Raw genomic sequence first — 72089 nt, 5'->3', positions numbered from 1 at the left:
ACAGACTAGAAGCCACAGGCTTTGCAACAGCCTTTGCTCAACTTTTCAATTTAGGCTCACAATGCTTACAGTTACCAAATAAGATAAGACTTTATTAATCCCACACTGGGGAAATTCCTGTGCTACAGCAGCTCAAAAGAAAAATGTTTACACACATCAGAATAACACAAATACACATTAAGTAGACATAGGAGAAAAAAAATATACATAAAGTACAAGAAATAGAAAAAATAGAATTAGTTATTAGTAATAATAATAATAATAATAATAATAATAATAAAACAAACATTTACACAATAAACACCCTTATATAAACAGACAATATATAAACATAGATAACACATGCCAACAGACTTTAAGCATCTAACATTTAACATGTTGAAAATATGAACAAACACATGGTAACACGTTGGTAAGTATGCTGGTATGGTTACCTTACGAAGATGTAGCACCCGCCTGATATAATCCTCATGTAGTACTTCTTCTTCCTGGATCTCTGCTGTACAGGCCTGCTGGATCTGTGCCTGAAGATCTTTTATAAGCAAATGACACTGCTCCTCATCTTCAATACGGTGTTGCAGGTGAATTCTGCCACAACCAGAGAGATTACTGATATATCAACTATGAAGAAAAATTATGGGGGAAAAAGAATAGCCATGGTAGCAGCCCTATGAGGCTATAAACCATTGTAAGAAGGATGAAAAAAGAAGAGACAACATTGCTGTTTTAGTTTTGTGCCACAATCAATTAAGAAATGTAAAGTTTGGCCCAAGAGTGGAAGCAGAGGAAGGCCATAATGATACAAAGGATAAACACTGTAATTTCCCCTTGCGGGATTAATAAAGTATACATTATTATTTAAAAGGAAATATCTTGGGAAATTCACTTATTTGTTTTTTTGTAGAGAGTTAGATAAGAAGATTGACACCAGCAGCTGATTAATTTAATTCTAACTTTATTTCAGACTCACAAAAAGGGTCTACAGCAAAAAGAAGAACGACAATTTGTGGTTTTGGGGGGTTATGTGCTGTTCTAGAGTATTTCTTGGCTGGTGCAATAACTTCCTGAAGTCTGTTGGTGACAACCTCAAGAGGATTACAAGACTCCAGGAAGTCACTCTGCTGGCCAAAAAAAATAAAAAATAAATAAATAAAAAAAATAGGTTCACCACAAACAGTAACCTAAAAGCTGCTGGTAAGCAGATTTTGTCCCTTTTGGACAAAGCCAAGCTAGACTTTAGAATAATATCTAACTTTCAGCAAGAAAGTACATAAGCCTATTCCCCAAAATGTAAAACTGTTCCTTTAAGTTCAATGTAGAGCTGAGATTTATGGGAAAAGTCCGGGGGATCAATAATCATTACAACTTATTCTATGAGAAGAATGTCTATATTTAATGGGAATTCATTGACCATAATATTTCACTGCTGGCCCAACAGACTGACAGACACCCCCATACCCCCAGAGCAACACAGCTAGGTTGCCTGAAAAGTCCAATTTATCCTTTCAAAGCCACTGAAACGCTCAGAAATAGGGGAGCAGTGTGTTCTGCTATTATGAGAAGCATGGCAATATAGAACAAGAGAGATAAAGAGACAAAGACACGGAGAGCTCGGACTTACCTGTTGAACTCTGGTAGTTTTTCCAGGTCTAACAGAGCAGAATGTGTTGTGATCTTTGAGGGATTAAACTCAGAGATCAGTTCATCTATCCTCCGCCCAATTCGATTGGCTGTAAAGCAACACAAGTAATCTAAAAGCATGTAATCATTATATTAATCCTTTCTGATCAACAGCACATGATTTTAACGTTTTTATATTCTTATTATTTGCAAAATCAGTTTCCAGATGTAATTTTAAATGCAACTAATGCGTGCAATTAAATGCAGTTCCTAATTTTTTTCCCTTTCTTCCCTCTCTAATTACACCTCCATAACTTACTGTTGAATCCAGACCCACAGTTGGTTGTGATATCCAGCAGAGCCTCCGGTAGGACTCCTTCTCTCTTGTAGCTCTGAATGAATATATCCCCCTGCCTCTTGGACAGTTTGCTGCCATCTTTGTTCATCAGGAGCGGCAGATGTCCGAAGGTGGGCGGCTGCCATCCGAGAGCACGGTACATGAGGAGATGTTTGGAGGTGGAGATGAGCCACTCAGACCCCCGCAGCACATGGCTGATCCTCATGTAATGATCATCTACTATGTTAGCAAGGTGATAGGTGGGAAAACCATCCGCTTTTATCACTACAGGGTCCCCCTCCACCTATAAAAAGAGGACACAGGGTATGAAATTAAAGTGCAAAAGTTACTCTGTCAATCCCCACAGATATTTGAGTATACGTTTTTTTAGAATTAGTATTTGTTGTTCAGCCAAATCAAATGAAATCAAATGAGTACATTTAAAGCAGAAATGCATAAAAACAACCTTTGGCTCGCTGAGAATCGGGAGAATTGATGGTCCTTACAACTAAAACTATGTGTGACTCTATCATCATCATCATCTACATCATTTAGTGTAAACCCCACTGCAGCACCACAAATCTGACCTGGGCCACCTCGTGATGATTCCGTCCAAAGATAAGATCCTGAAAAGGCTCGACACCTGCTTCCAGACGAAACCTGATCACATGTGGCACTCCCTGAGCCAGTTTCTCCTGGACCTGCTCGGCCCGAAGGTGACGACACCGGTTATCATACCTGGGCGAAAGAGAGAGGACAGCCTATGTCTTGAATCCACCAAAAACATCCTGAAGTCTGGTTGTATGCCTTCTAAGTCTGTGAGAATGTGATTAGGGGAAACTGTAAATCGTGTGTGCATTCATGTTATCTCACCTCGGTGTCTGTCCGGTCCTTAAGGCCTCTTTTTTGAGCAGGCTGAGTCTCTGAGAGCTGCAGAAACAGTAGTAGGCATGCTTACTCTCGAGAAGCTGCTGGGCTGTCTGATTGTAGAGGTCCAGTCTCTGAGACTGCAAGTATGGACCCACTGAGCCACCTCGACGAGGACTCTCATCTGGGGGTACACCTGGAGGTGAAAGTGCGCACAGGTACAATTCCAATAATGTCTATAAATGGGGACATGTTATTCAGTAACTTTGTGCTAACAAGATTGATCCATGAACCCAATAGACCTTTTCACGGCAGACATGTTGACATGTCATAGTAGGAAAAGCATAGGTGTATTCAAAACCATTAATGATGGCTGCATTCCACTTAGGAGAGGTCCTGGTATTGTGCATGCTGACTCACTGAAATAGCTTACTGGGACACTTGATGGAACTGAGCCATCGTTAAAGCAGACATATTATGCTCTTTTTGAGGTTCATAATTGTATTTTGAGGTTGTACCAGAATAGGTTTACATGCTTTCATTTAAAAAAAAGAAAAAACACCATATTTTTGTTTTACTGCACATTGCTGCAGCTCCTCTTTTCACCCTGTGTTCAGGTCTCTGTTTTAGCTACAGAGTGAGACATCTGATTTTTTTTTTACCATCTTTGTTGGCACTTGCACATGCTCAGTAGCTAGGTAAGGATCATGTCACCTAGCTAGCTGTTTAAACAACTTTGGTCAGTTACAAGGCAGTTTTAGCCGGGAGACTTCTTCTAAATGAGGGAGCACTTCCAACTTAGCGTGGAATACCTGCAGAACAGGGACATTTATGTAGTTCTTTTGTAGATTATGGTGAACTTGTGTGTGTTTTAGGTAGCATGCTAGCTTAGCCACCTCGTCTCAGCTACTGACGTAGAAAGCTGTGCAGATTTTGAACAGCTCACCCGGAGATTGAAGACAGGACACATTCAGAAACCCGTATCTCACTCAAAACAGCACGGATGGTTTTTTTCCAAGTTTGTATGCGTGTGGAAGCACCAGAGACACAAAATAACACCCCAAATCCCAGAAAAAGTGATTTTCTTTCATAATATGGGCACTTTAAGATTATCAATTTCAGCTGTGCTTTTCCTACTATGACAAGTCAAAATATCTGCTGTGAAAATGGACCGTGATGGATTACGTTACTTTAACATGAAAAGTGTATCCTACCAGCCCACTCCAGCATGTCCTCTATGGACTCTGCAGCTCCTGGTACCAGCCTGCTCTGATCAGTGTCCTCCAGTCGCAGGACGAAAGAGCCTCCATACTTCTTGGCAAAGATGTAATTGTAAAGAGCGGTTCGGAGGCCTCCAAGATGTAAGAATCCTGCAGCACAGAATAATATATCGTTCGAACATCAGACTGACGAAAAAAATCTAAAGACACAGTTTCTTAGATGCAGGACAGGGAATATCAATAAAGAAAAACACTTTAACGTGAACTGAAAAGGCCCCTTTCTCACAGCAGACGTATTGACTTGTCTTAGGAAAAGCAAGTGTTACTAATATTAATGATGGCTCTGTAGTATTTGAGTACCACAGTAAGTCACGACTGTGTGACAGTGAGCCAGCATGAACAATACCAGGACCCTGAAACTGAAGCAACTAAATGGAATTCAGCCATCATGAACTTGATTGTTTATACCGGTCCTTTTCCTCCTGTGACGAGTCAAAATGCCTTTCATGAAAAAGCTATGTTTTATATGTTTTATAAATCCTGCAGCTACATCCACTCAATGTGCTTTACAATCCAGGCACTGACTTTAAGGATGCATGTTGAAGGAGGGTCTCTGAATTGTGTGGACTAAACTAATTTTTTAATCCTCCTGTATATTCATAATGCCAATATATAAAGTCCATGTTGTACACAAGGCTTTTGAAACAAAAGGTGTGAAATTAAATTAAATCTGAAGAAATCTACAGAAATCAACAATTGCAATAAAATAAGGTTTTTTTTTAATGGACGTGGACTGGTGTGTGATATAGAGGACAAACTTGAGCAAGCAGGAAGGGACACAGCAATTTGACTGGAAGTTGGCTGAGCAAACTAAAGGTTTATAACTGCCAACCAAAGACAGACTTTAGACCGGGGACTGCTCTTCAAAAGAAAGTTGGCTCAGCTGTAAACCCTTAACTGGCAACAAATGAATTCAGCATGTAGGTAATGGTCAATTGGTCTAATCTTGCTTGAAATATAACTTAGTAAAATATAAACTGGATCACTGTGTGCTGCACGTTGTCAGAGAAGCTCCCAAACCTATATTTTCAATAATAGACCTATAATTAATAGTCAGAAAAAAAAGGAAAAAGAAAATAAAGTGTGTTTGATTTGTTGATCTCGGATGGAAAAATGGTGCTGTGTTAATAAAGGACACTGCAGGGGATATATAACGGATGTAATATATCAGCCTAAAAATCCTCCCATGTTTCCTTTTTGCTCTGAACTGAAAATAAACACACAGCGCCACCAAGTGGACAAACACAAAAGTGTATTACATCTAACGTTACCTGTTTGATAATAAACATAGTAAATGCAGTTACAGTTATTGTACATAGATTTCTGGCAGAATGCTGAAATATACTGTTCATAAATCCTGTGTCATCTTGTGTGTGTGTGTGAAAAGTTTTTGTCTTTTTCTGAAGTGTATGTAAATATCTGGTTTTATATATATATATATATATATATATATATATATATATATATATACAGTTATGTATATGCATGTGTATGTGTGAGACCCCAGTTGTGTGCGTGCCTGCTTGTGTGTGAGAGACTACTGCTTGTGCAGCTTGTCCTGAACCAAGCATGTAGCCGAATACCAATGTCCTCCCTAAAACCTCAGACTTAGTTGTCATGAATCAACTTTGACATGCTTATGCGTGTGTCTTAAGCTGTGTGTGTGTGTGTGTGTGTGTGTATTTTATTGATGTCTGATAAAAAAAAATGGTGCTGTTGTAAACAGAGGACACTGCAAGGGGGATATATAACGTTAAACAGAGTCCAGAGTTGCTAGCTTTACCTCTAGATAACCTTACAGGACATTTTAACACTATAGGCATTTAAGTTGAGGACCTTACCTGTCGGACTGGGTGCAAACCTGACCCTCACGTCACCCTGAACGGTGGAGCAGCATCTTGTAACGGCGGGGTTCAGCAGGAGTTTAACCCGTCTGTTTCTGACCGCTGTCAGACACTGAAAACATCTCTGAGTCAACGGCATCATATTAAATTTCACATTCGCTTAGCTAGCTAACATTAGTTAGCTGCGTAACTTAACGTTAGCAGTCTAGCTTCGTAAATGTCTACGACAGTTACTGAAAGTGCATTTTCGAAAAACGGCAGCAGGACAATAACAAAAAACGATAAAATGTGTCCCTCACATGTGATAAAAGGCGTTCCTTTGGGTCAATCCATATTTGAGCCAATTTTGTTCTTCCTCGAAACAGTACCGGAAGACGACTTGGGCATCTTCAAAGCGCATACTGCCACCCAGCGGAGGCGAGTTCTTTTTTTTTTTGTCCACTACTTGGTACAATTTAGGTACTTGTACTGTACTTTAGTATTCCCATTGAATGCTACTTTATACTTTTACTTCACTACATCTCAGGGTACAATAAGCTACTCATTCTGCAACCATTAGGGTATGTTTTTGGAAAAAGGAGACTCAATAATGACCGATTAATATTCCTGCAGAGTGTTAGCCGATGACGAAATGAAACGAGCAACCAGAGTAGTAGTAGGCTACAACAAATCAAGGGGACACATGGTTATGTTTTTTTTGTTTGTATTTTTAGATTTAATTGAAGAATTGAAGCAGGTGACGTTTGGCAGTGAGTAAAAGATGAAGAGGAAACCTAAAGGAGCATATAGACATGCTGAAAAAGACTGGCAACTAAAGAGCAAAACTGGTGAACAGATTGACATGCCACAGAAGACTGACTCAGGGTAAGTAAAACATAATCTGACAATAGGTGGCAGGAGACACCACTTTAAGTAGTCTTTTGACTCTGGAGCAATGACAAGCAGCCAGGGAATAATCATGGGGATGCAGTGTGGAGGCAGAGGGAACTGTCATATGATGCAGAGAACTGAGGAGCCACTGAGGAAACAACTGCAAAAACATGCTTAAATAACCAATGTTCAACCTAAAGAGTTATTGTTCTATAGCCTAAACATTACCGTTCTGCTGAGATTTTATTGTTAGGCATGGTCGATTTACTGTCAAATGATAGTACCCCCCATCAATCACTGATTTTATTTATTTCGTTAGACAAATATTTCTTGTATTTTTGCTCTTTCGACACAAAAAAAAAGATTTTTGGTATACAACTGGATAGTACTGTTAACTTTTTTTTCTAGCTTCAATCTGTAAACACACAATTTGACACTTAAGTGCAGCTTAAAAAAAGATTAAACACATAAGTTTGTGTACATTTGTTCAATATTCTTTCAAATACAATATATCTGCTGTAACAATCTAACACAATCTGAACATTTTATAATAAAGTTGGTCTCTGACTGAGGTTCATGGTGTTCTTTTCACATTTCACTGTACAGTAAGAATGTTAACCTTTAAACTGAATTAATCACTATATCTAATACTGATTTCACTTGTATACCTCCTTTGACCAACAAACCAGTTTAACTTGATCTCTTTGTGTGTGCATTACATTGCATTGAATGTGTGTGTGTGTATGTGTGTGTGTACAATGTAAACATAAAAAAACAGTTCTCAGAGTAGCTTGTGTCTAGAATCTGATGTCTGACAGTTTACTGGTGCATCTGTGTCTCAGGTGTCAAGAGAGAGATAGAGAATTAAACACTTTACAGCACCCGAAGGACTCCAGCTACAGACAAGATTTGGTAAGAGCTTTGGCTTTGATTTCATGTCATTTTATTCCCTTGCCAAGTCTGTTGCTGCAACCTAAAGGATCTTATCTTATGTGTACTTACACTGTAATAAGTGAAACATTGGATTAATCAAAATAGATTTTACAATTGATTGATTTTACATTGACCTAATTTTCTGCATTTCATACAAACTCTTTTCTTAATTTGGTGTAAATCAATATTTTAAACTGGCTTAATCTAAATTAACAGTTTTCTTCAATCTGAAATATGTATCTTTTGCAAGTAATATTAAAGGCTTCACTATTGGCATAGTCTAACAATTTAAAATTCTCTCTCTCTCTCTCTCTCTCTTTTCTCTCTCTCTCTCTATATATATATAATGTTTTCTTTTTTTTAATGAGTCAGACCAAATGTTCTTTTAAATATTTTTAAAGCTGTATGAAAAGCACTGTTTTAAAGATTACAGACATTAACTTTTTTTTGGCAAGACAAATACATTTTGTAAAATAAGTGACACTGTAAATTCTGTTAAGACAGTTCATGTACATGTATTGTTTGCACAATGACCATAAAAACCAATAAGCTCATTGAAACATGAGTTCAACATGAAATTTAAAACATGTTCAGTCCTCTTCAAAAAGGACCTACTAACAAGTATTTAAATAGGTCTTGAGTATAATCTGTTCACAGTTTAAGTACATACTGTATATTGTTTGCAATAACAATTAAAACCAATAGGCTCACTGAAACATCCGTTGCAACATCGCCACATCCAGTGAACAACAAACAACTACTGACCTATTACATAGGGAAGATGTAGTAGAGACTGGGGTGAAAGAATTTCTCATGTGAGATGAATTGGGAGTGGTGGGCCCTCTTTCTGCCATCCTGAGTGTGTGTGTGTGTGTGTGTGTGTGTGTGTGTTCTGCAAAGCACTGAAACAATCAATGGAGGCTCTGTCAGTCAGTCATTGACTGTGCAGCAGAGTGCAGAGGCAACTTACTTTGGGGGTCATCTTTCTTGTATGAAGTTCCATTAAGACTTTCTGATAAAACTCAAAGGTTTGTTTAGCTTCTGCATTGCAAGTGCTATTCTTCCTGAGGTCCTTACAACTCACTTGGAAATGCGGCAATGCAATAATAAATACACATGACATCATAAACAATAACAAATCAAAATTGTAAAACAAAAACTAAACATACACTATAATTTCATAACAAAAATACAAAATACACACACATAAGACAAGGACAGACGCATCTCCACCAGTGCAGTCATTGGGCATTCCTTACTTTTAGGTTGAACACATTTTAAAGACAGGTATAGCCACATACTATCGTACTATAACATGTCTTTCATCCTCTCTTGACACATCTCACAATTGAACAAACATACATATATTATTAAACCTCAACCAATGTTGTTTCTTTGTCTACTCAACTTCTTTAAACAATTTATATGTTTTAACTAAACTTGTAAATCTCCTTTTACTGCTTTCTTGTGTTATTTGTTCAGGTAACACATTCCATTCTTGCATTGCTCTATATATGAACATGCGTTTAACAGTATTAGTCTTTGCTTTTGGTAAAGTAAAGTTACCTCTTGTGGCATGTCTAGTCGCATAGCTATGTATATCTAAATTGAAAGGTAATTTATTATACAAAATAGATGGTTTCTTTGTAACAAGAATATTCCTAAAAAAAACACATAATGAATTAAATTGCAGCCAAGGGCAGTGAAAATATTTCGATGGTAAAGAAAAAAAGTTTTTGTCTTTTTCTGAAGTGTATGTAAATATCTGGTTTCAAATGTGACACCCCTGCTCATTGCATGTGTATGTGTGAGACCTCAGTTGTGTGCGTGCCTGCTTGTGTGTGAGAGACTACTGCTTGTACAGCTTGTTCTGAACCAAGCATGTAGCCGAATACCAATGTCCTCCCTAAAACCTCAGACTTATCTTGTCATGAATCAACTTTGACATGCTGATGCGTGTGTCTTAAGCTCTGTGTGTGTGTTTGTGTGTGTGTGTGTGTGTGTGTGTGTGTGTGTGTGTGTGTGTGTGTGTGTGTGTGTGTGTGTACGGGCTAAAAAATTTGAATATCGTCAAAAAGTTCATTAATTTCAATAATACAAGGTAAAAAGTGATAACTTGTATATTACATAGATTCATTACACATAAAAGTGAAATATTTTAAGTAATTATTTGTGTACATTTTGATGATTGCAGCTTACAGACAATGAAAACCCCAATTTCAGTATCTCAGAAAATTAGAATATCACATAGAACCAATAAAAAACAAAGATTTGTAATACAGAAATGTATGCCTTAAGAAAAGGTATATACACTAACTACATGGTTGGTCTTCCTTTTCCATGAAGTGCTGCATCAGTGTGACGTGGCATAAAAGCAATCTGCATGCTTCCCTCTAATAACAAACTTTATGGAGATACTGATGTAATTCATCCAGCAGGGCTTGGCACCTTTCATGACCATGGAATTACTGTGCTTGACTGGCTAGCAGACTTGCCTGAACTGAAACCCATTGGGAATCTATGTGATATTGTCAAGAGGAAGATGAGAGGCACGAGATACGAAAATGCAGATGAACTAAAAGCTGCTATTAAAGCAACCTGGGCATCCATAACACTTCAGCAGTGCCAGTGGAGTCTCATCACTTGGTAAGGGTGGAAAATAGTTCAACTCTGCTCTTCTAGGTCTCTTCAAATTCTTCGCAGGTTAGGAGTCCTCCTGAGATTTGGATTTAAAAGAATGCAGGGAGAGCTCAGCTGTTGTACCATGTGCTGATGTGCTTCAGCACTTCATTTCTTCTTAAAAAACAGTGTGCACAGTCTTTGCATTTCCACATAAATGGATAACTGAGGAAACATGATACAGAAATGCAAGAGGTATCTTTAGTTTGCGGATTAGAGCACAACTCAAATTTCAAATCTGTTAGGATGTGGTAGTAAATGGCCCAATTCACCAGCACATAATCAATTAGGCCTAGTTCTTCCCAGTCCAATATGAAATTGTCATCAGAAACTAACACAAACCAATTTCCTCATTCACAAATTTAAACATTAGGCCATATTTTTGTTTGCCGTAAACATAACCCGACCGACTCAGTCAAATTAGGTCTGACCCAAAAAAATCACTGCATTGATCATGCCTCTAAATGCTGCAAATATGATTTTATTATACAAGTGTGAAGGGCAATAAAACACCTTGAGTGTGTACATATGGTGCTGTTTAGCCTAAATAGGTTCATTATACACATAAATTAGAAAGTTTAATTCAAGTAAACAATCTAATATTTTCAGGCTACTGTAATGAGAAAATACAAATCAAATGAACAATAGCCATGTTTTCCTTTTTACAGTGTAGATGGATCTGTTCCTATTGACTAATTTGTTTTCTAAGAGAAACTAGAGATCAATAGGGCTTTGCTATAGTCATTATGTATACTAGCATGTCATACAATGATAGAAAAATGCAGACAGGGTTTAAAATCAGTGACCTAATCACTTAAAGTACCAGAATCTGGTCCTTTTTGTTGTGTATGTGTGTGCTTGCAACAACAACATACCGTTTATGGATTTGAGCGGAGGGAATAATAAGTTCTGCCTCATTAAACTGGGTTAGGGTGTGCTAAAACCTGTATGTGTGTAGTAGTAATTCTCCTTCTTGTTCTCTTAAAAAGTGTAGTGTACTTTATTAGGTGCGCACGGGAGGAACGCCAGTTTCTCTCCTGTCCCTCTAGAGTATCTGTCTCATATACAATCTTGAAACCACCAAAAGGACAACAGTCTCTGTCCTCAGACAGGAAATGTTTGAGCCAACTGAAACTGACCCCCCCTGACGCGGTCTCCTGTCCATTTGTATGGAAAGCATGACTCTGATGAGTGACTCATGATAGGGCAGTTGGATCTTCTGTATCTCAACTGAAATCCCTCAGACTAATGTCATAAACTACAATCTATAATCTAAAATATTTATTTGTCACATGCATCTCATAAAAATTTGACTTTCTTAATAACCTAAGAATAATCAGTTCTGATGACTTGGCTTGTAACTGCAATTGATGAAATAAATGAAGTTCTCAGTGAGGAAAAAAAAGTCGAGCAACATTCAGACCTTTATAAAAAGTAAAAGTAGCAACACCCTGATGTCAACATAGTCATTTACCTCTAGATAACCTTAATCTGTCATGGTTGTATGTTTCTGTTGTATGTTTGTTTCCTGTTTTATTGTGGTTTTTCTGTCTTGTCTGGTCTTGTTTTACTTCCTGCCTTGTGTTTTCCCGCCTTTTTTGATTCTTCTCCCAGCTCTAATGTGTTTCACCTGTTCCCCAGCCTGTTGGCACTTGTTCCTTGTTTTCTCATTTACCCCGTGTATTTAGGGCGTTTCTCAATCTGTGTTCTTCTATTGACTTGTGTTATTGTGTCCCTGTGAAATGTCATCTTGTGTTGCCTGTACTGTCCCAATACGCAAGTTTGCATTTCACCAAGAACAGTTAAGATTCCCGGAAAAGTTCTTGACACGCCCATTTTACCGTTGGTAACTTGTATGAACTTGGCAGCACCCGTATCCCAACATTCATTTCGGCACATAGACAGACCAACAACGGGACAATTTTAACAATTTTCGCCATCTTATTCATCACTAAATTCACTTCTGAGAATGTTTTAGGCGAGAAATTAACTGTTTAGCTTGCAAAAATCGTTCCCGAATTGACAATTTGCTTCAAAATTTTTGGAGTTGAGACGCTCCATAAAGTGACCCGACAGGCAGCTAGCACCTGCCGGGGCCGCTATTTTGTCACCCGGACAGGCACGCTCGGAGACCCCGGCCGTAAACTGAGGTCTCTCAGACCGGTCTCGTAAATAAGAGGCTTTTATTTCGCCTTTGACGGATGTTTGTGTAAATATCACAATGTCCATCATAAGATTAACGGGAACCTGTGGCGCACACACACGCACGCACGCACGCACGCACTCACACACACACAAACACACACACACACCGCAGCAGGCAGAGGCAGGGGAGACAGAGATACCCATTGTATTATGACATAGGCTATATTACATTAAATTTAGTATTTAGTTAATACTTTTTTTTGGTGTATTTGTTTTCTGATTTATTAGAAGTTGAGTTTCAGTCTGTATATAAATGAACAGTTGTATATAAAGTGGCAACATGCTATGACATGTTATGTAGACTAAAGGAGAGACACCAACCTTTATAATTTTAATTGCTAATTTCCATCTGCTGTCCCTGGGCATATACAGTGCACTACAATAATATAGAAATGATAAGTGCACTACAATAATATAGAAATGATTATTCCACATAACGCTAATAGGGACACCTAGGACATGCCAGTGCATAGGCCTACTTCTTTTTTTTTATTTAAACTGACTTAATATAATACACTAATAATAGTAGGGACCGTGTTCCACTCTTTTGAATAAGGGGTGTTTGAGCTAAACCATAAACAATCAAATTAAAGCTCAATAAGTTTTATTTTTCAATATTATTGCAATAGCTCTAACATTGTGAGGTTTTCTTGTCTGGAGATTGTTCAAATACAAAGTGGTTATATTGTTGTGGTTTTTATTTCTAGCTGTTATTTTGGAGCACTGCAGGTAGCCTCTGTGCTGGGGGTGTTGCATAATACCAACAAGAATGCATCGTCTCAAACTGTTAACAGCGTTTTCTGTGCTTGTGAACTCGCGAGTTCAGTCTTCCAACAACAACCAGGGAGAATATTCTCCCCAAGAACACAAGCCCGTTCTTTGCATTCTTGAGATTGAGAAACACCCTTAGTCTCTGTGTTCCCCTTGTCTGTTGTCAGATCATTGCGTTTCTGTTAGTGTGTTCATGCATGGAGTCTACATTTTGTCACTGAGTTCCAGTTTTTGAGATCCTGTTCTGTTGTTCTGGAATTAGTTTTTGCCTGTTGCATTCTCAACTCTTTTGGTATGTACTTTGTTTTTGTTTGTGAAATAAATCCTCAAGCAACAAACAACTGCTCTCTGCATTTGGGTCCTCTAGGGCTGGACGATGTGGAGAAAATCAAATATCACGGTACTTTTGACCAAATACCTCGATATCGATACCGCAACGATATTGTAGTGTTGACTATTGGTGCTTACACAATGAGATTTTTGAAAAATAATCATCAGTAATGTGGATATAATGACTAAGTGGGTAAAGGCAAATAATAGAACAGCTACAACAATCTGGTAAATTCAGAAATGACATCACTTTACTGTAATGCAGCTTTTAAAACCAGTAAAAGACAACACTTATGCCATATTACGATATTACGATATCCAAAATCTAAGACGATATCTAGTCTCATATCACAATATTGATATAATATCGATATATTGCCCAGCTCTAGGGTCCTCCATTCCCTGTAACTTGTGACATAATCTTTATGTAGATTTCTTCCTTTCACAGTGCTAAATTATTATACAAATTATATTATTGTGGAGTAAATTTGAGCTATATTAGCGTTTGATCATAGTTTTTAGGATGACCATGCATGTTGCGTGTTTTTTTATTTTTATTTTTTTATTTTTATTTTATTTTTATTGGTTTCTTCACAACAAACAAGAAACACAGACAATCATCCCACAACATCCACAACAAACTGGCGAGCACAGACAGACAAAAAAAGTACCACCATGTAAATATAAAGAAAGCATAAAATGCCGTGCTTATATTAATAATGATATGGAAGAAAAAAGAGAAAAAAAGGCAGTGTTGGATATCCATATTAGAATAGGCACAGGTAGGCATCAAGTGACATTGCGTAAAGTATAACCATTGTTATATAGTCCAGGAATGGTTGCCATACTTGGAATTGATTAACCGATCCCTTCAAGGTATACCTGAGCTTTCCCAGTTTCAAGTGATGAATTCTGTTTTAGAAACAAAAATGTAAACTTTTTTATTCATCACATGAAATCATGCAGTACAATGTAGTGAAATTATATCTCTGCATTTAACCAGTGGATAGCCAAATGCAGTAAACTAGAAGTTTAAGAAATATTTGAGCAAAGTATACACAAAAGTGTACTTGGCTATAGTACTTCCCTTAGTTTTTGTTATTATTGCCAAATTATGTCTCCACATGGAAATAAATCTAGGACGTTTTTGTTGTTATAGTAAACTAAAAGTGACCATCTAGGGAAAAAAACTGTTTACATTCATCACAAGATAATTAACATTCATGATAATCTTCTAAATCAATACATTGTGTAATCCAACATTTAAATTATAAGTGTTTTGACTGTTAACTTCTATTGAGGGATTGTGTAACCTCATTTTATTTAAGTGTGTGTGTGTGTGTGTGTGTGTGTGTGTGTGTGTGTGTGTGTCATTGTAACTTACTTATTACTAGTTAGTTACAATGTCACAGCAGCCAAAGGGTGGCAGCTAGAGTGCATTATTCAGGACTATAAAATGCATCACATGGTTACACTTCTTTAGTGGCATTTCAAAAAGTTAACATATTTATTACAGATGCGTACAAAATCAATTTACTACATTTGTGCCACGTGCTGAGCTAAACAACCTCCCTCTGGTTTATCTCTCATGACCTGACAAAGTTTCTCAGCCACCTACACTACACACATAACAAACCCAGCTATAAGTTTTTTGTTCCAAGAACATTCTGAGAATGTTGTAATGCACTTTTCTCGTAATGTTTTTAGCCAGAAGTTTTCTTTCAACAGAATTACTTTTTTCATTAATTTATTTACATTAGGCTATATTTGTGTGTGTGTGTGTGTGTGTGTGTGTGTGTGTGTGTGTGTGTGTGTGTGTGTGTGTGTGTGTGTGTGTGTGTGTGTGTGTGTGTGTGTGTGTGTGTGTGTGTGTATGTATGTGTGTGAAAATACTAAACCTGGTAACCTCTGCAAAAAATGTCATAGTTACTCTAATATCAACATGCAACTGCTGCAAGGGAAGCTAAATAACTGATGAATGTAAATGGATTATATTAAGCCAACAATGTCACAAATTAAACAATACAACTCTCTGCTGCATATAAACAAACATAACATTGTAAATCACACCTGTGCCTATATCAATATTGTACAGAGTCTGCTAAAAATGTGTACAAGCTGGACAGAGCATGGTCATATTTCACACTGAAAACAAAGTGAAGTCCCTGTGGCCAGCAGATATGGCTGGGGGTTTCCTTCAGTGGTCAAGAAGAGGTGATCTTCAAGGTTGTGGCAAGACTGAAACACAAATAAAAATGTCTCCATATAAGCCATTAGTTTAGGAGTGAAAAGATGCAGCAAGAGGAAAAGAGAAGTCACGTTGCTGTCCCATTCTGCAGCCAGTGTAAAAAGACACAATTTAGGCTGGCTGTTATTTTAACCAGGATTGTAGGAAAATGTATCAGGCTTTACCTCGTCTACATTCCTTCAGTGTAGGTCTGTGTTACTTCTGTTACGGTCCATGGCCGTGCAGTCTACCATTAATCTAAAGTAAACAATGTAGTTTCAGTAAATGGATAGAACTAGAAACACTATTAGCTAACTAGCAATACGCACAGATAATCTCAGCAGCTAAAAATAGTGTAACGTGAGCGTTGGATATCTGGTGGTATGACTCTTAAAGAGAAGAAACAGCTGGATGGAGACTGATAACTGATAAAAGATAACTGAGACTTTCTTAAGCAGCACTTTACTGTTCTTCACACTTCATCAGCTCCACAATCACGAGACTACACTTAACTACTGCTATACAATGAAATATGTTCTTTACTTTTGAACCAAAAACTTTTTCTTCTGACATAATTTGTCAAAAAAACACACACTTTAGATATTATTGACAGATCAATAGAAAATCAGCCATATTATAATACCATAAGGGTAATATTATAGCAATGAATACTGTAGCAAGGTATATTGTTTGTTCTTGTAACATTTTACAGAATATATTTTTAGATCAGGATCACGCCCTTGTTGTCTTTACTTTCAATGATGGATGTGAATGGTGTAAAGATTCAGCATTCTTTCCACTTTATACTGCTAAGTTAAAGATTACTATGCTATTGAGCACAAACTATCTGACAGCCACTCCCTGATTCCTATCTGCAACCAAACCCACCAAGCTGAATTTCCAAGTCCATTTCTGTTAAACACATAAAGCAATGACAGCAACTGGACAACAATGTTCTGGTTAAAAATATGTCAAATATAGGCCTACTTATGTGATATATTAAGCTTTGACAATTTCAAAGTAGCAAAAAGTGGGCTGCCTCTTTGATACTGATTACATAACATTATTTAACACTTGAATGCGGTTCTCATACAAAGGTTTTTGGTTTTTGCTATATCTTTGAGTTTACCTTAAAAGAAATAGTACTCTTTGATTTCTAATTTGCAATAAACATTTATAATTCAGACTTCTGATCCAGCGTTTGGTCTTTTGGTGCTTGTTGGTGTCGTGGCCCACTGTGTTACCTGCTTTGTCTGATTCCCTCCCCAGGGAATTTCACCACAAAGCCATCTCATCCCATGAGACTTGTCACATCATGAGATCATGCAGCCGATTCCTACTGGTTTACCTACTGGGGAGCTGCTTTGGTAAGAGATTTATTATCTTTACTCTAATCAAGAAAGTGTCAGGTTACCAAATGTGTACTAATCCGCGTTTGGGATTACTCCAACAAATGCACTTTTCCAGTTTGAGTAATGTTTGCTAAAAAACTACAATGTCCAGCTGTTTTGGGAAATTATTTTGTCTTTTTTTAAAGGTCCCATGACATGCTGCTTTTTGGATGCTTTTATATAGGCCTTAGTGGTCCCCTAATACTGTATCTGAAGTCTCTTTCCCAAAATTCAGCCTTGGTGCAGAATTACAGCCACTAGAACCAGTCCCACAATGAGATTTCCTTAGTATGTGCCATTTCTGTGTCTGTAGCTATTGAGAAGGAGAGAGGGGGGGGCGTGTGGCCTTGACCAACTGCCACATAGCTCGTTTGAAAGCCATGATGTCTTTCTTTCATGGGTGGGCCAAATTCTCTGGGCGGGCAAAGCAGAGAAAGGGGAGGTAACCTTGCTCCTTATGACCTCATAAGGAGCAAGGCAGAGCAGGATAACCAGGGCTCGGTTTACACCTATCGCCATTTCTAGCCATAGGCAGGCTGGGGGAACTCATATTAATGTTAAAAAATCTCATAAATTGAAATTGTCATGCCATGGGACCTTTAAAGTAAAACTACGGTATATATTTAGTTCTTGATCTAATATGTGGGCAAATACCGACATCCGAATACTTTCGGTGCAGACACAGTTGAATTTACTAGCTTAGAAATATTTGTTAATTGTTCGTGAACAGTTTTGGAGTCTCTTTTACGATTCACCATTTTAAAATTTAAGATTTATAAATTTTCTTAATTCATTAACTTCAGTCCTTTAAATTCTAGTGTCAGCTCTAACAATTAACTTAGTTTTCTCCCAACAGGGGCAGCAAGTGCACAAAGGTAAGATCAGAAAATTGAAATAACTCAAGAAGACAAACAGCATTTTATTACTAAGCCAGTGGAGCATAACATGTTCTTTTTCACCTGTAAAGAGTTTTCGCTGTTCTAGTTGTAATGAACTATGTCATCTCTTGTCTCTAAACTCTGGCTTTGTGTTCTTCACTCATGGAAATCTACAGCAATGCAACCTGCACTACTGTCGAAACGTGTGGCCAGGTGAGTGAAGCTGTCTCATGCTGTACTTATACAAAACATGTTTACCTAATTGTAGGCTACGTAGAAAATCAACCCAAAAACTGCTCAAAATCAAAAGTTCTGCATTTATTTTTTCTGATTGTATTGATACATTTGGATTTATGATCATAACCAAATCCTTCTCAAAGCTGCAGGTACAATCGTCACGTTCTGATTGTATCTGTTCTTTGAAAACTTTTTTTCTGATTGTCTTCTAAACTACAAATGATAAGAAAACTGAACAAGTTAAAAGTAGCGGGGTGATTCAATGTGGATATGGTACTGTCTCAGGATTCTTAGAATGACTTGAATATACAAAACCACCCAAACCACATTCCAACAGGATCAAAACAGGTTTTCCTGTCATCCACAATTGTCTGACTGATTTTGATAAATGTACTTCTGAACAAAGTCTATCAAAACATCTGGTCTGGCATGGATTGCATAACAGAAACACCAAACAATAGATTAGCCTGCAGTGAATACCATTATCATGCAGTACGATCAGGCACTTAGGGGTGTGTTAGCATAAATAAATGTCAGCCAACATTCTGAACAGTATGGGTGGACTTACAGTATAGAGGAACAAAGAGGCTAGACTCTGAAATTATATATAGGTAATTTTCACAGCAGACACTTTTACTTGTCAGAGCAGGTGTAAGTAATACCACAAATGACGGCTCTGTTCCATTTAAGTCTAAATCATGCCAATGAACCTGAATGTTAAACAGTAGTTAGACTTCAAATGCAGGATTTTTAATTGTAACAGAGTATATCTACTCAGTGGTATTGCGACATTACCTTACAGTAAGTAGAAGATGTGAATACTTTTTCCACTACTGTTTGATATTATATCAAATTGTTTCATAATTCCTCAAGTTTAGCTTTTTTGTCCTTCATTCCAAGGTGCCAGATCCGACCTCTCACTTCCTCCAGTGTGTGGGATTGCCTTCGAATGACACAGGGAGAGATCACATGCGGAGGCTGAAAGGAATGCTTGAAGCGACGATGGATGTGTACACCTTCATGGTATGGAGTTCACACCCAGACAGGAATATTTCTTAGTTGCGCAATGGAAGGAATGCCGTCACAAATACCAACCTGACCAGTTGGTGTTGTAATGCTTTGTCTTTCTCTCATGGGCAGCATTCTTACTTTGCAGACTATGACAGATTAGCAGTGTGGTGACTGCTGCTGAATGTTTAATATCACATGTGTATGTGTACTTACACATTAGTAGCTTTTGCATTAAAACACAACATAAGCCCATTTCAACCAACTATCTTCCTACCCCTTCTTTTATCTCACCCGTTTTTTTCCCCAATCCATCACCACAACCACAGAGGTCCAGCATGACAGGAGTGCCACTTCTCAGCCTGCAGGGGGCCCTGGAATTAGACCCCGGAGCAGACCCCCTTCAGAACGAAGCCCTGGTCCAGATGTGGATGGAGGTCACGATAAAACCGCTGCTGAAATCTATCAACAAACACTTCCTCTCCTGCCTCAGCACGAAGACCTTCAGCTGCTCTACCTACCAGACTGTGTACGTCTGAGTCTCTGTCTGTCTGCATGTTTCTGTTACCTTTGTTAAAGTGGTTTAGTCTGCATGATACGCAGGTATACGCAGTATACCCACTAAGAAAGCTCCAGGATTACCATATGCCCACATAAAAATGCCCATTGTATTTTGAATTGCCATCTGCGTTTATCTTCTTCACATAGGCTAAATAAAGGTATTTCCACTGTAAATTGGTGCATAAAAGTGTATCAGAATACAGGAAATGAAGTCGTTGATGCTTAAAACTTCCCTGGGGGAGGACACCCAGACGCCCCCACTATGATATGTCCCCCTCTCCCCCAAAGGCAGATTCTGGTCAATATACAGTACAGTATACCCACTACAATACATTAGACTACACCACTGCTTTGTTACAATAACTTATCTCACCTTCCAATCTCTGCTTGCAGGGTGAGGGAGCTCAGCCACCATTATTCTGAGATGAATCCAGTCAGACAAAAGTGGATCTACACATTCTTTATGTACCCCTTTCTGTCTGGAGACAGAGTAGCTGGTAAAGCTTTTGTGTGTTAACTATGACTTTATGATTAACTAGAAATGACTCACTATAGCACATATTGCCACTAAAGCTGCAGATTTCACTTCATTTATTTTGCAATAGATCCAGCAACACTTGTAGTATAAACAACTTTATTGTGAAGACGATGTATTTCGATAAAGGCTTGTCAACTCATTAATGACCCACAATAACAACTCACAATGAAGTTGTTCTTTATACTACAAGTGTTGCTAAATAATGAACCGCTTAATCCTGCCCGGGGATATCAGGGTTTATATCTTCATGCTCAGGATTTAGTAGGGTTGTCATGATTCAATTTGTCTTTTGATTTTAAGGTCACAATTTGATTCAATTTTCGATTGAAAGATATTATTTTTTCAGTGTCGACCCTCACTGAACAATGAAGGTACCATGAAGTCCAGTGGCACCAACAGGCTTTACCATTTTATTGTTTGTTTACAACTCACGGGAAGGAAACATGTTGTCACACTGGTTATGACTTCAGAGAAGCAGGAGGATTTTCCAGTTCTGTTGTTTCTCTGTCATCTCTCTTCATCTGTCTGTCTTTATTTGCATGCTAGCTCCGGTCAGATCAGTCTGTTGTTGTTAAATATAGATAAAATAAATACTAGGAGAATCCCGATACTGCTTTTGAATTCTATAACTGAAATTGACAGGTAATTTCTGTTGATTTTAGATTACAAATTGAAATCGTGACACCCCTAATATTCGGTTTCCATAAAAACTAAAAACCTCCTTAGTTGACTGCCGGAAGCCTATGTTCAGTACAATATACACAATCTTTAACTGACACAATCATATTTTTAGATTTGTTAACATACGAGATTGCTTATCTCTTCTGTATTTGTGTACAGTATATACACTGTATGTGTTGATCCAGTGGGTGTAATCTCTGTATAGGGTGTGTGAGTCCACAGGAGAGCAGTGAGGATTGGTTGCTGAAGAATTTTGGTGCCTTCAGAGCCATGGCCCGAATGAAGGATTTTTCAACACTTAACATGGTCTTCAGCGGAGTGAGTCCACTTGTGTTTTCTTCAAGATTTATCGGATTTACAACAGCAGTCAACCTCATAGAGACATAGTGGGGAAGGTTTTCATTAAGTTCTACCTCTACATTTCATCCTCTGCCTCTCTCCTCCCTTTCTTTTTTTTCTCCCCCACAGTTGGAGGTTCTGAACCTGCTGTCTCCAGCGCAGAAAGCCGAGCTGCTGCTGATGCCTGAGGTTGCAGGTTTAGACAACGACACCCTAAGCCTGGTCTTCCACAGTTTGTTAACAGGGGGCTCTGGCCCTCCACCTACCACCAGCCCTGGAGGTGTCTCCTACTGGACGAGCCCTGGAGCTGACCAAAACTTGACCTATCCTGGTGGTAACCAAAACTGGACCTTCCCTGGTGGTAACCAAAACTGGACCTTCCCTGGTGGTAACCAAAACTGGACCTATCCTGGTGGTAACCAAAACTGGACCTTCCCTGGTGGTAACCAAAACTGGACCTATCCTGGTGGTAACCAAAACTGGACCTTCCCTGGTGGTAACCCAAAACTGGACCTTCCCTGGTCCTGGTGGTAACCAAAACTGGACCTATCCTGGTGGTAACCAAAACTGGACCTTCCCTGGTGGTAACCAAAACTGGACCTTCCCTGGTGGTAACCAAAACTGGACCTATCCTGGTGGTAACCAAAACTGGACCTTCCCTGGTGGTAACCAAAACTGGACCTATCCTGGTGGTAACCAAAACTGGACCTATCCTGGTGGTAACCAAAACTGGACCTATCCTGGTGGTAACCAAAACTGGACCTTCCCTGGTGGTAACCAAAACTGGACCTATCCTGGTGGTGACCAAAACTGGACAAGTCCTGGATACCCTTCCACCTATCCTCCATATCCCACATATGACCCATACCCACCACCGTCCCCAAAGAACAGCCTCAGACAGGTACTGTAAAGTAGCATGGATGTATGGATCCTGCCATGTCTTTAACAGGGCTGTACTCAATATTCAGAATAATATAGAGCAAACAAATATTTATGTAACGATATAGTGGAGTAATAGCGTCCTGAGCAGAGAATGAAAGTACACTCCCATTGTGTTGTAATCCAAGCTTTTCAGTTCTTTTGTTTGCATGTTAGTGCATGTGGCCATAAAAAGACATACAGTATTTCACGATTAGGGGAACAGACTTTGGGAGATGTGTGATGGCAATCTCAGTATTGATTTTAAATCATATATGAATCTTAAACTTTTAGTTGTTTAGATTTTTTCAAACTTCAACGGGAAATCCAAAAGTTTCCAAATATGTCAGGCATTTTGGAATATATCATATTAGCATATCATATACAGGTAATGGTACAGCCATAAAAAAACAATATTTGGGGTTTGCAAATTTCAAATTATTGTATTCCAAAGCATTGCAGCTTTAATACATTTTTATGTAAAGCTGCTTTAACCAATATTTTTTTGATGAACCCACAGAGCATTATCACCAAGTCTGCAGTTCTTCTCAGCTCTACCGAGCATTTTAACATGTTTTCATTCATGGGTTTCTGCCTGGCACCATTACGGTTTTGGTTCACTCTCACAGTTCTCCTTAAAGAAATAGTTTGACATTTTGAGAAATACACGTATTGGCTGCCTTGCTGAGGGTTAGACAAAAACATTGATTCCTCTGATGAATGCACTCTAACTGCTCAGCACCAAACAGCTGAAATAGTTGGTGACTATATTGGTGAAAATAGTGGCGCATGTAGTTGGTAGGATACAAACACAACTTTAAAGGAGAGTGAATATTGGAATTATATTCATCAGATTGACAGAAACATTAAAGATGTAATAATTCCCAGTCTTGCATCTCATTTTAGAACACCTCTTTTCTTTTATCACGCTAACAGGTTGTGAATGGGTTCATGATGGCTTTTAAACCCATTGGGAGCTTTGTTCATAACTTTGTGTCCTTCACACAACAGGTACAAGCTATCACACATGCACACAAACATAAATCGACATGCAGAAAAATGCACACACGGTACACCTGCCAAGTGAAATGACTCCTGACCTGCTGGTTTTTGTTTGTCCAGAGGAATGTGTCAGAAATAAGAAGCACCACTCTGACCCAGTTCCTACTTAACTGGACTCTGGCTGAGCTGGCAGACACGTACAAGCAACAAGAACCATCTGTAGTTCCAGAAACGCCAACGTTTGATGTGACAAATGTGGAGGATTGGTACCAGTATGTCGTGATGCCGGTGTTACAAAGATTCCTACCGAACGACGGGGCCCTCATGCATCAGAACATCATACTCGCCTTCCACCAAGTATTGTATGTCAAACTAACATTTTACATTAGTATTCCCTGAGTTTATTTTTTCCATGTGTGTCAGTAAAGAATGGACTAAGTAGGAAACTGCAGCATTGATGAGTCAAATACACATTTAAAACTCCTATAATCTAAATAATGCTCAGTCCCAGGAGTAACGTAGTAATGCAGCAATTCACCTATCTTCTAACTGTAGCTTTATGTAGTTTTTTTTAGCCTTTTTTAGCTCATTGTTTGACTTTTACTGTTAAGTCTCCAGCAGCAGCAAGAAGCTCTGATAAACCCACTATGTGCTACTTGGCAAGCTCCAAACTGCACAAAGACAAGTTAGTGACTAGCTAGTGAAGAAATCCAATCCAGGTGAATCAGCTTGTTTTGTGGGTGATTGTTTGGGTGGTAACTTCATGGCCAAATGCACTTATTGTAAGTTGTTGAAAATAAGATGTTATCTAAAGTTCCTCTGCCCACTAGTTGCCAAAAACTATCCCAATCCACCTCAGGTTAGCCGATATCTTTCTGTGTTTTAAGATGGTATATTATAATGACTTTTAAATGTACGTTTATGTCTTGTTTGTGTGCAGCTATCTAAATAATAGTATGGACAACGACACCTCTGAAACTGTCAGTGAAGTCCAGGATGTCTGTAGCATCACGCTCGATAAGAATCCTTGCGGGGTGAGGATTCATTCTATTCTTTCATGTTTTTTTTTTTAAATAGTTAACCAAGTTTGTCTTCAATTTTTATTTAAACTTTGATTAACAATTCCTTGTTGTCAAAAGTTTGCCTAAAAAGTTATCTTAAATAGCTTCTTGTCTTCCCATTTTTTTCTTTTCATCCTACCAGCTGACTGATGCGGTGGAAAATGTGGCCCATGTTTTGCACTGCGCTGCTCGTAGCAACCTGACAATATCCGAGGAGACGGTCATGAGATTGATTGTAGAGCTGACAGAACGTCTGAACTCACTGATCAAAGAGTTGTCAACAACAGTGAGTATATCAACCTTTTAAAGTTTGTTAAGTGGCTGTATCACTGTAAATTTGGCATGATGCCAAATCCCAATCTAGTGCTCCAGATATTTTGGTGGTGGGGTAATTCTTTTTTTAAATGCATATCACGATCTCTTTTAAACAGGCTAGTAACTTGAACACACACACACACACAGATCATTGTATACAAAACATTTAATGAATTCTAACTTCTTACCTTCTCATTCTACTATGCTTTTGAAAAGAAAAACTAAAATTAGTGCTTCCTTTTCCTCCTGTAGAACTTCAATGAGGTGGTGTCCGACTTTCAGCAGATCTTTGGCGAGGCGGAGTCTCCGTCTCTGACCCAAGAACATCTGAATGACCCAGACTTCATCAAGCTCTGGTTTCAGATCAAACTGGTTCCTCTTCTGCCCTATGTCCCCATAGACATTCTGTCCTGCCTCAGCACCAAGAACTTCTCCTGCCCAGTTTTCCAAACGCTGTGAGTTCACACACACACACACACACACACACACACACACACACACACACGCACACACACACACACACACACACACACACACACACACACACACACACACACACACACACACGAGTATTAATTGTCATTTCTTTCTCTTCTTTTTCTTTATGCACAGTGTGGCAGAATTTGGCAAACATGAGCCTTCAGTGTATCCTAATTCTGAAATCTATCAGCTGTTCATCCGTCCCTTCCTGCTGCATGACCAACCCTCGGGTAAGTAAACCCTTAGCAGAAAGGAAATATTAGCCGCAAAATGTACTTAAACAAATGTAAAAGTTTAGAATTTTGGAAAATGGCTCCTTTGAGTAAGTCTTTTATATTAATAGATTATCAGTTTTGGGTAAGCAACATTTTACTGTTTTAGTTGTTCGAGCTGAAGCTAATTTTAACTATTTTATGTGATATTTTCTGTAACAATGCATTGTATTTTAAAAGCTGATAACATGGTCTGTCTAACTTTTTTTTAAATTAACTAGTAACTGTAAAAAAAAATGTCGTGGAGTAAAAGTCAGAGTACAGTAGCATGAAATGGAAATACTCATGTAAAGTACCTCGGTACAATACTTGGTTACTTTCCACCACTGTGTTTGAGTTTTCGCTTGAATAAAAAATAGTGTCTAGATAAAGTTATAATACATGTAGTTAATTTGAATAACTATACATTAGTTCATTAATTGATGTATGTTTCAGTACCCCGGTGTTTCTCCTCCAATCAAAGTGCATGGCTGCTAAACAACTTTGGTGTCTACTCAAGTATCATCCCCATCACTGACTTCTACAAGCTCAACTCTAACTTCTCTGGAGTAAGTCTGGAAAACGCTGACAGGCTGAAATGCTGTAACTCTCTTTGATAATTGTTAATAATTTTTTTTCTTTTGTCTCCTGTCCAGCTGGAGGTTCTTCCACTCTTGTCTCCAAGTCAGATAGCAGACTTGCTGATTTTGCCTCTTCCTACTCCACCTGAGAAAGACGTTGTTATTGACCGAGTATTTGACTTCCTATTGGAGTTTCCTGAATACATGAAACTTCCAGAGGTCCTGAGCAGCCTCCTCCAACGGGTCGATAAGGTAACAGCTTTGTAATCATATGTACTGTAAGTTTAATGCTTTTGGAAAACTTTTAACTGTCCTGCATCATTAATCATTGTAAAATATTCAATTTGTCAGATACCCTGTGATGTCTTCAAACACATGTGAGTACTTTCAGATGCATTTATAACTTATTAATTCCAGCCAAATGTTATTTAGTTTTTAGCCCAGAAGACCTTTTTTAACAGGAGACATTTTAATATGTCGAACACAGTTATAACCAGAGGGGGAACGTAACTACACTTAGTACATTTACTCAAGTACTTACTAAATGTTCTTAAAGGGCTGGTAGATAGATTTTAAAGTGGGGTTGTATGACGTACTTACTTCAAAAGATCCAAACTATCCATTTAAGTACACATTTGAGGTACACATTTTTTTTAGTTTAATGTTTTTTTTTCTTCCATCTGTCAGCTTTGAGAGATTATACGGAGCCATATCACTTCTGCCACCAGATTTGGAACCAGTCATCTGGGATAATATAAATATGCTGATAAACCAGGCCCGAGATCCAGGTCAGTCTCTACACACACACACACACACACACACACACACACACACACACACACACACACAGAAAAAGATACAGCATGACCATAAACACAAATTTACTATTACCTCCCTTTTACCTGCCTAGGAGCCAAGTTCGTATTTGTTAGATTGTATTTAATGTGTATTACAAGCATTATCATGTGCACACAATAGTTGACTGAATTTTATTATTTTTTACGTTTTTGATTTTGACAGCGTGCGTACCAGAGAACGTCAAGGTGAGATTTCTTTAAATCTGCTCAATTTATATTTCCAATTAATCTATTTGATATGATTTTGTAGCTCAATTTTACTGAAAAAAATATTTTACTGGTCATTTTAAATGAATTAAATCTGTCATTCACAGTGCCCAATTACCCAGTACAATGGTAAGAGCTCTTTGACACCTCACTTAAAAGTTTCATTTTATTACTCATTACATCACCGTTAGTGCTGTTAGAGCTGAAATTATTAGAGATGATCATTTCTTTGCTGTTTGACAGGTTCTGAAGTCTGCAGAGGAGTTAACAGGTATCCTATTTGCTGTAATTTGTAACCAAAATTGCAATTAAATGCTTTAATAGTCCCTGCGTTGACATGACATGTATTTACCTCTTGACATGTATTCACAGCTCTGACCTGAACTCTTACCTAAACACATCCATGGAAGTTCCCTGCAATTTTGCCTTGGAGACATATGCATGTGCACAGGTGACTGTCTAATTTAAAAGAGTCAAAGTCAGATTGGAAATACAAAGTTTTATTTCTGATAATAACTTCCATGCAGTATGCAGGCATAATTGCTAAATGACCACTTTTTGTTTCACACATACAGCTGGCGAACTTCACAGCCAATCAGCTGGTGTCTCTTATAGAGTGTAACCTGCCTGGAAACAGCAAGTACTCCAAAGTGCTGTGGAAGATGCTGCTGACGAAGCTATCATTTGTCTTGGATCCAGCTCTGGACGTGCTGGCTAACATGGTCAGTATCTTTTTATCTTTTTAAATCTTTAAAGAACATCCTCTACTTCTTTTTAGGATTGTTAAAGTGAAATGTAATTGACTAAAAACGTGTAAATCAGTTTAAAAGAGATGGATATATCTTCATATGTAATATTATCTATATTGATTCAGTCAATTGATCTCTCCTACAGCCCATGGCCACGGTTGGTCCATCGGCGTCTCAGATTTTGGATGTGATTTGGGAGATGAGAGTGTCACTGCTGACTGATGAGCAGCTGATGAACAGCAGTGTCATCGCGAAGTGGTTCTCCGGCCGTCTGAGCAAGTTCCTGCCACCTGAATCAGGAAGCTTCCTGCGCTGTCTGAGCAGCAGAAACCTCAGCTGTGCTTCATACCAGCAAATGTAAGAGATTTTCCACAGACTTACAGATCCACAACATGCATGTTACTGCATTTGAAACTGTCTTCATCTCCATTCCTGTATGGATGTATCTGCTGGATGTCTAAATGTGTGCAACTGTTTTCTAACATGTTCGTCACATAAACTTAAAAATTGTGTTGTTTACAGCTTGAGCAAAAAAAATGATTGCATGTTTAAGGGAGTAATGATATAATTTCATGGGACTTTTAAAGTTCATATGCTAACAGGCTAATGTTAGCATTACAGTAACCGGTCTTCAGCTTAGGCTGATGAAAGTGAAACAGATGATATAAAATCATGTAAATCTGAGCATGACAAGCTGAGTCTGAGATTTTCAACATTGCCTCTCTTCCGGTGTCACTTTCAGGCTTACAGTTATTTTTATTTTTGCCCAATTGAGGAAAAGGAGCAGAGATGTTTTTTCTAATTTTCATCCATCAAACAATTATTTATTTTTTAGTCAACCTCATGATTGTTAGAACATTTTTTATTATTAAATTGCCTTCAGAGAGATAGAAATATTTCTCATTATGTCCCTGATTTTTTTTGTCAGACTGCAGGAACTGATCCGCAATTTTAATACCCTCACTGGAAATCAACGGCTTGGGATCTTCAATGATTTCGTCCTCCGTTTCCTGTCACAGCCAAACTCAGGTACTTGCTGCATGATCTGAACTTGAACATAATACTGTGACTATTTTCAAAAGTAATAAGTTGAAAAATATGTCAGCATTTACAGATATCCCTTCATCCTCATGACTTTGTCCAGGTTCAGGCTGTGGGTCTGTTTCCAACGGCAGTGCAGAGTGGCTAATGCTGAATCTGGGTCCATTTTCTGAGTTTTTGTCCCTTCAACAGCTGCTTGCTCTCAACCCATACTTCAACCCTGTAAGATTTAGTTTCTGATAAGATCAAGGATTTATAAAAAAAAGAAAAAGAAAAAAAAGGCCAGCATTGTCATTATTACCTTGTTATTTTCAGTGTCGGGTGAACTTTTTTTTGTCTCCTCCCTTCCATGTAGCTAGAGGCCCTACAACTCCTTACTCCGGTACAGGATGCAGAGCTGGTGTTGACTTTTCCTACTTCTGTAGAGAAATCCGTCGTCATAAATATGGTTTTTGATTACCTGACTAAGTCTCCTGATGAGACGGACTTTCGCTTGTTCCTTCGCTACCTTGTCTATTACCATTTCCAGGTAAAAAGATATCCCTTTATTCAAAATGTAAACTTTGCACTGCTTGATGAAGGTAATAATCTTTGTTTTCTGTATTTGAAGGGAAAAATACCCTGTTCATCATACAAACTACTGTGAGTTATATATATATTTATGTTGTTTGATATATTGTATATTGATTATTTATACTGTACATAATTATATAAAATGTAAAATTATGATGTTATTTCCACATGTTGCTGTTTTAGGTTTGCCAGAATGGACTTGGCCATTCCTACAGTTTCTCTTGCTGCAGCTTCAGACATCGCGATCACCAAGATGCAGTTATCCTTGTACACACCACCAAGTGAGAAGCACATTGTCGGTAGAATTTTGTAGAAATATTTATGATGTGATATTATAACAATAATTTGAGAAATTTACATTGACTAGCTTTAAGGCTGGAAAAACATCTGAAAATAAATACCCTCGATTTGATGTTGTGGCTACACCATTCAATCAAATGAAAACATTCAGGATCATTTTAGACACATTTCTCCAAATTTCACCTTGATATATTTAGCATTGTTTACTTGGTTCTGATTATCTTAGTGGCTTTACTGAAAACATTACGTTGATGTTGGATAAAGAAATTAAGCTCCATGTTGGTTTTATCACATTTTGGAACTGTCTGTGACAGTCGGTACATTAAAAGTAACTTACTGTACAGTATACATTATGATTTCCTATAGATCACCTGTCTGCAGCTGCATAACGAGCACCTAATTTAGTTTTTGGAAAAGCACTGCAAATTAAAACCACTAGGTGAAAAGCATTTGCACTGAGAATATTAACAGGTGAAAGCTGATTCCTCTGGATTCCCAACAAGTAGTGAGGATCAGGAATCCCATACAGAGATTGAAAATTACTACATGAAAAGTGGTAGTGGTAAAACCAGTCGAGACAAATAGAAGAGGCAGCAATTCCTTGAAGCAGCTATAATCAATATTTTTGTATCCAGGTTTATTATCATACAGTACCTCAACATGAACCTGTCTTTATTTCAATGGTATTATGTCATTATGTATTCTTATCATTGAAATGAGCATTTCAATATGCAAATTCCAAACTATACCATAAACTAATTTGCCTTTGCTTTTATTATAGGTTGTCTCATATACACTTCAGAGGTAATTAAACAGGATTTTCTCTTTTTTTTATATTGTTAGTCTCCTATTTGTTTAATAATAAAAAGACTTATAACCGTCTTAATTTGTTTCTCCCTCAAGTGCAATGTTACCATGACAAACGGTAAGTTGTCTCACAGCTTAAAAAAATCTACAACATGATTCAATATTTTAATGTTAATAATGACCATGAATTCATTTATTGCTATTTTTCACAGAAACAGACATTTGTGTTGGAGTGAACAGGTGTGATTTATAAACTCCTCTCTCTCTCTCTCAAATACATATGTGATATACCATACTATCTGTGTGTAATACAAACATTCTCTCTCTCTCTCTCTCTCTCTCTCTCTCTCTCTCTCTCTCTCTCTCTCTCTCTCTCTCTCTCTCTCTCTCTCTCTCTCTCTCTCTCTCTGTCTCTCTCTCTCTTACTTTGAGCGTTTTAATCTTTCAGTATTAACTGTCCATAAATACTTAAATGTACTGTTATTTTGAAACTACAGCACAGTGCTGCAGCTCCACCTCAGCGGAGGGATGACCAAACGTGTCTGTGACTTTGCTGTTGAGGAATTTGCCTGTACCTCAGTAAGTCACCTAAACATCTCCAGGGGTGTAATGTAACTTAGTACTTTTACTCAAGTACTGTACTTAAGTACAGTAGTTTATAAGGTACTCGTATTTACATTTTATATACTTATATACTTTTTACCCCACTACATTTATTTAAAACTTAATATTACTAGTTAAAAACATATATGTTCATACAATATGCAGTAACATAGCTACTCCTAATCTACCCAGTAGTATACAACATATCTAAAATTTGCTCCATGTTGACAAACTGAAACATTTAAATGCTCTTACATGTATTTGTTAGTGATAAAATCTTCAATCTTGAATTTCCCCTTGGGGATCAATAAAGTATCTATCAATCTATCTATCTATCTATCTATCTATCTATCTATCTATCTATCTATCTATCTATCTATCTATCTATCTATCTATCTATCTAAAAACAGAATAATATAATATTCTATAATAATATTACACTTTTAATGGAGATGTTCTGCATAATAAGTACTTTTAATACTTTAAGTACATTTTGTCAGTACTACTTCTGTACTGTTACTTCAGTAACATTTAGAATTCAGGACTTTTAATGTTGGAGTATTTTTAGGTTGTGTTATTTCTATTTCTTTTACTTAAGTAAAGGATCTTGGACGACAACTTTCCTGAAACTTCTGTTCACCTGTTGTCATTCTGATTCAACATCACACAGCTGTCAACGCTGCAAGCAGCAGATCTGGCAGCGGTGTTGGCATGTAATCGCTCCTCCAACTCCAGCGGCTCGAGACCAGCCTGGAAGCTTCTCCTCTCCAAAGCCTCAAATGTGCTGGATGCAGCTCTGGATCTTCTAACCAACACGGTATGAGTCAGCACTACTCCTCACTTTACCCTTTTCCTCATAAGATCGAGACACTGGATGTTGGTTTGTTTTGTCTTTTAGACTCTGGACCCCAGTAATCCTGCAGTTTCAGTGATTTTAGACTCTATACGAGAAATCCGATTGGACACATTCAGCACGGCCAGCCTCAACGATCCCGCCTTCATCCAGCTGTGGTTCAATCAGCGGCTTCGCCCATTCCTGCTCGCTGTTTCCCCCGATTTCCTCTCATGTCTCAGCACGAAGGGGTTGGACTGCAGCACCTATCAGCACATGTGAGCAGCAGAAAGCCTCTACAACATGAACCGGTGTCGTTTTTTAAGATATTGTCATTAACCAAATGAACCCTCATTTCATTTCAGCGTGCAGATTTTGAGCAGCGTCCAGCCGCGGATGACACTCACCAGGCAGATTTCTGTCTACACACACTTCATCAAGGCTTACCTGACCTCGAATAACACAAGTATGTTCTCACATTTCCATAAAGATGGAGTGTCAAACTCAGTATATACGTATATTATGATACGTAAAAATACGTAGTGTATGTAGTGTAAAAGTGTATAGTACACTTTTCTTTTCAGTTGTTTTCTGTTGCAGTAGAAGTTCAAAATTAAAAGTTAACAGTGGCTAGTCAGGCTGTAAAACTCATTGTACACCTGTAAACAAATACTGCTGGATGAAAAAATGGAGATTATTAGATCCTCACAGAAGGAGCATAATAACCACAGCACATGTCAGTATTGATAAAAAAAGTAATGCTGCACACGGAATCCACACCATAAATGTATTAGCAGGAAAACATTTCTAATAAAAAACTTTTTCACTCTTCATTGGAGCAAAACGCTGTGTATTTCAATAAAGTTGGTGTTTGGGGCCAATGTGAAGGCTTTATTCTTTTCATCAAATTTTTGATTATTATTGAGTGACGCAAAAAATCTAGTATGTTTAGCCTGAGAGTGCCACTGCACTAAAATAATTGGATGTTAAGAATCAAGAAGGAAACAAACTGTGTAGACTGTATAGTTTCTTTATAATTAGCTGAACAATAAGTATTTGTGTTAACATTTAGGAACATTTACTGTAATTGCATTTTGGTTTGTTGACACCACATTTCCTTCCATCAAGTGGGAGACATCGTAGCTGTCAGAAATGTGTCTCCCACTCGTAATTACTACTAGGACTCTTACTTGAATGGCTTTTTCTTTGTAATACATGGCATTAATACAGGCATCCCAGTGGCCTAGTGGTCTAAGATGCCTATCGTGTTATCACAACATCCGAAGTTTGATACATACTGGAAACCTTTGTTGCAGACAACCTCTGCTTTAAAAATAAAGGCAAAATGCAAATAAATAAACAAAAATGTAACATTACCATGCTAAATGTAGCATACTAACATCTAGCAAAAAAAATTTTGTATCATGTTGTCATAATTATGTCGGGGCATCTAGGTATCTATCATGCGCTAAAGTGTTGACAAAGTGGAAAGGTTGATCTGTAGGTGGCACCAGTCTTCAAAGTCAGCACGATTCATCTCTGTGTGTGTGCACCCTCAATGTCTGTGCCAAATGTCATGGCAATCCATAAAATATTTGGCAAGACAAAAATAAATACCTGATGCTATGGATGACCCATAATCCAAAGCATACAGTGACCTGAATTTGTTGTGTGTGTGTGTGTGTGTGTGTGTGTGTGTTTTTTGTTGTTCAGACTCCAGCTGCAGCTCAAACACCAGCAACAGTGGAGAATGGCTGCAGAAGAACTTTGGAGGATTCTCTGTCTTCGCGTCCTTCCAGGACCTGCAGATGATTTATCCCAACTTCATAGCGGTAGGCTACTTATGGTTACATTGTGTCTTGCTGTCATTATGTGATTATATGTGATTATATATGTATTTCTATCTGTGTTTGACCATCTATGTTTGTGTGTGTGTGTGTGTGTGTGTGTGTGTGTGTGTGTGTAACAGATGGAAGCCTTACCGCAGCTGACCATCAGACAGCTGGCTGATGTGTCGGCCACACCCAACCAGCTCACCTCTCCTGACCAGGTTGCCATGGTGATGCAGTATATTCCCAGCCAATTCCTCGCTGACTTCTTTGATGACTTCTCACCTGCTATCCTGGTGAGTGTGCATAAATGAAGTGACATATGCTAATGTGAATATTGTTAATATCTACCTATCTTAGGTAGAAGATATCACAACTCATACATTTGAATGTTGACTTGACATGGGAGAAGCTCCACACCTTCAACAAAATTACACTTCTTACAGTGAAAATAAATTGCTTTACAGAAAAACAGATTTTTACTCTTAAAACTTTCTCTCTGGGGTTGACATATTTTGTCGTTTCTTTTTTCCTGCAGGGTCACGAAGACATGTTGCCCATTGTGGTGAGGTCAGCCATGTTGAAAGTTGTGTTTGATCGGGCAAACCTCTCAGATCCCGCGGTGAGTGATTCAGTTGTGTCGCTGTGGCTCCAAAAACGACTGCCCCCCCTGCTGGTTGACCTGTCACCAGAGCATGTCGCACCGTTCTTCAGAATACTGGCGGGAAGAAACTGCAGTATCGAGCAGCAGGGGTAAGTCTAGAGCCACGAGGACCGAACTGATGATTTATATGACCTGAATCAAGTTTATTTTTAAATTGCATCCTTCCTGGTTTAGAAAAACATTTTAAGACCTCCATAGGATTCCATTCAATGTCAATGATTGTAGCCTAACAGCTTAAATAAAAGTTATTGATTGCATTATTTTTTATTTTATTTTATTTCTTTTATTTCAGTGTTGAAGACCTGAATTCAACAATCTCCTCTCTCAGTGATGTTACACAGAAAGAAATATACAACAACATCGTTCAGATTCTCACAGGTGAAGAAAGCACACTGAAAGTAACACGCAATAGGCCTACTGTAATCACATCACTTTTAAAAGTCATAAAAGTGGTTTAAAATTGTAAAATATAGCCTAATTTAAATTGCACCTCTTCTAAGTTCCAAGTAGTGCAATCGTTTTAGGTTGCAGTACCGCTAATCATTTCACTCATGAACTATTAAGGAGTTTATTATTTTGTAGACTGAATAATGGGAGAATAATGTACCTGTTAATCATTGTAACAATAGGCTTAGATTTATGTATGTTTTATTTCTCTATACATACTAGTGGTGACTGGTTATGTCTATAGTTTTATTATTTATTTGTTTGATTACAATCTCCTCCGTTATGTCAGAGAAGGGTGTAACTCATCTTAACATTAACAGTTTTAGCCAACTGATATACTGTAGTGCTTTGTATTATTTTATTTTCAACACCTTCAAATAGTTTGACAGCCGAACTCTTTCACTCTACCTCATTCTAGAACCGATACCGCTGCAGTGCTACGGTGACAACTACAACCGCAGTTTCTACAGTTTCCTGGAGAGCTCATTCATGGGATTCCAGTTTCCCAACGTCACCACCTTCCTGTCCCTCATGCCTCTCGACAGGGTGCATCAGGTGTGTGTCCAAACAATAATACAGGGGATTAAAAGAAGGATAGTTTCAGTGGTTGGGTTGAAGAATGTGGAGGACTTATTTATTGTCTGCTGCTCCTCTAGCTGGTGAACTCCATACCTCCATCAGATCTTGCAGATTTTCTCCGTCGCCCTGACGTAGTCGACAACGATGCAGAGCTCTGTGTGATCTACAGCAACTACGTCCAGACATCGATGTTCCTAGAGACCGTATGTACCACACACACAAACACAAAGAAATGACAACACACACTGATGATATGATAACATTACTGTATACATTTGCTACAGGAGTCTCTCCCGGAGGTGGTGCGGCGGCCCACCCTGCCTTGCGTCTGGCCCATGGCACTCAGCAGCTCCGAGTGGTCAGAGGTCAACGCCTGGTTTGACCAACGCCTCCCCAGCTATTTGGGCTTCCTCACAAAGAGTCTAATCAGCCCCAATATCACACACAACTCTTCCTGCCTGGCCTTCCAAAAGCTGTATGTGTGGTTTTCACAAGACTTTATGCTCATTTTGCAAATGATTTTTTATATCTTGTCAATTTGGATGTTTTTAAATCTTGTGTTTTGGTTTCAGTGTTTCAGTCCTTGGGGAATATAACTACACTGGTGCAGACTTTACGACACCAGATGTGTTCAACACCATCAGCGCATACCTTACCTCAGGTCAGTCTCCAGAATAAAACAGAGCTTGTCTTTGACAGTGTTGCCAACTCAACTTTCTCGCAAGATTTGGCGACTTAAAAGACCCCCTTAGGGACTTGTTTTACAAAAAAGCTCCAAGATCAGTATCTCAAAATGAATGTGGTAATGTTTTATTGATGCCAAGTTTCTAGTTTCAGAAGGAGAACAAAATGTTCAATTAGCCTCACTTTTTTTCTTCATTTTTTTATTTATTCTGTATTTATCTCCCTGTCTTCCCTCAGTAAAATCCTCCAAGTAATTATTCGTAATTTGTCCTTGTAGCGACGGTGCCAAGATGTTACGACCCCAGCGATCCAGAACTAAACTCCACAGCCTGGTTTGTTGAGTACATCGGCCCTTTCATGTCTTTCCTCACTCTGGAGGATCTTCAGATGTTTGGATCTGCACAGGTACTGAACCTAATTTGTTAAATCTTAAACTACAGGTCAGCTCAGGGATTGAAATTAATTATAAAATAGATGGTTTAATGATGTACAGACCACGTTTTTAGTGTTTAAACCCCCCCTCTCTCCTCTCTGCAGGTTATCCAGGTGTTCACGGTGAACCCTCTGAACATCGCTCTCGTCAACAACTCCGGTTTACCTCTCAACCTCACCAACTACTACACCCAGCTCATTTATCAACAGGACAGCAACTTCAACCCCTTACTGTGAGTCTACACAGCCACAAACCCCTCACACATCAAATAAATATGTGATATACTATACTATCTGTGTGTAAACCAAACATTTTCTCTCTCTCTCTCTCTCTCTCTCTCTCTCTCTCTCTCTCTCTCCATCCAGACTTCCTCTGTTGTGGCGGTGTGTCGCTCCTGGTCCAGCATTCAGCCAGCTAACATCAGAAGAAAGTAATATAGTTCTACAGTACCTGACCACTCTCTGTACAGCCCTGAACCCACAGGTGATAAACACACACAAAAACACACGTACATTAGCAGTTTAGTTTTCTGCTGAGACATACATTTTTCACATATTGCCACTGACAACGTTTTTGATTTTTTTGTCTGTAGGTTGCTGCAGCTTTGGCAGGTAACTTCGGTGACAACATCAATGCTGCGGCCATTACTGCCCTCGGTAGCCAAAGCAGCGGCCTGTCCACCGGTCAGATCAAGATGATAAAGCCTGAGGATCTATATGCTGCCCTCTCCATTCTCAGCAGTGTTACAGACTGGAATGAAGGCCAGGCCAGGGCCATCATCCTGTCTCTGATGTCTTCAGGGGTTATGAAGGTAGTTTTCTGTCTGTCTGTCTGTCTGTCTGTCACTGTATGTTATATTGATTCCAGATCAGAGTTAGGTTGTGTAGGTGGGAACATCAGTCAGAATAAGTCTGTCATCTGTCAAGTCCTTTCTTCCTTTTTTCATCCCACCAGATCAACAGCTCGTCAACGTTGTTCATGCTGGGCTCTCTTGTTGTCAGTGTTCCTGCGGAAATTTTCAGCAGCATCAGTGGCTCCCAGCTGATTACTTCATCCAAAAATCCTTCATTCCTGGGATACGTGCTGTCCGCTCCACAGATCGTCCAGCAGATCTTTGTTACTCAGGTATGACGGCTTCACTTCTGTGACAGGATTTGTATGATAAAGTAATTAAAAACCTTTCAAGTCGAGTCAATTTTATTGATATAGTCCAAGATCACAAATTTGCCCCATATTATATTCCAATTTGTACAACATATGACATCCTCTATCCTTAGACCCTTGATTCAGTTAAGGGAAAAAAACTCAACAAATAAAAACAAACGTGTATTGAGAATAAAAGTGTGAAAGAAAGCAACAGAGGAGGAATCCCTCTTCCAAAACAGACAGACATGCAGTATATGTCATAGATACTGAGTAGACTAAACTAACAATTGCAAAAATACTTCATGGAGAAACAGAATGAAGATATGTGGTAATATAACTGCAAGCATAAACAAAGAATATGGATTAAAGACTTACAGAGTTATGGTTAATTTATGTCCAAAAGACACATTATCAGGGCACTTGGATCACTTCAGTCCCCCACTTTTGTTACATTAGGGCAAAAATAAAGTATTAAAATTAGGGCTGTCAAACGATAAAAATGTTTTAATCGCGATTAATCGCTGAATTTCTATAGTTAATCGCGATTAATCGCATGTTTTATCACGTGATTAAAATCCTATTATTTTGCATTTCAGAACTGTTTTTAATTATAAGCAATTCTTACCAGGGTATCTTGATTGGGAATCAAAGGAATGCAAAGAAAGTTACTTTAGGATTTGTATTTGTTTATTATTTATTTACTCAAAAATCAAATGAACTAAGTTAATATGTAAGGAGCATTATAATTATTTGAGATTGTGTTCACCTTGCCCACCTAGCATAAAAAACAATATAGTAAAGTAACGAAAAGACTAAATAAAATGGGCTGGATGTAGATACACAAAGACAAAGACACATGCTAACGTACCTTATTAAGCAGGGATGTAATGTACAGTGAATCGGTAAAAATTCAATGTAAATCGGTAAAGATTACAACTGGTTGAGATAAAAAAAACTAAAAATCATTTAACTTACCTCCCAAAACCTCACCCAGATCGTATCAGTGAACAGCAACAGTGACACGATCATACAGAACGTTCCAGATGAAATGGCCACTCAGATCCCTCGTGCTCTGCTGCTGGGCTTCTCAAATAACGGCAGCGTTATCACCACACTCAACCAGAAGACATGGAAACCACAGCAGGTAGGGGGGGACACACCACTGAAACACACATGTTTGTACTGAGCACCCCTGCTGTAGTTACAAACTACTGTATGTATTTTTGTACTTTTTAGGTTGAGTTGTTCTTTGAAAATATCGCTGTGGAATCTGCGACCACAGTACTGGGAAGTCCCAACAAGTGAGCGCTTCAGAAAATTTGAATAAAGCGAGAGTTTTCACAAAATTTCAGTATGGAACTAACATACTGTGTGTATGTGTTTGTGTGTGTGTGTGTGTGTGTGTGTGTGTGTGTGTGTGTGTGTGTGTGTGTGTGTGTGTGTGTGTGTGTAGTTTGTCATCCTCTTTGCTGCAAGGGTTCACGTGCACCGGAGTGAGGAATGTTGAAAAGGTGCAGATCAAGAAGCTGATTAAAGCCTGCCGGAGGAAAGGCAGGAAGAAGGTCCCATTGGTCGAGACTCAGGTGAGAGGGCAGGACAGTGCGTTAAAAAGTGACAACATGTTTACGTCACTATACTGTATGTGGTGTAGACATAATTTCTTTTTCACTCTTTAACCAAATATGCTGTTTTTTCAACTCAGCATCTTTTCACATACAAATCACAGCTTAGTGTAAAAATAAAGGAGATATATACTAAACGATTCAAAGTTTCTGCTTGTCTCACCAACAGCTGACCTGCATGTATAACTACATTAAAAATGACTCAGATGCCACCAGCTTCGACCTCTATCCTCCTGACGTGCTGCTGTACTATGAGTGAGTTTAGACCGAAGTTAAAAACAGGTTTGTTATAAAAACATGGCTGTCAGAACAGTTTTAATGTCTCTCTGTCTCTCTACAGTTACTCCCTGGTGCTACAGGCCAGCTGCAGGTTCTATTTTCAAGAGCTGGCAGAAGCAGACTTCTCCGTCTTCTCCTCCGTCCTCAGCTACAAACTGACCGCTCTGTTTGCTAATGCCAGGAGCTGCCTGGTGAGTCCCCAAACAACAGAAGAACACATACATCTCAAATGTTCCCAAGTTAAGTACTATTAGAGCCCATTGAGCTCAATTTAAGCTGGCTTTATCAGAAACCGCCTAGTGTTGAATAAACTAAACCCATTTTCTTAAAGAAGGAACCTTTGGACTAAATAAAGGTTTAAATTAAATCTCCTGGGAGGCAGATTTACTTTTGATTGTTGCTGTCTGTCCGTGGAAACCCATGAATTATTTGAAGAATAAGAATGAAGACTAAAGAGCAGCAACAAGAGCGCCACCAAAGAGCAACTAATATTTTTTGATAAAATGGCAAGGAAATGGCAATTTTTTCCATTGACTTTTACCATCTGTTTCAACTTTTTCTTTTTCTTTTTGTGCTCCAATCTGATCTTTAATTCAACGTACAAGGACTACCATTACTCTTAAATCAGTCTAGGACATGGAGTGCCTGGGTAGCTGAATGGTTACGGTGCATGCCACGTAACTGCAACAACCCTAGTTTGATTCCAGCCGTGGGACCTTTGTTACATGCGTTACATGTCATACACCTCTCTCTCTCTCTTCTATTTCCATTTCTACAATTTAATCTGTCCAATAAGATGAAAAATGCCTGAAGAAATAAATACTTATTGTCCAGGATTCCATAGTTAAGAAGTGACTGATATGAATTCAAGATGTGTTTCAGAAAGCCACTTTTGAAGACATTATTATTCTATTAATTTGTTTGACTAAGCTCAGGGTACAGACTAAATTGTACCCTGAGCATTATAAATTATTAAAAATAAATGTCAGAGTGTACATCACAGTGTAAAAGCAAAAGTCTAAATGTCAATCTACAGGTAACCAAATCCAGATGTGCAGTACTTCTGTTCTTTTAATATAATATAATATATCAATATGTTATTAATTTCTGTTCTTACTCGTTTCATTTTCTAAGGGTATAACAAACACAACATTGACTGCAGATACTATATCGGTGTTGGGAAACATGTGCTGCACTTTGGATGGTACCTACATCGAGAACTCTGACCCGTCCATTTTAGAAAAACTCAAGAATTGCCCGGACCTCACCAACGCTCAGGCGACTGCTGTTGAAGCTCTTCTGCAGAGCGGGAAAACACAGTATGGGTACGTCAACAGCAGCAATATGTCTATTATCAGTTTTCTTATCCTCATAAAACCTCTTTATTGTATGTCCTTGTAGTATCAGCAGATTTCTTAAAATATCCCCTTAGTTTCCTTTGTTTCTTTCCAAAATCGATCAAAACAGAAAACAATTCAAACAAAAAAAATAAATGTTAATTTCAGTTTGATTCACTCTTCGTTTTTCAATAACCAGAGCTCCATCAACATGGGACTACCAGACTCTGAAGAACCTCGGGATGTTACCGCTGTACTTGACCTCAACCTTCTACAGTAACTTTGACAAAGTGAGTAACAAACATGAATAAATGCATTTAGCAGAAAAGCTCAGCGGCATTACTTCACCTGTTTGGTGTTGGAATGAGGTCGGTGATGTTAGTTTTTGTGTTCCGCGAGCAGAAAACAAAGCAGATGTTCTTGGAGTACTTCCTCAAAGTTATTGCGAGCAACCGAGTGGACATACAGAAGAAGGGGAGAATGATGGAAGAAATAAGAAAGTCCAATAGAAACCAAGTCAAGTCAAAGCGATCTATCGGTGAGTCTCCTTCCTTGAGCTGCTATTTTTGTCTTCATGAATTGATTATTTTAACTTTTTTTTTTTCCTCCTGTGTTTTTAGTAAACGGGTGCACAGTTGGAACGATCACCCAGGTGACCATCAGCGATGAGACGTTCCCCTTCAACTATGACGACATAACTCAGTTCAACTGCTGCCTCAGCGCCTCGACTGTGAAGGACAACTTGGCAGCCATCACTATGAAGGTGGACCAGGTGGAATACCTCCAGATTGTTCTCAGCAAGTTGCGAGAGGTAGGTGATGGGAAGATGTGATTGGTTTGTAAATGGCTTTTTAAACAGAGCAAAACAAGTTGAGGCTTGTTGTTGATGGTTAAGTCAATTTTATTAAAGGAGTAGTTCCCCCTAAAAAGAATATACATTAAACTCAGCAGGTCATTTTGTCTATTTACAGATAAACTCCACAGAGAACTTTAAACAAATAACTGACTGATTCTCTGCTGCATGATGATTCTCAAATATTTTTAGGCTTATGCTGCCAACTCCACAATCCCAGAAGATCAGGTTCAGGTCCTAGGCCCAGCGTCCCGTGTGGCATCTATTAGTGACATCAACCTGTGGGCTATCACTCAGATCGACACACTCTCTGCTTTGATGGACCCGTCCAACGGGCCGTGGGACCCAAGTATGGTGAGCAAACCAAGTAAACAAGTGTGTTGTTATGTGTGTGTGTGTGTGTGTGTGTGTGTGTGTGTGTGTGTGTCTGTGTGTGTGTGTGTGTGTGCTTGTGTGTTCTCATGAATTAATGTTTTTTCTCATCGTCCAGGCTAAGGCCATCATCTCTAAGTATCTGAGTAATGAAGGGAACACACTGGGCAGTGCTGAGCTCAGTGCCATCGGAGGAGCCAACCTTTGCTCCCTGGACGTTGAAGTTTTGAAGAACATTTCCCAACAAAGCCTTAAGTAAGAAATCAGGGGTGTGTGTGTGTGTGTGTGTGTGTGTGTGTGTGTGTGTGTGTGTGTGCGTGTTTGTGTGTGTGTGTGGAGCTTATTATGACATGACAGTGTTTACCATGAGTTCCCAGTTTAATTGAACGTTCATAAAAAAAAATTGTTTGATAGTGGAGGTTAAGGTAATCGCAACTTTGTAAATGCTAAATCCTGCCTTTATATCAATCCAGCAAATAACAAATTATGATGAATGCCTACTCATTTTTTACTCTGTGTGTTTGTGTCTCGTTGCAGAGAGGCTGACGCCCTGATGGTGTCCAACTGCACCACGGAGAAAAAGGAAGTACTGTTCACCATTGCCACACAAGCATTTGCCACAATGACCCGCTCAACTGTCCCTGTTTCCTCCTACCAGCTCACACAACCTTTCATCGGTAGGCAAACAGACCCACACACACATCTATAGGGTGGTGATGGTGCAGTGGATATGACACGTGACTTTGGTGTTGGAGACCAGGGTTTGATTCCCACTGTGATACATCAACCAATGTGTCCCTGAGCAAGACACTTAACCCCTAGTTGCTCCAGAGGTGTGTGACCTCTGACATACAGTGTTGGGGAGTAATGGAATACATGTAACGGTGTTACGTATTCAGAATACAAATTATGAGTAACTGTATTCCGTTACAGTTACAATTTAAATAGTTGGTATTTAGAATACAGTTACATTGTTAAAATCAATGGATTACATGACAATACTTCTCCGTTTCACGAGTTTATTCACTCTGAATAAATTAAGGCAACTTAATGCATTTTCCAGAAGCCCCGATATGAAATAGAAAAAAATAGCTATTTGCGTGATCAGTCACAATGGAGTCGGAACCGGCACGACAGAGCCAGGGCAGCTATAAGTTTCTATCTTGGAAATTCAAACAGCATTTCACATTAAAGAACGAACAGGGAGAATGAAATACAGCTAACTGTGCCGTGCAGCCTCTGCTTGCTAGCAACCAACCTCCTTTCAGCTCCAAATTACTCCACTTTCAACCTGAAGAAGCATCTTAAAGTAAGTTATTTTTTTAATTAGCCAAGGATAGTCGTCTGCTGTAGTTTTACTGGTCACCTTGCTATTTTAACATTGACGTGCGACTTTACATTCTCCTAGGTGCTGATTTACTAGCTCCAGAGCCGTTTAAAGACTATAGCCCCGTTTGACATGCTAACTAACGTTAGCTAAAATTAGCTTGTGGAAGCTTAGACTGCAGTTCGATTTTTGTAGTAGGCTATGCAGTTCGGGACCAATACAATAATCTATCTGCTTGTTCAGGTACACATTCAGCTAGCTGGAATAAAAAGAACACACCATTATAGGCCTGTTTAGTAAGCTGGATGTGATAGCCGCATTCCTACACTTATAAAACGCAATTCAATGTGGAAGTAATCTTGAAGTAATCCAAGTATTCAGAATACGTTACTCAGATTGAGTAACATAACGGAATACGTTACAAATTACATTTGTGGGCATGTATTCTGTATTCTGTAACGAAATATGTTTTGAAAGTATCCTTCCCAACACTGCTGACATATATAGCAATTGTAAGTTGCTTTGGACAAAAGCGTCAGCTAAATGACATGTAATGTAATAATAATAATCTATACTGCATGCAGAGAAACAACACAGTTGACACTGTTTATTTCTTTCCCGGCCTGCAGGGGGTGCATCTCTAGACTATGTCCGAAGTTTGGTGCCCTCCAACATCAACATGGACATGGCTACCTTCACCAGTCTGGATCCGAACGTTGTACTGGTCAGTTACTTTGTGTGTGTGTGTGTGTGTGTGTGTGTGTGTGTGTGTGTGTGTGTGTGTGTGTGTGTGTGTGTTTGGCAGCCGTAATTGAACTTCTTCCATTTTAGCAGTGTTGCGAGTTCTGCATTTATTCATGTGTGTAATACCTTGTCAAAGTTATCATAGAAGGTTGACTACACTTGGACAAATGCTGTTACCTGGACTCTTAGTTGTGGCTGTGTCCAACATAACTGGTATTTATTTATTTTTATGCTCCACTGGATTAAAAAACAAACAAATCCTTTCTCTGCTGTGTTGTACCTAGAACCTGACTGTTAGTGACGTGCAAGGTCTGCTTGGCTCCAACGTGGCTGATTTAAAGTCCTATGAAAACCAAACGCTGGTACAGAACTGGATCACCAGGCAGTCCCAGACACAGCTCAACACACTGGGAGTGGGGCTTGTGGGAGGCAGAGTCGCCTCTACAGCCACCACCATCTCTCCGACAACCACCACCGGCTCCGCAACCATCACCAACTCTCCGACAACCACCACCGGCTCCGCAACCATCACCAACTCTCAGACAACCACCACCGGCTCCCCAACCATCACCAACTCTCAGACAACCACCACCAGCTCCCCAACCACCACCAACTCTCAGACAACCACCACGGGCTCCCCAACCACCACCAACTCTCAGACAACCACCACGGGCTCCCCAACCACCACCAACTCTCAGACAACCACCACGGGCTCCCAAACCACCACCAACTCTCAGACAACCACCACGGGCTCCCCAACCACCACCAACTCTCAGACAACCACCACGGGCTCCCCAACCACCACCAACTCTCAGACAACCACCACCGGCTCCCCAACCATCACCAACTCTCAGACAACCACCACCAGCTCCCCAACCGCCACCAACCACCAGCTCCCCAACCGCCACCAACTCTCAGACAACCACCACCGGCTCCCCAACCATCACCAACTCTCAGACAACCACCACCAGCTCCCCAACCGCCACCAACTCTCAGACAACCACCACCGGCTCCCCAACCATCACCAACTCTCCGACCACCAGCTCCCCAACCATCAGCTCCACTACTAAAACCACCAGTAGCAACACCACCACAGGTGAGCATTGAAAAAGAAGTTTGATTAATTTCCATGTCTTCTACATGGATCATCAGCTGGAGAAAATGCTGAGTCATTGCCAACATTTACTCAAGTAGTGTACTTAAGTACAAATGTTAAGGTACTTGTACTTTACTTGAGTCTTTTCTTTTCATGCCATAATATTATACTTTCTACTCCACTAGCAGCTTTAGTTACTAATTACTATACAAATTAAGATTTTTGCGCACAAAACACACATTTATTAAATACAATGTTTTATTATAAATCAAATTCCCCAACAATATAACGGCCTACAAGTACAGCTGAAATCATAGCCGATTAATCACTTACGGTAGTTGATTGACAGAACTGTTTTGATTGTTTCTGGGCTGTTTACAGAGACTGCGTTTTTTTACAGTGTGTTCAGTGGACAGGAAGCTAGCGGATAGTGAGGAGATGTTTGCTGTATGTGACAATGTTGTAGCCTAAAAAAACGTGTGAAATCATTTAGAGCACCTTTAAGTAAAGGACCTGAATACTTCTTCCACCACTGGATATCATTAATGATATTGGAAGTATTAATCATTTTTGCATCATTACTTTCAATGAAAAATATATTTCTATGATCATGGTGTGCTTTTTGCAGGATCTGTACCACACAACGATTTTTCTATGTTTAACAGGCGTTAATTGCTCTCGTTATGCATCCATGGCTGATTCAGGGGAGGCACTTTTAAAAGTTTTCTTGATAAAATTCTTTTATGCAGAAGCTTCAGAAGAACACCTTTTATATCATCATGAAACGCCAATGACAATTTGTGATCTTAGTTAAACATTTGATTAATATATATATATACATATATAGAAATTGGATATATTATTACAGTGTTATCGCTAAAGTGAGTTTGTGTGTGTGTGTTTCAGGTAACAATGGTGCCCACATCCGAGCAGATGGCGGCTTCTCCTTCCTTGTTCTTGCGGTCCTCATTGCTTCTCTTGTATGAAGAAACGCATGGCTGATTATTGTAGTGGATACATATATATACCTGCAAACTCAGAAGGGCTGAAAAAGGTGACACATTATATATATATATATATATATATATATATATATATATATATATATATATATATATATATATATATATATATATATATTAGGGCTGTCAAAATAACGCGTTCATTTGAGAAAAAATAAAAAAATAACGCTGATTAATCCATTCCATATTGACGTTTGACCCGGAGCCGTTCTAGCCACCATTCGACTGTAAAATGAAGGAGGGAGACGAGAATGTGCTGCCTGGATCATTGATTGGAACATTTAGCTACTTGTTACTTCTTCCTGCCAACCCTGGCTACTGAAATCTGGTGCCCCTGATATGTCTGCTCTTCTCTCTGATGCTCTGAAACGGCCGATACAGGCAACACAAACACCGCTGCACGGGACGCTAGTTAACACTATACTGGACAGCAGCTAACGTTAGCCTACCGCTAGCTAGTAGCTGGATTAAACACTGTTAAAATGCTGACAGCTAACGCTAAACAGTGTAAAGTTTGACTGTGTTTTACTGTAGAGGATTCAACACCGGTATGTAACAATCTGCTAGCCTGACAAACCGGCTGCCACTAGGGTGCGTCTAGATTTCTAGACTAACAATCTGCAGCTGCCGTCGTAAAAACAACACAGACGGTGCGTTCAATGAAACTGGTAAACTACAGCCTTGTGGTGCATTTGAAGTTATTGTAAATGTCATTTTCCCATCTGGTGGTTGTTTTTGTCGTTCAACAGCAATTTACTAGTGAAATAAGTTATTGTTATAGATTATTATCAAATCATTTAATTTTGACCATATTGCCTTAGCAATAAAAAAGCCCTTATTTAATTTCACCGACTGTTGTTTAGTACCCTTCTTTTTTTTTTTTTTTTTTTTACGTTCTTAAAAAGTATCGGTTCAGGCACCGTTAATTATGTATGCGATTAATTTTGATTAATTAATCACAGAGTATGTAATTAATTCGATTACATTTTTAATCGATTGACAACCCTAATATATATATATATATACAGTATATATATATATAATGTGACCTCATGCTGCATTGCTTACTGTGGAGAAAATATGAAATGTGTTTAACAATATATTAGATGTAAATAATGTATTCATGATTAGCAGATCCTTCAGCAGCAAGTATACTCTGAAACCTTTTCACACTTTGCTTTTAGGCTCATATTTTTAGTTCCTGGTGGTTCAGTTGTTTTAATTATTAAAATGAAGGTTTAACAGAAAAGGTGACAGTTTGTGTTACTGTGTAATCCTGTGTAACTTTTAGATAGCACTTTCTTCAGGCTTACCTTGAAAATGAACGTCATGCCTGGAGCTGTATGAGATTATCAATAAATGCATATTTTATATCACAATCATTAAAACGCACCCCTTTTATGGTCACATGCATCATTTTATCTGTGCAGTAAAACTAACGCCAACAACAAATTTAGTTACTAAATGATCATGAACAGCCAATAAAAGTAAGCCTTAGCTACAAATAAGTGAACACCATCTGTTTCTCCAGTCTAACTTTGTAAAACTCTAAAGGCAGCAAATAACAAGACATACAACAGTGTTAGTGGCAAGCTTTATTACTGGAAGATTCTGTATAATTAAATTTTCTGAATACAACAGTGGTTCGTTCAGGAGGAAACTGCAGTCTGGTGTACGGATGGTTGTGTTGGAAGTTTAACCCTAAGAAAGGCACCACGTCAGTTGAGGCTGCAACAAACAATTATTTTCAGTATCACATAATCTGATCATTACATATAAAAAAAAATATTGAATCGAGCAGATTACCTTTGGACTGGCTGGGCTAACGTTAACGGCTGAAGTCGTGGCTAGAAGACTAATGGCTAACAGTTAGAAGAGAACGGTATACAATTCTATATCACACACTCACCATTCTCTTGAAAGACTGAGCTCGCTCTTCTTAAGGTCCATGCTCCGATGCATCCATACGTTCAGATGGTCTTCATGTTGTATAAGTAATTTAGCGAGGACAGGATATGATACCCATAAAATAGGGTGTTTACTGTAGCATGTTAAACGGACCTGCTGCTGGGAGAGGTTTGTTTAGATGACAACTAAAACAATGATTAACAATTAAATGTTTCTGAAATGTATTAGTTGTATGAAACACAAAGTTAGCTAAAACAGACTGACAGACACACAAACAAATTTCAACAACGTATTTCTGTCGTTTAGGTTGGGCCATTGCAGCTGACAATACAATTCAATTCAATTTTATTTATAGTATCAAATCATAACACGAGTTATCTCAAGACACTTTACAGATAGAGTAGGCCTAGACCACACTATAATTTACAAAGCCCCAAAAATTACAGTAATTTCCTCAAGAGCAAGCAGTAGCGAGGAAAAACTCCCTCTTGGGAAGAAACCTCGTACAGACCAAGGCTCTTGGTAGACGGTGTCTGACGGTGCCGGTTGGGGATGCGATGAACAGTGGCAGTAATAGTCAATTCCATTATTAATAGCCATTAATAATGGAACAGTGACTTCAAATGGTAGTCGTAGTAGTTCATGTCATATCAGTGCTCTGCAAGGCGTTACAGGATGTAGCGTGGCCCAGCAGAGCATGGATGGATGTAGCAGGAAGCAGCAGGGTTCAGCAGGACGCAGCATGACATTGCAGGGCACCTCAGAGCTTAGCAGGGAGTGGAGCAGGACCACGGCGACAGCTGCAACCAAGATCTTGGTGCCAACGTTCTCCAAGGAAATACGCTGGGTGAAAAAACATCCTCCATAAGGACTCCGGGGAGTAAACTCCCCAAAAGCTAGGATTAATAACAAGCATTTCTGGGACGGGATGCACACAAATGGTAATAGAAAGGGAGAGGAGAGAGCAGCTCAGTGTGTCAAAGGAAGGAAGTCCCCCGACAGTCTAGAACTACAGTCTAGAGACAGGTCATAAGGAGAGGTAGCCTGTTCGGGCTTGAAACTCTCCCCTGCCGGATCGGGCTGTGCTGGCCTGCCTCCCTCTACTTTTGTTATATTATTAATCTAACGACTATGAAGAGAAGCATGTGGGCCTGGTTAGGCGGACGCTGCAACTCCTCACTCCCTAACTATAAGCTTTATCAAATAGGAGAGTTTTAAGTTCATTCTTAAATGCGATGACAGTTTTGGCCCACCAAACCCAGATTGGGAGCTGGTTCCATAGGAGAGGAGCCTGATAACTGAAGGCTCTGGCTCCCATTCTTCTTTTAGAGACTCTAGGTACCACAAGTAACTCTGCATTCTGGGAGCGCAGTGCTCTAGTGGGACAATAAGGTATTAGGAGCTCTTCTAAATATGATGGTGCTTGACCATTTAGAGCTTTGTAGGTCAGGAGAAGGATTTTAAATTTAAAAAATCCTGGATTTTACAGGAAGCCAATGCAGAGAAGCTAATACAGGAGAAATATGATCTCTTTTCTTAGTTCTTGTGAGAACACGTGCTGCAGCATTCTGGATCAGCTGGAGAGTCTTAAGGGATTTATTTGAGCAACCTGACAGTAGGGAATTACAATAGTCCAGCCTGGAAGTAACGAATGGATGGACTAGTTTTTCAGCATCGTTTTGAGACAGGATATTCCTAATTTTGGTAATGTTACGAAGATGAAAAAAGGCTGTTCTTGAGGTTTGTTTTAGATGGGCGTTAAAGGATATATCCTGATTACAAATAACCCCTAGATTTCTGACAGTAGTGCTGGTGGCCAGGGCAATACCATCCAGAGTAGCTATGTCTTTAGATAATGAGGTTCGGAGGTGTTTAGGGCCCAGCACAATAACTTCAGTTTTGTTAGGGTTTAACATCAGAAAATTATGGGTCATCCAGGATTTTATATCTTTAATGCACGCTTGAAGTTTAGCTAGCTGACTGGTTTCGTCTGGTTTGATTGACAAGTATAATTGGGTGTCATCCGCATAACAGTGAAAGTTAATTGAGTGTTTCCTAATAATATTACCAAGAGGAAGCATATGTAAGGAGAATAGAATAGGTCCAAGCACTGAGCCTTGTGGAACGCCATGGCTAACTTTAGCGTACTTGGAGGATTTATCATTAACATTAACAAATTGAGATTGATCAGAGAAATAGGACTTAAACCAGCTTAGAGCATTTCCTTTAATGCCAACTAAATGTTCCAATCTCTGTAACAGGATTGTATGGTCAATAGTGTCGAATGCAGCACTAAGATCTAGTAAAACAAGTCCTTTGTCTGCAGCAGTTAGAAGATCGTTAGTAATTTTCACCAGTGCCGTCTCTGTGCTATGATTCTTTCTAAATCCTTATTGAAAGTCATCAAATAAACTATTTATGTAAAAAAACACATAGTTGGTTAGCGACTACCTTCTCAAGGATCTTGGAGAGAAATGGAAGGTTAGATATAGGTCTATAGTTTGCTAAGACCTCAGGATCGAGGGTGGGTTTTTTCAGAAGAGGTTTTATCACAGCTATTTTAAATGACTGCTGTACATAACCTGTTAATACGGACATATTGATCATATCTAGTAATGAAGTGTTAACCACGGGTAACGCTTCTTTGAGTAGTCTCGTTGGGATGGGGTCTAAGAGATAGGTAGATGGCTTAGCTGAGGATATCTTTAACATTAATTGTTGAAGGTATATAGGATAAAAGCAGTCTAAGTATATGTCGGGAATAGTCGTTCTTTCTAGCGTTCCTGCGTTTAAAGGTGAACCATTAGAAGTTGAGGGCAAAAGGTGATAGATTTTATCTCTAATTGTTATAATTTTATCGTTAAAGAAGCTCATGAAGTCATCACTACTCAGAGCTAGAGGAATAGATGGCTCAGTAGAGCTGTGGCTATCTGTCAGCCTGGCTACAGTGCTGAAAAGAAACCTTGGAATGTTCTTATTTTCTTCTATTAGTGATGAGTAATAGTCTGATCTGGCCTTTCTTAGGGCCTTCCTATAGGTTTTGAGACTTTCTTGCCAATCCAAACGAGATTCTTCCACTTTGGTGGAACGCCATTTACTTTCGAGGTTTCGCAAGATTTGTTTTAATTTGCGAGTTTGGGAGTTATACCAGGGTGCTAGTTTCCTTTGCTTCATCATCTTCTTTTTGAGGGGAGCAACGGAGTCTAAAGTTGTCCATAGGCAGGTCGTAGCACTGTCTACAAATGTATACATTTGAGAGGGACTGAGGTTAACATAAAGGTCCTCTGTTATGTTAAGGCATGACATAGAGTCAAATGCTGTTGGAATATCTTCCTTAAATTTAGCTATAGCACTGTCAGATAGGCATCTAGTGTAGAAGCTTTTATCTAATTTAGTATAGTCAGGGAGTAAGAATTCGAAAGTAATTAAAGAATGATCTGATAATACCGAAATCTGCGGAAATATTATTAAATCCTCAATTTCAATACCATATGCCAGCATAAGGTCGAGGGTGTGGTTAAAACAGTGCGTCGCCTTGTGCACACCGATTGAATCTAATAATGAGTTGAAAGCAGTACTAAGGCTATCATTGTCAACGTCCACATGGATATTAAAATCACCCACAATAAGTACTTTGTCTGATTTAAGGACTAAACATGATACAAATTCAGATAAAAATTCAGAATACGGACCTGGAGCCCTGTAAATAACAATGAATATAATTGCCTGTAATGTTTTCAATTTTGGATGTTGAAGATTAAAGTGATGGTTCGGAGTAATTTCACCCTAGGGTCCTTTGCACCATGACCTCGAGCCAAACACCTCCCCTAGAAGCTTTTTTCACCTGGGTCGAACATTGGGAGAGTTAGCTTAGAGTAGCGTTATCAGCTGAATAGCTTAGCGCAGGGGCTAATGGATCCGAAGTGTCTCTTAACATTACCCCACTAATAATGCCCGAAATGATACAAAATGTCTACAAATAGGTTATGCACTCATAAAATTATGGATTGTAAAGTTTGTAGGTACACCAGAAGTTTATGTAAATAACACTTGCCTGCTGGCTTCTGCTCTCTGCTGTTGTTGTTGCTGCTGTAAGACGAGTGCTTAGGGATGTCTACAAATTACAACACCGAAAAGAGATGCAACAAAAATATTTATTAATTTAACTTATTTTTTAAAGTAAGTGCTGTAGAATAACTAGCAAGAGACAAGTTATAATTGAGGTAAGTTTGGAGACATTAGCCCCTGCGCTAAGCTATTCAGCTGATAACGCTACTCTACGCTAACTCTCCCAATGTTCGACCCAGGGGAAAAAAGCTTCTGTGGGAGTGTTTGGCTCGAGGTCATGGTGCAAAGGACCCTAGGGTGAAATTACTCCGAACCATCACTTTAAGAACAAGACTCTCAAATGAGTTATAATTTAGTTTAGGTTTTGGATTAATTAACAGGCAATCAAAGATGGCCGCAACTCCCCCTCCTCGGCCTGAGCCTCTAGGAATTTGAGTATTAATATGACTGGGAGGAGTGGCTTCATTTAGACTAACATAGTCTTCTATGTTCTAACGCTACGCTAACGCTACGCTTCCCTCGGACAGTCACCCACTCGCCCGGCTGCTCGGGGTCTGCATGGGGACAGCTAGCAGAAGCTACAGAAGCTACAGTATGTTGGCCCGCATCAACTACGTGGCGCTGGCTAGCTACGGAAGCATGCGCTTCTGATTCCATGATGCGGAGCCGTGCCTCAAACTCACTAAGCCTTGTGTTAAGAAATTCTAAAGAACGTGTTCGTTTGATTTCTGAGGAGGAAGGAGAGGCTTGGGTCGAATTGAAAGATTAAGCAAAAGGTTTAATAAAACAGCATGATGAAAACGACATGACAAAACGCAATCCAACATAAAAGATGAAACACTGCCAGCAGTGGACTGCAAGATATGCTTCCCCTGTGGGGTGACAGTTTGCAGTCAATGAGTCTTCTCCAATATGCTAAATGTCAGACAAGACCTGATGATTCTTTAGAAGCTTGAGTTTGGGGTGAGGCACACAAATGCTAATTAGTGTGGTGTGATAGTGTAGTGTTCATTTAACTAAAAGTATATATTTTTTCAGACATCACCAATGGTTTAGCTTTTTACATCCTAACAGTCCACCCTTTCAACCTTAAAAAGGTGTGAATATTACTATAAATGTTATTGAAAACAATGTCATTTACATAAACATAAAAATATAATAAAATAAAACATTAGCAAAATGAAGTTGATTTATACAAGAAATTATTGTCCTTCTCTGACCTCATCTTATCTGACACCTCAACTTATCTCAAAAAGGTTATTTCTCTATGACAAATTATATTGAGGAAAAAACAGATACACTTAGAAAAGAATGAAAGAATAAAAATCAACAAAACAAAAAATAGTGTAAGAAGATTAGCTACAGTGAGATCAGAATGCATAACAATGCAATTAATGTATCCTCATGTGCCTGTTATTTATCATTTTAAGTGAAAAACAAACCAATTTTGAGTCAAGATGCACAAAAATGCCAAATATGCATTTACTAAATTATCCATTGAAAACCCCCTAAGAATCTTAAATTCTTTTTGTTACAATTTTAGCTAATTTTATATTGCTTAAAACAGCTCAATTTATTTCTCCATACTGCTAAATTTATCTCCACCCCCCATTGGACTCTCTTCACAGGTAGGATGGGGGAGTTGCATCAATAAGTGTAAATTCAAACAAAGGCACCTTTTGTCTTTGATGGCTATCAGTTTCATGAGTGTGACTTAAAGAATATGTGAAAAAACAGGCACAATCCTACTCGAAACAAAAACCCAAAATAAAATAAAAATAACAGATGATTCAAAATGAAATGCACTTATTTTAAAAATGAAATGCACTTATCTTAAAAAATAAATGCACTTATCTCAACTACCTGAAACACTGAGCAACAAACATTTTCAACTGCTAGCTGCTCATTCATGCATTCACTGAGAAACTCCATTCAAACTTTAAAACATTCCACATCTTTCATACGTTCAGGGTGGGCACCCATTCTTCAAAGACTAGACTAGATTAATCCATTTCCCCTTTTTTCAGTCAGTCTCACTGATCCACCCTTTTCCACAAAAATCAAAACTAGCCATCCATAGCTTTTTAAACATATCGTACAGAAAGTGTACTATCCAGTTCTACCTAATGGAGCCGCTGTTCGTTCTGCCACCCAGAGGATGGAATCCTCAATGCTATCAATTCAACACAAACGAATATCCACAATTAATCCACAACCACACTGCGCCTGTAACCTCACACGTCCACAAACCCCACCGCTGAGCTGCGTGCTCTCAATTTAAACAAAACAATCTTATTTACAATGAAGTTATAAAACACACACACTGCGCGAGTCGCTGCCGCAGACTCAAATCCAAACACAATTCTATTTCAGAAATATTTACAGTAGGCCTCTGTACAATTTTCCTAAGTGTTTCACACAATTCAATTATACTTATTATTAAATAGATTTTTCTATTTCCATGCTATGGTCACGAGAAAAAACTGAGATGTCCTCCCATGGCGCTTTACGCTTGTCGTCACTCAACGTCACCTTTACCAGGTCCTATACCTCATCTAACAGCTGTTAAGCTGGCTTTTAAAAAAAAGTCGTAATCTTTCCTCTGTGCCTCACAGAGACTAATTCTCTTTCACCGCCCTTGCGGTCTTTTTAAATAAAATTTAACAGGCGTAACAAGGTCTGCTTTTTCAAGAACTCATAAATTTAAATTGTATACAGGTTTTACTAGGTCGACTTTTTGATGAACTCATAAATTTTAAATTTATACAAGTAAAACCAGGTCGACTTTTTCACAAACTTTCTAATATGCAGGCGGCTCAAACTCTTATTCTACGGGTCTCTCGCCCCGGTCGGCTACTGTGCACTTAATACCATGGACCCTCTTTCAGGCTTTTTAAGCTTAACACATACAAATCACACACAATCACATACATTGCCTTTGACTTATTGTTTTCAACGTAGTTCTCAATTGGGCATTACTTTATTATTAGTTTTACAGATTTTAATAGACTTACCAGTTGATGCTGCTGCTCTCTCCCACTAAACCTAAATTAACTATTGCAGATTTTGATAAAAACAGGTTCTGGTTCACCTTTCAATTTCAGGCCCTGTGTGAGAGATCAGCAGACACCAGCTCCTTTTTTCAGTTTGCCTTTTTCCTTTCGTCCTCCAAAAATCACATCGGGGTCACCAATTGTTAAGAAATTCTAAAGAACGTGTTTGTTTGATTTCTGAGGAGGAAGGAGAGGCTTGGGTCGAATTGAAAGATTAAGCAAAAGGTTTAATAAAACAGCATGATGAAAACAACATGACAAAACGCAATCAAACATAAAACATGAAACACTGCCAGCAGTGGACTGCAAGACAAGCTTCCCCTGTGGGTTGACAGTTTGCAGTCTTGTGACATGACAAAACAATACACTGTAAACAGCGGACTGCAGAACCTTGTTCCCTTGTCAGGTCCCAGGCTTGCAGTATTGAATCATTCTCACGATCAGAATTATATTCCTTTGGAATTGTGGGTGTTTCCTTGAATGGAAACTAACCCAGGTTAAAGACACACCTCTGATTTCAGGTTTACTCCAGTTCCCAGACAAAGGTTGTTTATCATTGTAGTGCCAATTCTATTCAAGTTTACAGAGATATATTTCCTTTGTTCTAATCAAGTCTGGCCTAGCAGGGAGTGGCTCCCCAAAAGGCCGAAGCAACATTTACCTTTTCTGTGAGGACAATGAGTCTTCTTCAATATACTAAATGTCAGACAAGACCTGATGATTCTTTAGAAGCTTGAGTTTGGGGTGAGGCAGACAAATGCTAATTAGTGTGGTGTGATCAATCAGTATTACACCGAACCATCACTTTAATGCACCCATAGGTGTCCTGGATTGTTGCTCTTTGCTCTGGAGGGACTTCTTCGGTGTCAGACTCATCAGAGTCTTTTGTTTTCTTATTTTTGGGGTTGTACATCGCTTCACATTCTCTATCCTATTTTGCAATTGCTTGACTAAAGAATGATAACTGGGCCCAATCACATCTCCTTCTATAACATCCTGCAGAGATTGTGGATATTTTGCCACCATCTTTTTGGCAACGTCAGTAGAGTTTATTTTACTAATGCAAGAATTCCTCCGCAACATCTCACGATCCACAATCCGGACCATCGAGATATAAGGAGATATTCACTGAAAGTGTTTAGAAATAGAATTGCATTACCTAGAATAAGTGACCTCAACTTTAAAAAAGGGAAAAACTGCGGTCTCATTTATGAAACCTGTTACGCAAGAAAAAGTTGCGTGAAGTAGGGTGAAATTTGTCATTGCAACATTCCTCGCAATAGTCGGGATTTATAAAGAATATCCATGCGTAAAAATTTTCCCAGTTTTCCGCAACATTTTGACCATGCCTGTGATCTGTTTCACAAGACTGTTGTGACACTGAATTCTTCCATAATTCAGAATCCAATAAGTTATTCACAGTTTGTTTTATGGGTATGTAGTAAGCAAACCTTTTTGTCATATGTTCATCATTTCCTAACGTTACTTTTTCAGGCTCTATGTATTTGAACATCTTTTTGAACGTCTCAGCTCTTGAATATGTTGTTCTCAGTGGTCCCTAATGACAGGAAGAGAACAGATCTGAATCCTTCACATAATCACAGATTTTAGCAATAGCATCATCTGCTAGACACATATTATCTTTTAAAAGTGAACGCAACTCATGTCCCAACTCATGCACATTTTGCATCTCTTCAACAATTGTCTGTATTGTTGAAGCTGGCAGAAGGAGCTGCCCTTACAATTTCAGGTAGAATAAAAATACATTCCTAAGAAAGTTATCCCTGAAATTCTGTGGTAATTCAATGCTTTTATTTGTTGTTGTATCAGTTGAGCACTGGCCAGCATCTTCATATGCAGCAACAGCAGCATCAGACTGAGAAGTACACTCACCTAAAGGATTATTAGGAGCACAATACTAATACCGTGTTTGACCGTATCCTATCAATATGGGCCAACATTTCTAAAGAATGCTTCCAGCACCTTGTTGAATCAATGACACAAAGAATTAAGGCAGTTCTGAAGGCGAAAGGGATCCCCCACACCATTACACCACCACCACCACCAGCCTGCCCAGTGGTAACAAGGCATGACGGATCCATGTTCTCATTCTGTTTACGCCAAATTCTGACACTACCATCTGAATGTCTCAACAAAAATCGAGACTCATCAGACCAGGCAACATTTTTACAGTCTTCAACTGTCCAATGTTGGTGCGCTTGTGCAAATTGTAGCCTCATGTTCCTATTTTTAGTGGAGATGAGTGGTACCCGGTGGGGTCTTCTGCTGGTCTAGCCTATCCGCCTCAAGGTTGTGCATGTTGTGGCTTCACAAATGCTTTGCTGCATACCTCGGTTGTAACAAGTGGATATTTGAGTTAAAGTTGATCTTCTATCAGCTTGAATCACTCGCCCCATTCTCCTCTGACCTCTAGCATCAACAAGGCATCCCCCCCTACCCCCGGGCCTGCAGCATGCTGGATGTTTTTCCTTTTTTGGACCGTTCTTTGTAAACCCTAGAAATGGTTGTGTGTGAAAATCCTAGTCACTGAGCAGATTGTGAAATACTCAGAACAGCCCATCTGGCACCAACAACCATGCCACGCTCAAAGTTGTTTAGATCACCTTTCTTTCCCATTCTGACATTCAGTTACTATTCTGTACATGTCACTTATGCAGTCTACTGAACATGCCCTATGATTTCTGGACATATGAGCAGTAAATGACGACTTCACAGTGAAAGTATTTTTACAGCCACTGACTGGACATGCAACAGGTCGCCCCTCCACTATATGCTCCTTTAAGTGGGAGAGAAGTTCCTTCACCATATGAAATTGGCACTCACACAGTGAAACAGCACATTTCAAATCTGTAACAACTCTAACGTTAGCAGTAACAAGGGGCTCAGGCACATTGTGAACGCGATAGAAGTGAGCTTTGAACAATGCGCAGGTACAAAATGTCCGCTTGCAGTCAGTGCTAACACATTTAAAAAGACAATGTGGTTCATTCCTGTGATTTCTACAATGCAGAACATAACCCCTTAAAGGGGTGATAGAATGATTATATAGGGTATTTCACACTGTTCCTTAAGGTCTCCTAATAGGGTATGTAACATTGGTTGGGCTGAAAATTGCTATTTTATGGACCTTTAACTACCCTGTGATATGGCCTTATTTGTAACAAGAGCTTTTCTTCCAAATATGGTATGCTCATGAATATTTAGATTGGTTTGAGCAAACTACATAGAAACACATGGTAGACTCGACAGCTGGTCTCATTGCAAAGTTATACATTGTTTGTCGGGCTATTACGTTATTAAATTCACTTCTGAGACTTTTTTAAGCGAGAAATCAACTATATAAAGTTCAAATATGGGACGTTTTACGAAAATGTATGGCTTATTGCAAATTTGGTAAGACTGTGTGTCGGAGTTCAGCTGCCGGTGCTGCCTGTGTTGCTGCCTTGCTGCACGGCCTGCCTTCCTTTACACACCCCGGCCTGCTCTGAGCTCGATTGAGCTCCGTTACGGCTTGCAGCTGTTGAGTTAAATAAAGTTGTAACAATGTTGATTTTAATAACTAGGTATGTTTTATGTTTTAAGTAATAAATTGTATGCTGTAACCGGGTTATGAAAATAGGAATGAATGTAAAGAATAGGTCCAGACTGATCTGGTTATCACAATCACCACCTTTTGTCTCTGTAAACAATAGGTAAAGACAGACCCTTTTTCTCCCCCTCTCCTCCTGTCTTTGGTTAAATTGATTAGGTTAAAACCAACTATTAACATATGAAGAGGAACGTCTCTTTGAGTCTCCAACCTCCTGGTGCCAAGTCTGGGTTAGAACAAAGGAAATGCAAACTCTGTAAACTTGAATATAATCAACACTTCCATGATAATCAACCTGAGTCTGTGACCTGGGGTAAACCTAAATTCAGACGTGTGTCCTTAATCAGAGACCCACAATTCCACAGGAATATAATTCGGAAACTGAGGTGATTTCGGCACTTCAATCTGTGACCCCGACAGGGGAAGCACGTTGAATTCCGCTGTTTACAGCGTATTGTTTGTCATGTCACATGACTTTTCTTCTGTGACTCCGCAAGGATGAAGCATGAGATCAGTCCGCTGTCAGCTGCAGTGTTTTATGTTTTATGTTTGATTGTGTTTTGTCTTGTCGTTTTCATGCAGTTTTATTAAACCTTTTGCTTAACTTTCAATTCCCCATGCCTCTCCTTCCTCCTCCAGAAATCAGAACGAACACGTCTGTTTAGAGATTTCTTAACAATTGGTGACCCCTGAAGTGGATTTTTGGAGGACAAAAGGAAAAAGGCAAATTGAAAGACTGATCATGGTGACGCTGAATTTTCACATGGGCACAGACAAATGGGAGGTGAGCAGAAAACCTGTTTTTATCAAAATGCTGCAGAGCTTATATAGGAAACGTTTTAGATGTGAAAATTCAGCAGCATCAACTGGTAAGTCTATTCAAATCTGTAAAAGTAATTGATAAAAGTAATGCCCAATTGAGAACTGCGTTGAGAGCGATAAGTCAAAGGCAATGTATGTGATTGTGTGTGAGATTATGGGTTATAGCTTAAAAAGCCTGAAAGAAGGTCCATGGTATAGTAAATGCACAAGGAACCGACCGGGACGGGAGACCCGAGGTAGCGTTTGAGCCGCGTGCAAGTAGGAGTCCGTTTGAATCGGCCGGGTTAGAACCAACAAGTAAATTAAAAATTTAAGGTGCACCAACATTAGGTTGAAATCGTTTGAGTCGTGTGCAAAATTACAGGTCCATTTGAATTGGCCGGGTCAGAACCAAAGAATAAATTTTAGATAGAAAGACCGGGGGACGACGACAGAAAATTAATTTCTGTGAAGGTACGGAGGAAAACATTAAGACTTTTTAAAGCCAGTTTAACAACTGTGAAGGATAGAACTTGGTAATGCTGATCTCGCGGCGACGGCGGGGATAAAGCGCCATTGGAAGACTCTTCAGTTTTTTCTCGTGCCCATAGTATGGAAATAGGAAAATCAATTTAATAATAGGTATAGTCGAATTGTGTGAAAACACTTAGGAATTGTAAAGAAAGGCCTACTGTGAATACATTTTAAAAGAATTGTGGTGTTGGGATTTGAGTCTGCGGCAGCGACTCGCGCGCGCTGTGTGTGTTTTGTAAAAAAATGTAACTAAGATTGTTTTATTTAAATTGAGAGCGTGCAGCTCAGCAGCGTTGGTTGTGATTGTAAAATAACTCATTGTGTAAATAAGATGTGTTGAAATTGAAAGCGCAGTGGGGTTATAACTTCATTGTAAGATTGTTTTGTTTAAATCGAGAGCGTGCAGCTCAGCGGTGGGGTTTGTGGACATGTTGAGGTTACAGACGCAGTGTGGTTGTGGCTGTTCGTTTGTGTTGAGTTTTGCATTGGAAATTCCATTTCCTGAGTGGTATAACGAACAGCGACTCCATCTGGTTGGTAAATCATTACAACAGAGCGTCTGCTAAAACCAGCTAGGGGTCAGACTATGGAAAATACGGTAAACTAGAGAAAATGACATTTCTGAGGAGATTACATTGTGAATGCTTTATGATCGAAAGGCTAACTGGAGGGCTGTTTTGATTTTTGTGGAAAAGGGTGGATCAGTGAGAATGGATGAAATAGTGGAAGTGGATTAATCTGTATGAATCTCTTTAGAAGAGTTGGGGCGCCGACCCTGAAAGTATGAAAGATGTGGAAATGTTTGAATGAAGTTTCTCAGTGAATGCATGAATGTGCAGCTAGCAGTTGAAAATGGGAGCAAAATATCCGCTCAGAGTTTTGTGAATTAATGTTTGTTGCTCCAATGTTTCAGGTAGTTGAAGATAAGTGCATTTTATTTTTCATCTGTTATTTTTTATTTTATTTTATTTCTGTTTTTTGCAGTAAGTAGGATTAAGTCTGCGTGATTGATGAAGCCCATTGCAAGTCACAACAGCAGCTGTTAGATTTTTTTTCACACATTCTTTTAAGTCACACGAAACAAAGACAAAAGGTGCCTTTGTTTGAATTTACACTCTCACCGATACGACTCCGCCATCTTACCTGTGAGGGGGGTCCAATGGGGGGTGGAGATAAATTCAGCAGTATGGAGAAATTCAGCTACTTTAAGCAATTTAACATTAGCTACAATTGTAACAAAAATAATTTAAGATTCTTAGGGGGTTTTCAATGGATAATTTAGTAAATGCATATTTGGCATTTGGGGCATCTTGACTCAAAATTGGTTTGTTTTTCACTAAAAATGATAAATAACAGGCACATGGAGATAAATTAATTGTATTTTTAAGCATTCTGATCTTACTGTAGCTAATCTTCTTCCACTATTTTTTTTTTGTTGGTTTTTATTCTTTTTCATGTTTCTGATGATGTCTCTGAGAAATCATTGGGTTGAGAGAGTCAAGGTAGTAGCTTTTCCATTGATATTTCTTTATGGTTTGTTGATTTTTTATTATTTTTATTCCCTAGTTGTAAATATTTAGCAAAAAAAAAAAAAAAAAAAAAAAAAATGGAGGGAGATCAGAGGATTTGTAAAGTTTCCCTGTGCTGGCCACACAGAGTGCTATGCAAATCTTCTTCTCAGGGTATTAAATGTGGCACAAAAGAATGACACGGGACTTATATAGAAATTGATTTGCTCAAAAAATAGCAATTTGCTGATCAAGTTTGTTAAAAATGTTTGAAGTAATAGTAAAAGATGAATCACACAGCCCACATTCCCCCATTGAGAAAGAAAATTGTGGAGTTTTTATTTTTTGTGCTTTTGTAATTGACGATCTGTAATGTATGTTTACAATGGACTCATGACTTTTTGAGATCATTTATATTGTTATGGACTAAAGCTTTTTGCCCATTGTCTTAAGGACTTTGGAAAACACAGATGACAAAGGAAATTTCTCCCCTATGAGAAATTAATGGACAAATCAAGGACAAACTATCAATAATATGACTTTCCGCAAGGCAGCGTGTTGGCATGTCAGTAATTTTATTTCATTGGTGAAAGCAGCCTCCAGATTCCTGCTGATAAAGTCGTTCAGCCTGATGACTAGATCTGATCGAGGAGATCAAGGGGTCCAGGTGGAGAGATTCATGCAAGGTGCTGCTGGACACCAGCGCTGCAGTGGAGTGGGAGAGACGCATCACAAGGATCCATGTTCGCACTTCAAATTCAGCCCAGCAGAGTGCCTACAGGAACCCAGTCCGGGTTCAGACGCCGACGGAGAGAACCAGCGGTGCTGACTTCTGCTGACTTCCTGCGGTGGTTTCCTGACAGAGCAAGGTGACTGAATCCCACCCCCTGACCCTGGAGTCCCTGCTGACACACCAAAAAGCTGTGTTTTATGTTTGATTGTGTTTTGTCTTGTCGTTTTCATGCAGTTTTATTAAACCTTTTGCTTAACTTTCAATTCCCCATGCCTCTTCTTCCTCCTCCAGAAATCAGAACGAACACGTCTGTTTAGAGATTTCTTAACACAGCCCACAGCACTACATACCCGCGCAAAGTCACCGTTTTGGGGTTAATGGACCAAACACTGCTGCACTGACAGAGCTCCAGGGCCTGCAGCTCCCTTCTTCCTGCTAGCTAAATGGCCCGTGTGTGAGAGTGATAGCGCGGTCGGCGAGCTTGTTACACCAGCAATCTCTTACAACAGTTCCAGTTAATCTTTGCTGGCTGTCAGCATAACTAGCTATATTTACAGTTTGAATTTTGTCACGCCACTTATACAACATTTCTCTAAAGGTCTTATAAAGCTAACATCGTTGTCCGATTTCAAGTTAATGAATTTTTGTGAAGATTAGGGGTTTCATTATCTATGACTGTCCCTTCAATCCTAGCTATGTGTGGCTAGCTACAAATCACGGATAGTTAGCTTCATTTTTGGCGTAATTTCTGTATATTTACAGTTTGAATTTCATCACGCCACTTATACAACATCTCCCTAAAGGTCTTATAAAGCTAACAACGCTGTCCGATTTCAAGTTAATGAATATTTGTAAATTTCAGAGGAATTCTAGGAGGAGCTAGCTCTCATTGATAGAGCTACATCCAGCCGCAGGCTCTATCAATGAGACTCGCGGACAAGCAGCGTTTATTTCCCCAATCGTTTGTTTAAATAACTCAACACATTATAATTACACACATTAAAAGATTAACTGGAACTTGTGGTAACAGATTGCTAGTGCAACAAGCTCGCTGACCGCGCTCTTACTCACACACACCGGGCATTTAGCTAGCAGGAAGAGGGGAGCTGCAGGCCCTGGAGCTCTGTCAGAGCTGGGGCCGGGGTGTGTAAAGGAAGGCAGGCTGGGCTGCGAGGCAACAACACAGGCAGCACCGGCGCTGAACTCCGACACACAGTTGGACAAAATTTGCAATTAGCCATCCATTTTCGTAAAACGGCCCATATTTGAGCTTGACATAGTTGATTTCTTGCATAAAAAAGTTTCAGAAGTGAATTTTGTAATGGAATAGCAGAGATCTGCATGACCTAGCTAGATTCAGAAGACTACCTGATCTCAGGTCAGTTGTGTAGCCTATGTAAACATTGGGGCGTGAGTGTTATCTTAAGGTTCCGGATTTTGAGATGCTTGCGTAAGCAACTAGCTTTGTTGAGATTTGCCCGTTTTCAGCGGCAGTTTCAAAATATGAGATTTTCATAGTAAAGGGGTGTCAGTGGGACTTTGAGCTTCTATGTATGTCCTATTTACCCACCGAACTATCGTTATTCAACTCTGACAGGGTAAAATCGGTTTTGCATTTCACCCCTTTAATGATCTATTTTCCTCTAAATGCTCAAATCCAGGGTTAAGGTTCTGGGGGTTGCCTCGGGCCTTATTGTGTGTAGTTTGCATGTTATCCCCATGTCTATCGTCTCCGGTTACTCTGGCTTCCTCCCACCATCCAAATACATGCAGATAGGATAATTGGTGTGAATGTGTGTGTGAGTGGTTGTTCGTCTGTGTGCGATGGACTGGTGACCTGTCCAGGGTGTACTCCGCCTTGCACCCAATGCTAGCTGTGATTGGTTATAAGATGGCTGGATGGATAGTCTGTAACTAATCAAATCAATTGCTAAGCTGTTTGTCTAATTTTCAGGACAAACAGGACATGATTCATGATTCAGCACAACTGCTTGTAATTCGGGACTGTACCAACATTTTTGGGACTTCTGGTCACACTAATTGGCTATTATAGTTTACTCCTGAGTTCTTTTGAGAAACCTTTGAGAAATATTTCATAGTCAATGCATCCCATTTTAACTCTTAAAATTCACATAATTTTACTGTATTTGTATATATTCTAGCCTGTAAATTATAAGCCATCAATATGTCAAATGTATTACAGTGTTTTTCTGTACTTAAAAAAATCTACATGACAAAAACATGATTTAAACACACACATTGTAATTTTGACTGCATTGTGTTGCTTGTCATATTACAGTTTATTTGTGTTTAAACTGTTTATCTGTGTTTTTTGCCCCCAATGGTGCCTTCCAGGCAGCGCTGCCTGGAAGGCACTGTTGGGAGGCACTGGTTATGGTTAGGTTTGGGTTAAGGTTAAGGTTAAGGTTAGGGTTAGGTGCCTTGAAGGCAGCGGTCGCAGCGCTACCTGGAAGGAGCAGTTGGGGGCAAAAAACACCACGTGTTTAAACTACAATAATTGTACAAATAAATATGATTCTTTTCACATATTCTTACTTTATAATTAACAGTTTGGTTTAGTATTTAGCAAAATATTACTGTAAATTAAACACTGCTTCACTGTTTTTCTATTTACAGTTTTTTAATGTTGTGATTTTCCAGCATTTCATTGTTAGTTCCACAGACTTTTTATACAGTGTACGTTGTATTTCTGTCATATAGGTTTGGCCAACGTAGCCAACCAAAATTGACTATGGCCCAGCGTCTGTTTGCTACAGTAGTACAACAAATCAAGGGGACGAATGGTTATGTTTTTTTGGAGATTTAATTGAAGAAGTAAAGTAGGTGACGTTTGGCAGTGAGTAAAGGATGAAGAGGAAACCTAAAGGAGCATATAGACATGCTGAAAAAGACTGGCAACTAAAGAGCAAAACTTGTGAACAGATTGACATGCCACAGAACACTCAGGGTAAGTAGTCTTTTGACTCTGGAGCAATGACAAGCAGCCAGGGAATAACATCATGGGGATGCAGAGTGGAGGCAGAGGGAACTGTCATATGATGCAGAGAACTGAGGAGCCACTGAGGAAACAACTGCAAAAAGATGCTTATAACCAATGTTCAACCTAAAGAGTTATTTTTCTATAGCCTAAACATTACCGTTCTGCTGAGATTTTATTGTTAGGCATGGTCGATTTACTGTCAAATGGTAGTATCCTCACATTCCCCCCATCAATCGCTGATTTTATTTATTTCATTAGACAAATATTTCTTGTATTTCTGCTCTTTTGACACAAAACACAAAGATTTTTGGAATACAACTAGATCGCTAATTGACTGCTTGAAGTAATGTTAACTTTTTTTCTTCTTCTAGCTTTAATCTGTAAACACAACATTTGACACTTAAGTGCAGCTTAAAAAAAGATTAAACACATAAGTTGGTGTACATTTGTTCAATATTCTTTTAAATACAATATATCTGCTGTAAGTATCTAACACAATCTGAACATTTTATAATAAAGTTGGTTCCTGGTGATCTTTTCACATTTCACTGTACAGTAAGAATGTTAACCTTTAAATTGAATGAATCACTATATCTAATACTGATTTCAGTTGTATGCCTCCTGTGACCAACAAACCAGTTTAACTTGATCGCATGACATTGCATGTTTGTTTGTGTGTGTGTGTGTGTGTGTGTGTGTGTGTGTGTGTGAGCGCGCGCGCGCATGCACATACTGTAAATATAAAAAACTCTCTGAGTAGCTTGTGTCTACAATCTGATGTTTACAATACACATTTTGATTTCACAATGACTTCTTGCTAATTCGTTGCTTTTTTATTTCTTACTTTAGCCATTTAAGCAAATTGGCAGACAACCTTGAAATAAATATTGGGATATATTCATGAAATTTAGCACCTTTACAGTAATCTAACTTTTATGTTAATTATCTAATTGCACAGCTCTAAGTTAAGCACCACAGATATAAAGTCTAAATTGCTTTGATTGTATATCCAAAAACGAATACCAGGGTGGTTTAACCTGCTAAACATGAAAAAGATGTAACTTTATACTTTGTGACTCACACACACACACACACACACACACACACACACACACACACACACACACACACACACACACACACACATGAACAAACCAATTGCAGTGCAGAAGAGCCAAGCTTATCCAGCCCATTTGTGCAGCATGGAGTCAATCATCAATCGTCACAAGAAGACACACCCTTCTGCAGTTTACTGGTGCACCTGTGTCTCAGGTGTCAAGAGAGAGAGAGAGTTAAACACCGGCACTTTACAGAACCTGAAGGACTCCAGCTACAGACAAGATTTGGTAAGAGATTTGGCTTTGATTTCATGTTATTATGTCTTTTTATTTCCTTGCCAAGTCTGTTGCTGCAACCTAAATGATCCCATTATCAATCTTATCTCTATGTGTAATTAGATGGATCTGTTCCTATTGACTAATTTGTTTTCTAAGAGAAACTAGAGATCAATAGGGCTTTGCTATAGTCATTATGTATACTAGCATGTCATACAATGATAGATAAATGCAGACAGCGTTTAAAATCAGTGACCTAATCACTCAAAGTACCAGAGTCTGGTCCTTTTTGTTGTGTAAGTGTGTGCGTCTGGCAACAACAATATACCGTTTAGGGATTTGAGCGGAGGGAATAATAAGTTCTGCTTCATTAAACTGGGTTAGGGTGTGCTAAAACCTGTATGCGTGTAGTAGTAATTCTCCTTCTTGTTCTCTTAAAAAGTGTAGTGTACTTTATTATGTGTGCACGGGAAGAGTTTCTCTCCTGTCCCTCTAGAGTATCTGTCTCATATACAATCTTGAAACCACCAAATGAAAAACAGTCTCTTTTTGAGCTATTTTAGCGTTTGATTATGCATGTTGTGTGTTTTTTTATTTTGTTTTATTATTATTAAATTGTTTTTATTGGTTTCTTCAGAACAAACAAGAAAAACAAACAATCATCACATGAAATCACACAGTACAATGTAGTGAAATTCTATCTCTGCATTTAACCAATGGATAGCCAAATGCAGTAGAAGTTTAAAAAATATTTGAGCAAAGCATACACAAAACTGTACTTGGCTATAGTACTTCCCTTAGTTTTTGTTATTATTGACAAATTATGTCACCACATAAATCTAGGACTTTTTGTGTTATAGTAAACTAAAAGTGACCATGAAAAAAAACTGTTTTCGTTCATCGCAAGAAAATTAACATTCATGATAATCTTCTAAATCAATACATGTGTAATCCAACATTTAAATTATAAGTGTTTTGACTGTTAACGTCTATTGAGGGATTATGTAACCTCATTTTATTTTTTTATTATTGTGTGTGTGTGTGTGTGTGTGTGTGTCATTGTAACTTACTTATTACTATTTAGTTACAATGGTAACATTTTGGCTCAGACACAGCAGCTACAAAGGGTGGCAGCTAGAGTGCATTATTCCATGTTATATGACCAATTCAGGACTATAAAATGCATCACATGGTTACACTTCTTTAGTGGCATTTCAAAAAGTTAACATATTTATTACAGACGCGTACAAAATCAATTTACTACATTTGTGCCGCGTGCTGAGCTAAACAACCTCCCTCTGGTTTACCTCTCATGACCTGACAAAGTTTCTCAGCCACCTACACTGCACACATAACAAACGTACAAACCCAGCTAGAATTCTTTTGTTCCAAGAACGTTCTGAGACTACAAATGCTGTCATTAACTGTTCTCGTAATTTTTTTAGCGGGAAGTTTTCTTTTCATTCCCAGAATGTTTTTTTTTAAAGGTAACTGTTCGACACAAAACTCCTGGGCATCTGATCACTGTGGTCACTAGGATGACTTTTATAATGTACCTAACTATTAACAAAAGAAAAAGGTTGATATTCAAAAGTCTTTCAACAGTATTACTTTTTTCATTCATTCAACCTCTGCAAAAAATGTCATAGTTACTATAATATCAACATACTGCTGCAAGGGAAGCTAAATAACTGATGAATTTAAATGGATTATATTAAGCCAACAATGTTACAAATTAAACAATACAACTCTCTGACACATATAAACAAACATAAAAATGTAAATCACACCTGTGCCTATATCAATATTGTACAGAGTAGTCTGCTAAAAATGTGTACAAACATTTTACAGAATATATTTTTAGAGCAGGATCACGCCCTTGTTGTCTTTACTTTCATTGATGGATGTGAATAGTGTAGAGTTTCAGCATTCTTTCCACTTTGTACTGCTGAGTTAAAGATTACTATGCTATTGAGCACAAACTATCTGACAGCCACTCCCTGATTCCTGTCTGCAACCAAACCCACCAAGCTAAATTTCCACAAAGTCTATAGGCTACTATAGGCCTACTTATGTTATATATTAAGCTTTGACAAAATTCAAAGTAGCAAAAAGTGGGCTGCCTCTTTGATACTGATTACATAAAATTATTTAACGCTTGAATGCTGTTCTCATACTAAGATGATATGTTTTTGTCTTTTGCTATATCTTTGAGTTTACCTTAAAATAAATAGAACTCTGCGATTTCTAATTTGCAATAAACATTTATAATTCAGACTTCTGATCCAGCGTTTGGTCTTTTGGTGCTTGTTGGTGTCGTGGCCCACTGTGTTACCTGCTTTGTCTGATTCCCTCCCCAGGGAATTTCACCACAAAGCCGTCTCATCCCATGAGACTTGTCACATCATGAGATCATGCAGCCGATTCCTACTGGTTTACCTACTGGGGAGCTGCTTTGGTAAGAGATTTATTATCTTTTCTCTAATCAAGAAACTCGTTACCAACAAAGGACAGATCAACAACAAAGCTGGTGACATTATACACCAACAATGCATTGATGCTGCTAATGCAGGGAAACTAAACTTGCTTTGCCCGGTGGCCACTTTTGCAAAATGACAGGAGAACAGAGGGGGCAGTTAATAAACAAACATTTAAATATTTATCAGATAAAATGAAAAAAAAGGCCCATAACTCATCTTTCTCTGAAATCTTTACTTTCGAATTAACTGACATAAACTAAATAACTTTGGCATAAGGACTGACCCTGGGCGTTATGTGGCAAATAAAGCATATATTTTATAGCTTTTTAATTACTGCAACTGCATTTTAGTTGTAAATGCTTTGGTTACATTTGAAAGAGTTTATACAACAAGAAGAATTGATGATCTGACATACAGCATCCTTCTACCATAAATACTCACTAAAGCACCAAATGTGTACTAATCCCCATCTGAGATTAGACCAACAAATGCCCTTTTCCAGTTTGAGTTATGTTTGCTAAAAAACTAGAGTGTCCAGCTGTTTTGGGAAATTATTTTGTCTTTTTTTAAAGCAAAACTACGGTATATATTTAGTTCTTGATCTGATATGTGGGCAAATACAGACATCTGAATACTTTCAGTGCAGACAAAGTTGAATTTACTAGCTTATCAATAATTGTTAATAGTTCGTGAACAGTTTTGGATTCTCTTTTACGATTCACCATTTTAAAATATAAGAGTTATACATTTTCTTAATTAATTAAAATGTCCTAAATGGGTCCAAATCTAGCTTCAGTCCTTTAAATTCTAGTATCAGCTCTAACAATTAACTTTGTCTTCTCCCAACAGGGGCAGCAAGTGCACAAAGGTAAGATCAGAAAATTGAAATAACTCAAGAAGACAAACAGCATTGTATTACTAAGCCAGTGGAGCATAACATGTTCTTTTTCACCTGTAAAGAGTTTTCGCTGTTCTAGTTGTAATGAACTATGTCATCTCTTGTCTCTAAACTCTGGCTTTGTGTTCTTCACTCATGGAAATCTACAGCAATGCAAACTGCACTACTGTCGAAACGTGTGGCCAGGTGAGTGAAGTTGTCTCATGCTGTACTTATACAAAACATGTTTACCTAATTGTACACAAAACCTAAAGGCTACATAGAAAATCAAGCCAAAAACTGCTCAAAATTAAAAGTTCTACATTTATTTTTTCTGATTATATTGATACATTTGGATTTATGATCATAACCAAATCCTTCTCAAAGCTGCAGGTACAATCGTCATGTTCTGATTTTATCTGTTCTTTTAAAACTATTTCTCAAATGATAAGAAAACTGAACAATTTAAAAGTAGCTGGGTGATTCAATGTGGATATGGTATGAGCAATTAAATCTAGTTCTCTTTTGGCATCAGCAGACCAGCTTCAGGACGTGTTATTATTTCACAGCAGAATATTTAAAGTTATAATATATTGTTCTCATGGGGAAATTCACAAAAATAGTAGGCAGCAACTATAAAGTCTGTGGTCGAGGGAAATGCATAGCGATATTAGACCAAGTCATGTGAGGAAAAACTTGCATAAACGTTCAAAATCAAGACAGAGAGGACCAGGAAGGATATTTGGCCACAGGACCTTCTCACTGTGAGTCAGCTATATAACTACTTAGCTCCGATGACACCTTTAAAGTCACGGTTTGCTTGTGACTTTACTGTCTCAGGATTCTTGGAATGAATTGAATATACAAAACCACACAGGATCAAAACAGGTTTTCCTGTCATCCACAATTGTCTGACTGAGCTTGATAAACGTACTTCTGAACAAAGTCTATCAAAACATCTGGTCTGGCATATATTGCATAACAGAAACACCAAACAATAGATTTGCCTGCAATGAATACCATTATCATGCAGTACAATCAGGCACTTGTGTTAGCATACACACCCTGTACCTGGGGTGACAGAGCTTCCACCATTGCACTCCCTCTGGAACTCGCTACGCATACACATCCGTGACTGTACTAACTTGGACACATTCAAAACACTAATCAAAACACACCGCTTTAGATTAGCTTTCCACATACAATAGTCTTACAATTCTCACCTGATAGTTACTGATTGTATTGTTATCAATTGCTTTTAATATGCTTGTTTTATGTGTTGGTTTTATTGCTTATCTGTTTTTAATGTGCTATATGTGCTGGTTTTACTGTAAGGTGTCTTTGAATACCATGTAAAGCGCTATATAAATAAAATGTATTATTATTATTATTATTATTATTATTATTATTATTATAAAGAAATGTCTTCAAGTCAACATTCTGCACAGTATGGGTGGACTTACAGTATGGAGAGGCTAGACTCTGAAATTATATATAGGTAATTTTCACAGCAGACACTTTTACTTGTCAGAGCAGGTGTAAGTAATACCACAAACGACGGCTCTGTTCCATTTA

At 38.7% G+C, this 72089-nt stretch overlaps 3 protein-coding genes across 3 annotated transcripts in view; 2 read left to right on the top strand and 1 right to left on the bottom strand.

The window, feature by feature from the left end:
- Window positions 1-6310, bottom strand: part of ears2 (glutamyl-tRNA synthetase 2, mitochondrial) — an 8811-nt gene extending 2501 nt beyond the window's left edge. The window contains exons 1-7 of the mRNA XM_028597620.1: window positions 5946-6310; window positions 4039-4194; window positions 2831-3020; window positions 2545-2695; window positions 1940-2261; window positions 1622-1730; window positions 435-588 (exon numbers count right to left, since the gene is read on the bottom strand). Coding sequence (XP_028453421.1) covers window positions 435-588; window positions 1622-1730; window positions 1940-2261; window positions 2545-2695; window positions 2831-3020; window positions 4039-4194; window positions 5946-6090 — 1227 coding nt within the window. The 5' untranslated portion in view covers window positions 6091-6310. The remainder of the gene's footprint in view (window positions 1-434; window positions 589-1621; window positions 1731-1939; window positions 2262-2544; window positions 2696-2830; window positions 3021-4038; window positions 4195-5945) is intronic.
- A 22895-nt stretch (window positions 6311-29205) lies between these two features.
- LOC114562199 (uncharacterized) lies at window positions 29206-32790 on the top strand. Its single transcript, XM_028588520.1, has 12 exons — window positions 29206-29280; window positions 29414-29587; window positions 29669-29700; window positions 29815-29912; window positions 30713-30735; window positions 30835-30856; window positions 30951-30978; window positions 31236-31317; window positions 32012-32158; window positions 32240-32451; window positions 32539-32639; window positions 32774-32790. Exons 1-12 carry the CDS (start codon window positions 29206-29208, stop codon window positions 32788-32790), a joined length of 1011 nt encoding a protein of 336 aa, XP_028444321.1.
- A 1352-nt stretch (window positions 32791-34142) lies between these two features.
- Window positions 34143-44634, top strand: LOC114562189 (uncharacterized). Its single transcript, XM_028588508.1, has 26 exons — window positions 34143-34298; window positions 34541-34755; window positions 34959-35044; window positions 35532-35668; window positions 35770-35895; window positions 35977-36167; window positions 36265-36353; window positions 36654-36781; window positions 36914-37041; window positions 37175-37292; window positions 37402-37620; window positions 37764-37934; window positions 38950-39099; window positions 39192-39256; window positions 39409-39538; window positions 39747-39832; window positions 39918-40047; window positions 40991-41181; window positions 41393-41483; window positions 41596-41731; window positions 41814-42004; window positions 42239-42400; window positions 42537-42673; window positions 42956-43095; window positions 44375-44469; window positions 44626-44634. The coding sequence occupies exons 1-26, from the start codon at window positions 34143-34145 to the stop codon at window positions 44632-44634; spliced, it is 3477 nt and encodes a 1158-aa protein (XP_028444309.1).
- Window positions 44635-72089: the final 27455 nt, after the last annotated feature.

Source organism: Perca flavescens, chromosome 2, assembly GCF_004354835.1.
Source record: "Perca flavescens isolate YP-PL-M2 chromosome 2, PFLA_1.0, whole genome shotgun sequence".
NCBI classification, from domain to species: domain Eukaryota; kingdom Metazoa; phylum Chordata; class Actinopteri; order Perciformes; family Percidae; genus Perca; species Perca flavescens.
The sequence above is the reverse complement of the archived record's forward strand: the minus strand, read 5'-3'. Positions and strand labels throughout refer to the sequence as shown.

Coding starts and splice junctions, on each gene's coding strand:
- LOC114562189 (XM_028588508.1), top strand. CDS start 34,143: ATGGAAGCCTTACCGCAGCTGACCATCAGACAGCTGGCTGATGTGTCG. Junction 41,484..41,595: donor TCTACAGTAACTTTGACAAA/GTGAGTAACAAA, acceptor TTCCGCGAGCAG/AAAACAAAGCAGATGTTCTT. Junction 42,401..42,536: donor GGCCGTGGGACCCAAGTATG/GTGAGCAAACCA, acceptor CTCATCGTCCAG/GCTAAGGCCATCATCTCTAA.
- LOC114562199 (XM_028588520.1), top strand. CDS start 29,206: ATGCTGAATCTGGGTCCATTTTCTGAGTTTTTGTCCCTTCAACAGCTG. Junction 29,588..29,668: donor TTGTCTATTACCATTTCCAG/GTAAAAAGATAT, acceptor CTGTATTTGAAG/GGAAAAATACCCTGTTCATC. Junction 30,979..31,235: donor ATTTGTGTTGGAGTGAACAG/GTGTGATTTATA, acceptor TTGAAACTACAG/CACAGTGCTGCAGCTCCACC.